At 38.8% G+C, this 72,089-nt stretch overlaps 2 protein-coding genes across 2 annotated transcripts; one reads left to right on the top strand and one right to left on the bottom strand.

Annotated features, from left to right (window-relative positions):
* Positions 1-44,021: 44,021 nt before the first annotated feature.
* LOC132615378 (1-deoxy-D-xylulose 5-phosphate reductoisomerase, chloroplastic-like) lies at positions 44,022-45,084 on the bottom strand. The gene has a single exon (XM_060329981.1). It carries the CDS (start codon positions 45,074-45,076, stop codon positions 44,129-44,131), a length of 948 nt encoding a protein of 315 aa, XP_060185964.1. The 5' UTR covers positions 45,077-45,084; the 3' UTR covers positions 44,022-44,128.
* Positions 45,085-66,118: 21,034 nt separating this feature from the next.
* LOC132613235 (uncharacterized) lies at positions 66,119-67,369 on the top strand. Its single transcript, XM_060327272.1, has one exon. It carries the CDS (start codon positions 66,119-66,121, stop codon positions 67,367-67,369), a length of 1,251 nt encoding a protein of 416 aa, XP_060183255.1.
* The last annotated feature ends 4,720 nt before the right edge of the window (positions 67,370-72,089 follow it).

Here is a 72,089-nt window from a genome sequence, read left to right on the forward strand (position 1 = left end):
GCCTTGGATTGGGCCTGATCTTCAGCCGCATATGCTTAATTCTTTTTTTTTTTTTTGAGATTTTGGCCAATAATTGCCACTGGGCTGCATCTTTATATCTCTGATTTATATTTACTATTGGGTTTGGCCCAAACGTGATAATGTAATTTTTTTTTTTGCTTTGCAATAGTAATTAGGAGTTTGGTTTTAAGCATTTTAATATTAATCATTGAATATCTACTAATATATGTATACCCATTTGTATTTCTATCCTCAAATCTGTTAGTGGGCTTCCACGAGGCCCATTAACACCATTAGATCGAGTCAAACAAATACGGAGCGCAAATTGGAGCATACGTTGGATTAAGGACCCGAAATTGCATTTTTACTTTCTCTCTTGGGCTTGATCGGCCCAAGTCCCTCAAACTTTTACATTTATGCCTTTAAATTATGATTATATAAGCTTTAAATTTTAGAATTGGACCCTTATGTTTAAAACTGTGTGATTGAGTCACTAAAACACTTTTTTTACATTAATCGACGTTAATACTGTGTAAAATTGAAACTGGACTGCTTTGGACTATCGAAGGACTAAATATGCCTGATTTCGAAAAACCTGTGGACTTAAATTGATATTTCTGGAACTTCTGGGGCAGGACTGATGCGGACTGTTTTGGGACTTTCTGAATTGATTTAATAAAATTGAGACTTGTGCAAAATTTATATAACCTTTATAAAAAATAGACTAAAACTTGTATAAAATTGGATAATTTAATTAAGTAGGTTACGGTTTATATACGAAAACTATAGTATGCCAAAACTATTTTATAAAACTATTTTCAATATTTGAAACGCTTTTTTCAAAACCTTTTTGGGTGGACTTACGTAGAGTCCTACCTAGGCTAAGAGCCTTCGGGTGTTAGCCTAGGTGTTCAAGTCCGACACCCACGCTCAATTTTGAACAAAACTATACTTCGACGATTTCTTAAAAAATGAGTTTTGGCATGTAAATGACTCTCTTTTATTGCAGAAATCTATACTTAAGCAATTTATGTTAAAAAATAATTTATAATCATAAGACACACTATTAGAACCCGTAGGTAAACAACGATTGAGCGGATCTTTAATACCGAGGTGCCTAACACCTTTCCCGGGAGATCACCAGAACTTTTACCCAGACTTTGGTAGATTAGGTTTCTTTTAAATAATTATTTTAAATGAACCCTTTTGTCACAACCCAACCAGAGGGTCATGATGGGCACCCGGAGCTAACACACCGAGCACCTCTAAACATACATCTCATAAACATTCCTGGGTGGACCATAAAGGTAGCTCCTAGATATCATAATCTTGTAAGGACATATATCACAATATAGCGGCACATCTCTATATAATCTTCAACAAGTATGTCCATCATCTCCACCGACAAGGCTACTAAAATGTCATACAATGATATGAACTGGTAGGGTTATGAAATGTCTAACTATACACACATGTCTACGAGCCTCTACATAGAATACAAGTGATCGTAAGGACCAATATCAATAGACTGCAGCTCCGAAGTAAGTGAAGTGCTCCTGAGAATCCGCTAATAAATCACCTACGGGTCAAATCCATGTAAGTATTTACCTGCGGGCATGAACGCAGCGTCCACAAAAAAAGGCGTCAGTACAAACAATGTACTGAGTATGTAAGGCATGAATAACAACATAATAATAAATATAGAACATAACATGAGATAAAGATAACCTGTACATCTGATTGCCTCATAAGGCGGATACCATGCATGCTTAGATTTCTAAAGGAACATTTCTCATATACATATATCATGATAGTGCTGCGGAACGTGCAGCCCGATCCATAAATGTTAGTGCCGAGGAACGTACAGCCCGATCCATAAATATAGTACTGCTGAACGTGCAGCCTGATCCATATATGTTAGTGTCAAGGAACGTACAGCCCGATCCATAAATACAGTACTGCGAAACGTGCAACCCGATCCATAAATGTTAGTGCCGAGGAACGTACGGCCCGATCCATAAATATAGTACTGCGGAACGTGCATCCCGATCCATAAATATAGTACTACGGAACGTGCAGCCCGATCCATAAATGTTAGTGCCGAAGAACGTACGACCCGATCCATAAATATAGTACTGCGGAACGTGCAGCCCGATCCATAAATATAGTACTACGGAACGTGCAGCCCGATCCATAAATGTTAGTGCCGAAGAACGTACGGCCCGATCCATAAATATAGTACTGCGGAACGTGCAGCCCGATCCATATATGTTAGTGTCGAGGAATGTACGACCCGATCCACAAATATAGTACTGCGGAACGTGCAGCCCGATCCATATATGTTAGTGCCGAGGAACGTACGACCCGATCCATAGATATAGTATGTACATATACATAATGTAAATAGCATGCATGAAAGCTCATATGAAGGCTACAACTTTAGCGGAGTGACGTAAGGTCGGTAACCTCCGATTTATATTATGGAGCAATCATTATCGCTATTTCATCTTGAAGAAACAAGTAACATAAGATGAGATCAACAATAGTGAGTAGAATCAAGGAAATCATGACATAAACTCGATGATCTCATAATAGCATTAAAATCATGAGCTTTGGAATTTCTAGAATTAAAATCATCATCATCATGTTTATCATAAAAAACATCTCATCTTTAGTACCATAAGAAGCTTTTAAGAATCAGGAACTTCTAACTTTTGGAAGTAAGAAGGTTATGGAAACATCTATGAAATCATAACATAGGAATCATGCCTTTTGAAAGAAAGGGACTAGCCTTAACATACCTTTTTGGTCTCCTATTACTTAACACTTATCCTTCCACGCTCGTAAATCTACATTCAAGAGAATTCATACCACTGTTAGGCTTATCGTCATATGCTTATCTTAAGTCTTCGAATTAATTCCTTTTAAAATCTGCTGAAATTCGGGCAGCATCTCCCCTGTATTCTTTACCTCCTCCAAGTACCAAAACAACTCCCAAATAATACCAACAACATCAACATCAACAACAATATCAATACCAATATATTCTATAAAACATCCCACACGATGTTTCTCCAATTTCCAAACCAACCATAACAACATCCATAATACCATAATCAAAGAATTATATTCAATTTAATCTCAAATTATTCTCTTTCAAACTCACCTCATGGCCATCAACTTCAATTCAACTCTTTATGACTTTTCTCCTATGATTCTTTCCTTTCTAAAAATTGCTAAACCTTTACATCATCTCAATCATGTAAATAATAGTAGGAAAAACATACCTTATGGTGGAAGAACTTCACTTTATTCACCCCTTTCCAAGATTAAGTTCATCACCACCTTGAAGAGAAACAAGAACAATCATCTTCCATGAATTTTCTTTGAGATTTTGATGTTGATATTCTCTCTTGATGATATGGAAAGGTTGTGGAAGATTATGGAGGGTTATGGAGTGTGATGGAAGTTTATGGAAATTTATGGAAGGTTATAGAACCCTCGAGAGTTCTCAAGAATTCTTTAGAAATATGAAGGATGAGAAGATGGTGAAAATTAATGGGTTAGAGGGGGTATTTATAGGTGTGTGTTGGGTCGGATACTGTAGCACCCGGTTACTGTAGTAGCATTTTTCTGCTCCATCCGCCTAACTTGTAACTTTCATAACTCCCTGCTCCGATGTCGAATTGATGAACGGTTTATTGCGTTGGAAGCTAGACTCGAAGAACTTCATTTTAGGATTTTGAAACGCCATAAAAATCCTTATATACCCGGAGATATACCCCTCCAAAGTTGACCCAAAATTCTGCCCACTTTTTTTCAAATTTTCGACAAACTTATTTTCTCCGCTTTGCTTGGTTCCGGAATCTTCCAAAACTCTCCATACATGATTTTTATCATTGATAATTCTTGATAATAGTCATTTCCTTTAGTTCCAAGATTTTCCTTCTCGGTTACGATTTACGAGATCATAATTCATCCTTTACTTCATTGCTACGTACTTCCCATGGCTTGTACCTTCCAAAACTTCATGGGACGTCTCCGATAATCCATCAATACGGTGAAGTAAGTGGCATGCTCATGCTCTGAAAATGCGAGGTGTAACACCTTTTCGAAGTGGTTTTCCTAAAAATTAGGTGGCGACTTTAAAAATGTATCCTTCAGAGCACCATTAAGTAGTTGGCTGGTTTTTCCGACTTTCCCGGTACGATTCACAACCGTACTTCTCCGGGACACCTCCCTCCTTTTATGAGGTATGTGAGATTTGGTTGAACTTAGATTTCCCAACGCCCGCTACAGATGGCGACTCCGCTGGGGACGATTAAAGGTTCTAACCATAAGGGTTCCAATAATTTGTGTGTTTGTATGATATAATTTTTATGTGATATAAATTATTTATGTGTTTAAATTTCTGCAAAAAATATAACTATCATTCATGCATGCATACTTCGCCACCCCTGATATTTATTTTATATTTTGTCCAAAGGATGACGACGCGGGATGAGCTGTGGTCATGCCTTCACTAAAAAACCTTTAATATATTCTTTGGAGGTCTCTAAGGTCGAGTGGATATGCGGTCATCCCACAGCCTTAGAGAACCCACCCCAGCTTGTCCGCTTGGGTAACCCGTGTCATTCATTTGAAAACCACTCTAAAATAATTAGCGTAGAGCGAAGCCAAATCCTTATTGATATAGCGCATATCGACCAAAGATCGGTTTGGGTATCTCGGACCTACCTGAATCGGACAGGAAAGATACCCGACTGTGTTTAGACGGTGTAAAAACCAGAAGACACTGCATCCCACTATTTGCTATTTAGAAGCATTATTGTGCCAAGTGTGAAATAAATTGTTTTTCCTGGGGGTAGGGAGCTAACAGTGTTTTGTCTTGTAGATGTCTCATGATGTGCAGTTTGATATGGTTGTGGGTCGGCCACCAGGTTTAGTGATATGGTGGAAGGGCTTGACTAATGATTAGAAGAAAGAAATTAAGAGTTGTGTAGGGCATCTGCCCTCATTAATGAATATGATCGGGGATCCGGGTCTGCTAGAGATCATTACTGGATATTGGGATAACGACAGAATGGTATTCAGATTCGGAGAAATAGAGATGACTGCTACTTTGGTAGAGATTAGAGATGTTCTAGAGAGTATAAGAAGTGCTAACAAACCCAAAAATAAACTGACACAAAATATCCTTATCCCTCACAAACCTATCCCAAAAGAAATCAAAGACATGTTTGCTGTCAATAAAGCCGATTGGGCGCAGGGACCCACTATAGCCTTCAGAGAGTTATATGGGAGGTATTTATATAAACAGGGGTACGAGAACCACATCCTTGAGTTTTCATCACCCCAATCCTAGGAAGCCAATCAAACACTAGCCTTTATCACTTGCCTATTAGGAACCACGGTATTCCCACAAAATGCCTCTTAGCTATTGACACCCGGGTTGTCTTTGTTGCCTATGCTGTTCTTAGGGGAGTCACAACAAATGGGCTTACCAAATATTTTGACATCATCCCCATTATCCTATCTGACATATACCGAGCTTTTGGAAAATGTCGTGACCATTACTACTACTTCCAAGGGTGCAACCTCCTAGTCCAATGGTGGATACTTAAGCATTTGGATAGGAATGACTTATCTACTTACCAAGATTCGGCCCCAAGAGAGGATGATTTGGGAGTCACTGCTATGCCTTGCGGGGTTCAGGATAAAAAAGGATGGGCTCACATCTTTTCCAGATTGAGAGAAGAATACATCAGATGGAGGGTACCTGATTTTCATTCCAAGACTATTTGTGTTAAAAGCCATAGGCGTCCATATCTACCGCTTATAGGCGTTAGGGGAATCCGACCTTACGCACCATTGAGAGTACTCAGACAGTTTGGTATGAGACAAGTTATCCCAAGTGTGGGTAATATGGGATAATTTGTACGAGATTATGAAGAAGGTCGCATTGAGGGAATAAAAGATGCTCAGAAAGATTGGAAGAACGTAATATGAGAAGATGAGTTGGATAAGGATCCAAACAATCCAAGTCATGATAAAAATTACTATGAGTGGCTTAGGGCTGAGTTAGCTGACACTGCCACTCCAAGACCATATCTGTACAAATTCCCCAAAGATAGGGAAGCTGCGAATGCCATCCAAGTTAGGAGAATGAAATGGCGAGTAGAAGGAAGAGAAATGGATTATCAATCAAAGATAGAATATGATCAGAAGATAATTGAGAGCTTGACAGACGAGGCAGATGCTTCATTGAAGAGCTTGGAATGGCTTGACACTTTTTTTAAGAAAACCATAGATGCAGGAACATCATTGCTCGATGCCTAGAAGGGTCAATGGATCGGGACAGCATTGATGCCAGCACATGTAGCCATTCAGACTGCCCTTCGGAGGGCCAAGAAAGCGCGAGATGATAGAGAGCAGATATCTGTCCGGGAAGTGGATTTTTCCTAATTATTGCATTTACTTTAAAAGTCTTGTAATCCCTCTTGGGAAAATATCATTAATGAAAAGCACTGGAACAATACATTTATCTTACATATGACACAATTTTTCTTCATACGTTAGTAGCCTCGGAGCAACGAGGTATCGGAAAGTGAAGATGCTTAGTTGATATAACTGCGTTGTGTGAAAAATCATATACATTATCAAAATTCTTGATTGGTCTGCATTCCGGCCACTGCCCAAAAGAAAAACCAAAGAAAATAACCATCAAAACAAATTTAGACCCAGTTTTAAAAGGCTGATGTGCTAATAGGAAATGGAGACTCCGGACAGCATGAGTGCAACTTCTCCCTTCGTCAACCTAGTCAGTGACAACAAGGACACAGAAGCAGCGAGTGAGAAAAACCGACCGTGGGATGAAAGAATGGCCTTAACCACTGCCGGAATGAAAGAGGCTGTACAAACCACGAAGGCGGCCAATAAGAAAATAAAAGAAGCAGAAACTCTCCTAGCTTATGTTGAGGAACTAACAAAACAACACCCCGCCAATCTAGTAAAATGGGGGAAGACGCCTGAAGCACCGCTTGGGGGTTATATCCCACTTAGCCAACAAGAAGGGATTGACCCCATACCATATGGAGAAGACGAGTTACTTATCCTAACTTAAAAACTTATGGAAACCCACGTGACTCCCAATTCAAGGAGCCTCCTGTTTCCTGCACAGTTGTTCTTAAAGGCACAAGATCACACAATTGGGGTGCACCAGTAGAACTGTCAAAACAAGAACTTTTGGAGACATTGGGAAATATTGGGGTGTACGCGCAAAGCCCAAATCTGCTACCACCATGCGCTCTTTCTATGGGTTATAGAAAATGTCTCTAACACCGAGGTCAATCAGGTCATACCGCCAATAAGTGCATAGCATTAGAAAGAAATCTTATCCAATGGATTGATCAGGGGAGGATTAGCCAACTGTGGGGGCCCCACACTTTTTTGACTCATGACCAAAGAAGAAATCACGCAAAAAGGATATCGATGGTCAGGTTCTGGAGAAGTGATTTTTCTAAATTTGAGGAATCATAATCCAAGATTCACTCTTTACTATGCAGCGTGAAGAAGATAAGGCAGTGCCCCAGACCTGCCAGGGTCACCCAAGATCCTCAGAAGAAAGAATTTTCATATATCACCATTGAAGAGTGTGTAGACTTCAAGCTCGAACTAGAACACCTCATGAATGAAGGCCATGTTTGGATTGTCACAGGAAGACAAGGATAGAAAATGAAGATGAAAAAAAAAACAATGAAGACTTGCTTAGTATGGTTGGGTAGAAAAGCATAAGTATCCCTTTACTGCTTTCAATAAGATAAAGCATCCCTTTCCCTTTTTATGTAAATGGAACCACGCCGACCTGATGTCCCATTGGGGACTCGTGGGATGTTACAACCTGCACTTTCAGAGCATGAGCATACCACATATTTCACCGTAGGGATGGCGTATCGGAGACGTCCCATGAAGTTTTGGAAGGTACAAGCCATGGAAAGTACGTAACAATGAAGTAAAGGATGAATTACGATCTCGTAAGTCGTAATCGGGAAGGACAACCTTGAAACACGAGAACATGACCATTATCAAGTATAATAAATGATACATAGCATGTAGGGGTAGTTCTGGAAGATTCCGGGATCAACCAAATCAAAGAAAATAAGTTTGTCGAAAATTTGAAAAAAGTTGGCAGAATTAAGGACAGAATTTTGGGTCACATTTGGAGGGGTATATCTCCAGGTATATGGAGATTTTTAAGGTGTTTCAAAAGCCTAAAATGAAGTTTGTCGAGTCTAGTTTCCAACGAAACAAACCTCTCATCGATACGATGTCGGAGTAGAGAATTATGAACGTTACAAGTTAGGCGGGCAAAGCAGAAACGCGTGCTACAGTAACTGCTACAGTCACGGTGTGAACAGTAAAAATCAGACATTTAAAAACAAAAATCTGATTTTTTTTCACTCATTTTCTGCCATCTTCTCTCCTTAAATTCTCTCTACACTTCCCAAAATTCCTTCTACCCAATTCATGAAGATCTAAGATTAATTCAAGTGATTTCGCTTAATCGAGGCCCGGATAACGCATGGTTGTGATTCTAGTATTGTTTTGCGGTGGATTTTAGCGTGAATTCAAGTGGATATCGAAGATATTGCTGTTTTAACAAGAATAAGGTATGAATCTCTTTCTATTTACGTTAATACCGGCTTATTCACGAAGATAGAGTGGTTAAATAATTGTATAGTAAGTTGGTTAGCTATGGAGGTTGGAAAATAGTGTGTGGGCTGTTTTAGGGTATATATTGGTGTTGGAAATGATGTTATTACTATTGGTATTGTTGTTGGTTGCTGAATTGGAATTTTGGGCTAGACATATAAACAGGGGAGATGCTGCCCGATTTTCGGCAGAATATAGAGTAGTTTGACTTGAAAGATTAGTATAAGTATATTATGATGAGTCTAATGATAGTGTGAATCCTCTGAAATGTTGACTCTCGAATTCGGATGAATAAGGGTGGATAACTGGAGGTTGAACAGGTATGTTAAGGCTAGTCCCTTTCTTCTAAAGGCACGATTCCTTTCTTATGAATCCAATAGGTGTTTTCCAAATGTCCCATGATCCCTTCTGTGAATCCATAAACGTTTTCCAAGATTATTCTTATTCTCAAAAGCTAGAGATTCATGATTTATAGAGTTCTTATGATGCTAAAGATAAACATGTTTTATGATGACGATGATCCTATTTCTAGAAACTCCTATGTTATAATTCCCTACATATGTTTCATAACCTCATTACTTCCAAAAGTCAGAGTTCATGATTCAAAGGCATGACTTCTTTCTTGATAAACCATAAATGTTTTTCCAAAATGTTATTTTCTGAGTCAAAGATTTATGATTCTATAAGTTTTTATGACAACAACGGACATGATTTTACAATGTTAATGACGATGCTAAAGATGAGAATGTTTCTATGATGATTACGACGACGATGATGATTTCATGTTTAAAAGTCCCAAGCTTATGATTTCAATGTGAAAATGAGAATGTTGAGTTATTTTCGTGATTTTCTTGACTTTTATTCATTGTTGTTGATCTCGCCTTATAATAATTGTTACTTCAGGGTGAGATAGAGCGATGATGATTATTCCATAATATAATCGGAGGCTACCGACCTTATGTCACTCCGATGTAATTGTAGCTTTTGATTGGGCTCTCATGCATGCTTTATATATATGTATGTATTTTCTCACACCGAGCTACGCTATAGTCGGCCGGGCATGGCACGTAGATGTGCACACCATTGCAATGGGCATGTTATGATATTGCCCCGGACGCGGGAGGCCCGGACGTGGGCTAATGATGATAACACCGAGCCTTAATGGCCGGGCATGATACTATATATATGACACCGAGCCTTAATGGCCAGGCATGATACTATATATATGACACCGAGCCTTAATGGCCGGGCATGGTACTATGTATATGTATAGAAATTTTTTTTTTAAAGGCTAAGTATGCATGGCATCCGCCTTATAAGGCATTCAGATGTACAAGTTATCTCTCTTATTCCATGTTACCTTTCATATCTATATTATGTTGTTATTCATGCCTTACATACTCAGTACATTATTCGTACTGACGTCCCTTCTTGTGGACGCTGCGCTCATGCCCGCAGGTAGGCAGGGAGACGGATCTAACCCGTGGGTGTCCTACCAGCGGATTCTCAGGAGCACTCCACTTACTTCGGAGCTGCATTCTATTTGGTATTGTCCTTATGATCATTTGTGTTCTATGTAGAGGCTCGTAGACGTGTGTGTACAGTTAGATGTTTTATAGCTTCACCGGTTCATATTGTTGTATAATATTTTGGTGGCCTTGTCGGCCTTATTTTGAGCTCTTGATACTTTACTGTTAGCCTTACCAACTTTATGATATACGTTATGTTGTGGCGACCTTGTCGGTCTGCATATGAACATATGTGCTGAATGATTAGATATTTCTATGTTGGGCCTTTTCTGCGTGCAGGTGTTCTTTGAGTTATGATTTAAAATGTTCAAAGTAACGGATAAGTCAGGTGGTTCCTGGCCTACGGGTCAGAGCCCGTCATACTCCTGATAGGGGTGTGACATGGGAAGCCTATATAAGGCCTGGTTAGGGTAGAAAAATTAAGTTTCGGGTAGCATAAGAAAAACTTTTCTGTGCATGCCTGAACTACGGATGGACCTGATCTTCCTTTGGTGAGATACGTAGGCAGTCTATTTAAGACTTAGTCCTTTTATAATAAAAATTTAAATGCCCCTTGGTATAGCATGGGTAGAAGCAAATCAATCATACAAACTATTTACCGTAAATCAGACCAAAAAAACCCTGGAATTTGAATCAATCAAGGAGTTAAAACAAAGTATAAGATTTTAGTGCTATAAACTGCAAACAACGTGATATTTTGTGTTTCGTGCTTAAGCCTAACGCTAACTTGAAAGCTTTTGAGTTATTTTTTCTTATAGACAGGGTTCGATTGGCTGACACCAGTCACTCGATCGAAAGCTGCCGCAGCATCCTTAAACCCTCAAGAAGAAAACATGTCTGAAACTCCACCACTAAACATAAATGCTTTAGTAGAAGGTACTCTAACCGACGACATAGATGGAAGGCCTCTGGAAGAAGCTGTCAATCTACTGATAAGACAATTGGCTGAGGCCAGGGAAGAGGCGGACCGCCTAAAGGTTGAGAAAGAAAATACCACTAATACTGAGGCTAGGATACCTCCACCCACTTTCCCAAATCTGGGTTTACCAATTCCCGATCACTTTCCTCAAACCCAAACTGGGGCCACCTTCCAAACTCTACTAAGCCGAAATACCACCCATGTGGGGAGTTCCTCCTACCATACTCCGATTTTTCAAACACTGGCTCGCGTAACAAATGCAAATGCTTATCAAGCCCCTCGGGCAGCAGGAGTTCCAGTGACTCATCCCACATAACTAAATGTCACCTTTCAAGAGCATGTCACCCATATTGACTCTTTGCTGGAATTGGAAAATATGAAAATGTTATTCGAAGCAAGAATAGACAAAATAGAAAAAGAGATGGGCAAGAAGATCGCCGAGCTGGAGCATGGCTCCAAGAAGAAAGAAGGGCTGAGGTACTCCAACCTGTGCGTCCATCCAAACTTAGGTCTGCCTAAAGGCTTTAAAATTCCCAAATTTGATCACTTTAATGGGTTGAGCAACCCCAGGGCCCACTTGAGGGCTTACTACCACTAGTTGGTTGGAAATGGCAGAAATAAAGCTTTGCTCATGAGGTTGTTTAGTCGAAGTCTGTCAGGGACAGCTATGGAATGGTTCATTTCTCAAGACATTAGCCGGTGGAAAACATGGGAAGAAATTGCAAGTTCGTTCATGGAAAGATTCCGCTTCAATGTGGAAAATGTACCTGATCGGTTCTCGTTGGAGAAAATTCGTCAGGAATCAACTGAAACCTACCGAGAGTATGCTAGTTGCTGGAGAGATGAAGCGGAACGTGTACAACCTCCTATGACTGAAGCTGAGCTGGTAGCTTCATTCATACGATACCAAAAAGCCTATTGCTTTGATCAAATGATAACCATGAAAGAGAGTTCCTTCGCAGATATAGTTGCCGTGGGGGAAGATATCGAAGACGACCTTAAAACTGGCAGAATTGTTAGTGTACTAAACAGATCAGGTGCGTTAGGCACCATGAGCGGCAAAAAGAAAAGAGAAGACATCGCCTGTGTTTCTAGAACTACTAGTCCAAAAAACCAAGGAAAAAAAATAATCCATAAAAATCCAGATAACTACCAATCATCTCCACCAACCAACTATACAATCACCTCACCCCAATAAAGCCCGATGACTGTGTGCTACGCACAACCCGGCTACCAAGCCGCACAACCAAACTATCAAATACCAGCACCAAACAACCGAACTCCATGACCAAATTATCAAATGCCAGCACCCAATAACCAAGCTCCACAAAACCAGACTTTCCAAAAACAGCCTCTGCTAGTAAACTATGAGGCGCCCCAAAGGAAACCTGTGAGAGCATTCACCCCTCTGCCGGAATCGAGGATAAGTCTATTTGCCAAGCTAAGGGATGCTGGGCAAGTAAGTGCCGTCCCACCTAAGCCTGCTAACCCTACTGATCAATGGTACAGGCCAGATCTCACTTGCGTCTATCATTCTAACCAAGTTGGATATGCCACTAAATATTGCATAAACCTAAGACACAAATTACAGAACATGATTGACAATCGTGAGCTCATCTTAGAGCCAACACCTCCAAATATGGGCACAAATCCGCTCCTAAAGTATGGAGGGAACCAAATTCACATGATAGAGAGAGGTGATGAGTGGGAAGAGAGCCCAGCTATAATTCGTCCAGATGTTGAAGGATTAGAAAGCACTGTCGCCTCATTGTCACTATAAGAGTGAGAAGAAGTGGTAGACCCTCTGACAAAGGGATCTGAGATATCTGCCATAGCCAAAAGAGAACCTTTTGTGCTCAATTACCCCTCAATAGTTGCTCGAGTTCACAACGAGCTGTTCATACTTAGAACATCAGGATTAATTGAGAATGAGCCCTTTGTGATCAAACCACCGCACCAAATGATGATCAACAAAGATAAAGAAATAGCTGCTGTGGTTCAGTGTATGACTAGGTCAGGAAAGTGTTATGCCCCAAAAGAACTTGTGCCCGAAGCGCCTTGTCGTGAAAACCCTCAGAAAAAACCAATAACTGAGGGTGAAGCTGAGAATTTCTGGAGGCAAATGCCGGTCAAGGATTATTCGATTGTTGAGCACCTGCATAAGACTCCTGCTAGGATATCGGTAAAGTCACTACTACTTAGTTCATCCCAACATCGCTTGGCCTTGATGAAAGACTTGGATGAAATCCAAGTACCTACCGGCACCACGAGCGAAACATTGGCCGAAATTTTGAGGTATGTTGTGTGAGCTCATAGGTTGTTATTCTCTGACGATGCATTACCAAGGGAGGGGAAGTCCCATAATAAAGCCCTGCACATAACAGTCAAATGTCGTGACAAAGTTATTCCACAAATGCTGATTGATGGGGGAGCTGGGTTGAATGTATGCCCTGTGAAGACTCTGAAACAGCTTGGGTATGATATTGGCAAGATACGCTAGAGTCGAACCAATGTAAAATCTTATGATGGTACAACCAGCGACCCGATTGGAGAAATAGATTTACATATACAAATGGGCCCTGCAGAGTTCGTAGTGGAGTTTGTTATCATAGACATCAAAATAAGCTATGACCTGTTGTTGGGCCGACCTTGGCTGCACGCCGCTAGAGTTGTAGCATCTTCGTTACACCAATCTCTCAAGTTCATATGGGATGATCAGGAAGTCGTAATTCACGGAAAAAGAAGTGTTCACAATTATCCAGATAACTCAGTGCCAGTCATAGAGAGATCACAAGCAGGCGCTGATTTTCACACTGTTGAGGTAGCCATGATAGGTGGTAGGGGAGATGATGAAGATATCCCTATGCCACTGGTCTACAAGATGGTTGCTACAGCTATGATAAGGAATGGTTTTGAACCCGGAAAAGGTCTGGGAAACAACTTACAAGGAATCACAGAACCAGTAAGTATCAAACACAGGAAATACCGGTTTGGGGTTGGATACGAACCGTGTCAGGCCTAAGAAAAGGAAGCAGAGTATGGACCGAGCGGTCCCGTTGAAATGAGAAAACCATTCCCTCATCTCTACCAATCCTTCACTCCATGCCCATTGAGCCATAATGACGAAGATCCAGAAGAGGGTTTGAGGACGCTGCTTTGGGAAGGAGAATGCGCAGCCATCATTGAAGAATGCTTTGAAGAATCAGAGGTTCGCCCTGCTGAACCAGGAGAGACAACATGTGGATGGACTTCTACCCCATTGTTCACTCTGCGGTAGAAAGAATGCTCATTTTCAGAAAAAACGTCAAAAGTCGGCTTTGAGGTCGGCTTATCGCCTTTTCGTGTTTCTTATTTTTTCATATTGTTTAAATAACGAAAATGGCTCGATGTTCCATTCCGAGTCAGGACCGTCGTTTGTACTGCTTTTAAATTTTTAATGAAAACACGTCAAAGTTTGCAATAAAACAAAATCATTTTACTTCACCTATTTAAGTATATATATAATTATAATATAACTATATATGAATACATAGTTAAAATTTCTTTTACATGATTAATAACCGTGTTATTTTGATTTACAGTAATAATACAGAGGCCACGAATAATGTCATGACATGTTACAAAGCAAGTGAAAATGACGATGAACAAAATGAAGATCAAAAGGAAGAGATAACTGAACCGGAAGGGTTGATAGCTCAGGAAGTTGATCTTCTGGTGTGTGTAATCTAACAGAAAGACCATGTCATCTCCTATGTGACTAGGATCAATAGTGCCTAGTATTTGAATAACTTTGGAAGAGTTGGAATTCCACTCAGCATGTATTATATCCTTTCCAAATTTAATAGGATCAATGATACAAAAATCAGTAGAAATTCCAGAAAACTTGTAGACTTCCATATTCCACGCATAATGTGTACCTGCAAAATAGAAACAACTGTTAGTGTATAAAGCCTCATCATGTTCTCCTCCAAAAGGAATTGAACATGATGAGTGAAAATTATCAGCACAGCACCAACACCAACTCAAATCCTCCGACTCATCATCCATCAGTAATATGTTTTGATAGTTCTAATTCTCAGATAGGGACACTGCAGTTTGTCACTATTGAGGATCTTCCTTCCCGTTGAGTCAAGATCTACAAAAGAGGCTACATTCACTTCTCCATGATCCAGTGTATAATTAGCTAAATGATCTGCTAATTGGTTTCCTTCCCTTATTATGTGCAGTACTTGAACATCTGCATTATGCAATATATCCCAGATCTCCTCTACTGCATGAATAATATTCTATGGAGGCTTCCATTCTCTATCCAGGATCTTTTTCATCAGTAATGAATCAGTTTCAAGAATAAAGGAGTACACATGCTTTGCAAGGCAAAATCTTCCAGCACCAAGCAAAGACATTGCTTCAGATACAGTGTTAGTGGTTTCCTCTATTTCCTTGGCCCTTGCATAAACCAAGTCTCCATGAGAATTTCTTACACAAAAAGCATAAGCACTCCTGCCAGGATTCTCTCTAGTGGCCCCATCAGTATTGCACTTCCAGATTCCTTCAGCAGGCAAAGTCCACATGACTTTTGTAATTTGAAGCTTTGGCACAAAATTCTCCATAATCTTCAACATTTCTAACTATCTATGAGGGACAGATCTTATGCCTGGTTTTCTTAATTTTACCAACTGTTGGATGTTGCTTGATGCTTGATATATAACCCTGCTAGTAGAAACCTTATTTCCATATTTGTCCCCATTTCTTTTCTTCCACAACTCCCACATAATTATAGAGGGAATAGCATAAAAAATAGGCTTCAGTCTAGCTAATGTATCAGTAGTCCACCATTTTGTAATCAGCTGATGCAAGTTCAAGCCTGCAATGTTGATACCAGCAGCAGCAGAGTAAGACCATGCCCTTTGAGCTGTTTGGCACTTCAAAAAAATATGAGGTACTGATTCTTCTGTAGGTTCAGCACATCAAAAACACTTTGATGGCATATGGTATCCCCAGCTTCTAATCACATCATCCAGAGGTATTTTGAAATGCCACACCCTTCACATCAAGAAGGCTATTTTAAAAGGCAAACCTTTCACCCAAATCTTCCTATATGCATCCCTAGTCTGACCACTACTCCTTAATTTTTAGACCTTATTTTTTTTTTTTAACAAATTCCACTAGGCTTGTGAGCCTAGGGCTGATTTTATAAATTTTCTCAAAAATAAAAATAAATAGTCTCTACAAAGAGTGCCAAAATGGCTGATAAACATGCAAAAATTAAACTAAAGACCAACCTAAGTCTTATATATTGACTTAAGTTGGTATTACAAACTACTAAAATTAGAAAATGATAAGAACTGAAATTTGAGCACAGAATTTGCATATCCAAGATGTTGTTCCTCCTCTTGTCAACCAAATTGAGTCCCAAATGCACAATTTGGCCAACTGTACCTGTATATCAGCTGTATACCAGTGTATATCAGCAATGTACATATGTATATCAGCGCCTGCAAATCTGTAACACCTCATGAATGCACATGTATGTCCTTTGTGTATCAGTACCCCATGATGTAACCTCCAAAAATCATGTAATATACTGCAATATACATCCAATATACTACAGGATATTAGTTGCCTGAACTGTTGTATGCATGATCCTCTGGTAGATGAAAATCTGAATGACCTTAACACTGATGTTGTTCCTCTGATGGTTGAAAACTTCTGCAAACTGCAGCTTGTTTCTCTAAAGTCCATATCTTCCTTGATGCAATCATAACAGTCCCCATATACTGTCATCTCCTCTGCAGGTTGAGCACAAAGTGCTAATACCACTGCATAAAGATTTGACAGCATATAGAACTGATTGACAAAGCATGTGGTTTTGTTTGTAAATTGAAACTGATCCTCAGAAAAGCTTATCCTCAGAAGCTTGATTTCCTGGTGTGTGTAGTCAACCAGATTGACCTTATCATCTCCTATGTGAATAGGATCAATGGTTCCAAGTACTGTAGATTTCCAGCTTCCATGCATAATGTGTACCTGCAAAATGGAAACAATTGTTAGTGTATAAGACCTCATCATGTTCTCCTCCAAAAGGACTTGAACATGATGAGTGATAGTTATCAGTATGGCACCAACTCCAAGTCATATCCTCAGGCATCAGCAATATGTTTTGACAGTTCTAATTCTCAGATATGGACACTGCAATTTGTCACTATTGAGTATCCTTCTTGCTGTTGAATCAAGTTCTGCAAAAGAGGCTGCATTTACTTCTCCATGATCCAGTGCATAGTTAGCTAGATGGTCTGCTAATTGATTTCCTTCCCTCATTATGTGCAGCACTTGAACATCTGCATTGTCCATTATGTCCCAAATCTCTTCTACTGCATGAATAATATTCCATGGAGGCTTCCATTCTCTGTCCAGAATATTTTTCATCAGTAAAGAATCAGTTTCAAGAACAAAGGAGTACACCTGTTTTGCTAGACAAAATCTTGCAGCACCAAGCAAAGCCATTGCTTCAGATACAGTGTTGGTGGTTTCCTGCATTTCCTTGGCCATTGCATGAACCAAGTCACCATCAGAGTTTCTTACACAAAATGCATAGGCACTCCTTCCTGGATTCCCTCTAGTGGCCCCATAAGTATTGCACTTCCAAATTCCTGCAGCAGGCAAAGTCCACATGACTTTTGTAACTTGAAGTTTTGGCACAAAATTCTCCAGGATCTTCAAAATTTCCAGCCATCTATGAGGAACAGATCTGATGCCTGGTTCTCTTAATTTCACCAGCTGTTGGATATTGCTTGATGCTTGATATATGACTCTGCTAGTAGAGACCTTATTTCCATGCTTGTCCCCATTTCTTTTCTTCCATAACTCCCACATAATTATAGATGGAATAGCATAAAAAATAGGCTTCAGTCTTGCTAGTGTATCAGTAGTCCACCATTTTATAATCACCTGATGCAAGTTCAAACCTGCAATGTTGATACCAGCAGCAGCAGAAAAATAGGACCATGTTTTTTGAGCAGTTTGGCATTTCAAAAATATATGTGGTACTGATTCTTCTGTAGGTTCAGCACAACAAAAACACTTTGATGGTATATGATATCCCCAGCTTCTAATCACATCATCCAGTGGTATTTTGAAATGCCACACCCTCCACATCAAGAAGACTATTTTGAATGGCAGGCCTTTCACCCAAATCCTCTTGTATGCATCCCCAGGCTGACCTCTAGACCTTAAGTACTCCCAAGCTGATTTAACTGAAAATTCACCCCTAGGTTCTAGTGTCCACCATGGTTTGTCAAGTTCATCAGAATTACCAGGAGGGTGTACTTCATGCAGTATGTGTTCAGCAATGTCCTCAGGTAAGCAGTTCCTCAGGATGTTCTCATTCCACCTGCCTTCTGTAACCACATCAGCAACATTACTAATGTTCTCATCACAGTAGAAATCAGGAGGAGTAATGAAATAGAGTGGTCCCAAACCAGACCAATTATCAAACCAAAATAAAGAGGAGCCCATTCTGATTTGCCACCAGATGAGATGATCAACTGCATCCCTTGCTCTCAGCATTTTTCTCCAAACATGAGATCCTTCAGTCCAGGGTACCAGAATTGGATTATGCTTTTTTAAGTATTTGTTACTCATAAATGAACTCCATAAAGAAGGCCTGGTTCTGAAATTCCACCATAGTTTTGAAAACAATGCCATGGACATATCCTCCAGCCTTCTAAAACTAAGTCCACCTTCTTCTTTATGCATGAAGACCTCATGCCATTTAGCCCAATGTCTGTTAGATTCTCCAATAGAGTTGCTCCAAAAGAATTGAGCAAAAATCTTGTTTAGCTTATTAATCACAAAGGATGGTGCATCCATAGCAGATAGCAGATGAATTGGCATTGCTTGCAAAACATGAGCCAACAAAATGGCCCTACCACCAAATGATAACAATTTGCCTTTCCATCCTTGAAGCTTATTTCTTACTTTGTTGATCAAATCAGCATAATAAGCCAAACATGCTCTACCATAGTAAATAGGACATCCTAAGTACATTAATGGAAAGGCATGTCTATTAATACCAGTGACTCTTTCAACTTTCAGAAAAGTTTCCTCATCCACCTTGTCATGCATATAAACTGAACTTTTTGCCTTGTTTATCAGCTGGCCTGATGCAATCTCATATTGAGTTAAGACATCCATTATAAGCTTCAAAGAAATTTCACAAGAGGATGTAAAAATTATGGTATCATCTGCTTATGCTGGATGGTTTATTTTTGGACTCCACTTAGGCAAACCAAAACCAGTATACCACAAATTATCATAAACTGCATTCAAACCTCTTGACAGAACTTCAGCAGCCAGGATAAATAAGGTTGGTGATAAAGGATTACCCTGCTTGACACCTCTGGTGGAATGAAAAAAGCCATGTGGCTGGCCATTTATAAGGACTGAGTACCAGTTGTTACCTATTAGTTCATGGATCAGGCCAATGAATCTTTCACAAAATCCCATTTTCCTCAACACTTTAGTGAGGAACAGCCATGACAGCCTATCATAGGCCTTTGTCATGTCTAGTTTCATGACAACATTAGGCACCACATCATTTCCATTCTTCTTGCCTTTGTTAGTTCTCAGCCTTATATCAGTTATGATCTCTTGAGTTAGTAGAATGTTTTCTACTATACTTCTGCCCCTCACAAAACCTGCCTGATTTTGAGAAATCAGGTCTGGTAACAGATGCACCATTCTTTCATGCACAACTCTAGAGATGACCTTGTTCACAAAATTGCTCAGGCTTATTGGTCTCATGTCACCAAAAGTCTGAACATCTTTCCTTTTAGGCAGAAGAACAAGGTGTGTGTGAGTGATGTATCTAGGCAAATCAACACCTCTGAGAAAATCCCATACCATATTGAATATATCATCCCCAACAATATTCCAGCATGTTTGAAAGAACAAACCTATGAAACCATCAGGTCCTCCTGCACTGGTACTACTCAGCCCAAAAAGTGCCAATTTCACTTCTTCTTTTGTAGGAGATGCAACTAGTTCCTCATTCTGTACTGTTGTGATCATGGAAGGGACATGCTGCAAAATGTCAAATCTTGAAGAGTCTCTATTCTCAGGCTGCTGGTGAAATTGATCCTGATAGAATCTCAAAGCCTCCTCTGTAATCTCATTGTCATCTTCTAGCCACTGCCCTTGATTATTTTGAATCCTATTTAGATGAATCATATTCCTCCTACCATTGAAATAGTTGTGAAATAATTTAGAATTCTTGTCACCATCTTGAAACCATTCCATGCCTGCCTTCTGTTTCCAAAATTCCTCCTCTAGAGCATATATTCTAGTCAACTCAGCTTCCACCTGTCTCAATTTTGCTCTATTTTGTACAGATGGATTCTCCTCAAAAAGTGCTTCATGAACTTTTATGACCTCTTCAAGGTTGGAGATTTTTTGAAAAATATCTCCAAATGTTGTTCTACTCCATTGTGACAGTGCCTTCTTCATATTTTTCAGCTTGGAATTGAATTTCATGAAGGCATTGCCATCCACCTCAGTTATCCAGTTTGCCTTAACTACATCCATGAAAGCTTCATGTTTTGCCCAAAAATTGAGGAATTTGAAGGATTTTCTCACTGTTGTAGTTTGTTCCTTGCATTCTATGAAAAGAGGGGAGTGATCTGATCCTTGCTTGATCAGATGAGTTATCTGCAGGCCTGGAAATAACTGTTGAAACTCAAAGTTACCCAAGCATCTATCCAGCCTTTTAAAAACACAATCCTCAGCACCTCTCCCATTCCACCAAGTAAAAACACTGCCCTTGTAACCCAAATCTGTAAGGTTACATGAATTTGTGCAATGTCTAAAATCCTCCACTTCATTCAAGGACACTGGCAGACCACCATACTTCTCCTCTTCATCATATATGACATTAAAGTCTCCACCCACAAGCCATGGCGGTGTCATATCAGATGCAAGATAATATATAGAATCCCATAGTTCTATTATTTCCATTCTATCACATTTTGCATATACAAGTGTGACAATAAACTCCTCTGCAGAGTTTATATTGTGCAGGTTTAATGTAAGCTGTTGCACACTATCTATCAGCACTGTGACCTGATAATCTTCTTTGACAAAGGCCCATATCTTCCCAGAGATATTACACAAAGCATTCTGAATTCCTAATCTCCTCCTGTAACTTTCCAGCTTGTAAGACTGCTGAAAAGGTTCCATAAGGCCTATAAGGAAAATTTTGTGTTTATTATGCATTGTTAAAAGCCTTTTAAAAGCTTTTTTTTTGTATTTACTGATCTAATATTCCATATTAGTGCATTCATCACCAATTATGGGATTTAGAATTGGCCCTCCTTGTTGTCACCCCTGGAACTTGAGGTGTTTGTTGAGTTGCTGCTTTCTTTCTACCTCTCCCAACACCTTTCACAATTTTCCTAGGTGACAAATCACCCTCTCTTGCTGCATTCTATTCTTCATCCATATCTATCCTCAACATGTCCTTAGATGGTACAGCAATCTTATTAATTTCCTCCTCTTCTGCACCTGTTTCTTTATTCATCTCCTTAGAAATGGCCTTATCTACCTGTAGAAACCCTGATGATACGGGAATATTTTGATTCTTCTTACTGTTAGAAATTTTATCAACAAGCTTGGCTATCTCTGTGTTTAGTTCCTGGCTAGCAACTGCAGTACTATTCCCATGATTCTGCAGGTTTGAGAACTTATGATCCTTAGCCTGCATACTTCCTCCATTTTGCACATCCTCCTTACCAAACATTGCCTCCAAAGCAGCTTGAGAAGGACTAGAAATAAAATCTTTCTTTGACTGAGTTGCTGATGTATGCACAATGTCATTAGTTTCCTCCATATCATCATCTCTCCTGTCAAACATCATGTTAATTTCCTGGGAGGATGAAATAGAGTCTAAAGAATTAGTTTCATCAGTTTCTTTTTCTCCAACAATTTTACCTTGTTCCCCATCTTCTTCAACCTGCTCACTCCACAACCTCTTTTCACTACTAGAGCCTCTATCCTCAACAAAGGTAGTTGAAGGAATATCATGACAGACCTGGTTAGTAGGCACCTTCTCCACTCCTAGTTTAAATGCTGTTTCCACCCACTCTTTAGTTTTGATAGGTGAAGATTGCTTCTTACCTGGAGTATATACAGCTGCATGAACATTCAATGGCTTGTCAGCCTTTTGAAGACTATCTGCACCCTTTTCATGACAAAGACTATGCACAGGTGTCACAACCAGCTATTTCTGACCATGTACTGTTGGGACATCATCCAACACCATGACCATACCTTGTTGTCCACCACCATGATTCTCCAATGCTGCAAACTGGTTATTTACCTGAACAACATCAGATTTCTGAATAGCTGTTAATTGAGTACTGCCTTCATTCTCTTTTCCTGTTATCAAAGAAATTTGATTTTGAGTATTATTTCCATCCTGTACCTGCTTCTTTCCTCTTTGAACCTTCCACTCATGTAAATTCTGAACATTACCAACTACCTTGCCACTCTCCAGAACCTTAATCACTTGTCTATGATTTCTATTGTTTAGCTGAGCTGCATGCATCCTGTTATTTTGTTTTGCATTGTTTGTTACATTGGTTGTTTCTTTTCCATTGTTATAGACTGCAACATGCTTCCCCTTATCACCATTAGACATTGTAACACCCCGTATCTTGGAACTAAGGTTAGACTCATTTCATTAGAGTTTTAGTGGAAAAACTGAAGATTTGAACGTTTTGCGAAAATGGTTGATACGCCTACTTCGGGCAGTGATAACTCCTTGATTAGTCGGGAATTTGGGAAAGTACCCTTAATGAAAGTTGTAGTATGTATAAATACCTTTCTAACGATATAAGGACCAAGACAATCAGTGATCGGAGCAAGGAGATATGAGCGTCTCAATATGGCTAATAGTAAGGCGCTTAAAATTCGATAGAATCGGCTAAATTTTCGATACGTCTGTCTTCCAGTCAAATTTTGTGAAAATACGTTGGGAATTTGAGGAAACTTAAAACATGAAAGTTGTATCCCTTTGAAATAGATTTCCAACGGTATATTGTGGAGCCCAAACAGAGTTCTGTATAAGAAGTTATGTCCATTTTACCGAACACTGTGCAGAACTGACACCCGTCGCTCTTTTAGGCGCGTGGGGGTGCGTGCTATGGCCCCGCATCGCGGGCTGATCGCGCAAGTCTGAGTATTGAGCTGCAGAACATTGCGCGCTGGTCCCGCATCGCGGACCCATCGCGAATCGGGTCAGATTCGGGTCCAAAAGTCGAGTTACGCGTTTTTAGTTATATCTAAGGTTTGGGGTTTATTTCCCCAGCACCCCATTCACGAAAAATTACCCTAAAGTCAATAAGAACAAGTCCCAAGCCTCAAGAACCATACAAGGTAAGTGTTATCATGATTCTAGGTTGAATTCAAGTCCCTAATCTCTTTCTAATTTGAGTAAACCCTTCTAATCAATAGAAACAGTCAGTGTTTTCAATTCAGTCCAACATGTCTATATCAGTTCAGCATTGTTCATTGTTGTTATGGTCTCAGTCCTTATTAATTAACCAGAATTATACATATGTGATTTTGCCCGAGGGCACAGCACAGTCTTGTGTATACGTATACATGGCCGAGGCCATTGACTGACGCACTACTAGGCCGAGGCCATAGCATGCATTTATTATTGGGCCGAGGCCCCACATATACAAACACAGATAATACAGATGATTCAGATACAGAGCAGGGAGTACTCATATCTCTACTTCCTTGCTATTACAGTTACAGTTATCAGTTTCAGTTTCAGTATTTTATTGCTTCAGTTGCTTTACATACCAGTACAATTCAAATGTGCTAATGTCCCTTTTTATTGCTTGGGGGCCTGCATCTCGCGATGCAGGCAACGATACACAGGTTGACGACTCAGCTATTTAGGAGCACGTATCAGCTACTAGTGAGCCCCAAATTCCTTCGGGGCGTTGTCAGCTATCCAGTTATTTCAGTTTATAGACAGCTCTATTATTCAGTACTCTTAGAGGCTTCATAGACGCAGTTCAGACAGTCAGATATTTATTATGTTAGCCTTGTTGGCAGTCGTTCAGTTGTTTGGTTTAGCCATGTTGGCTACTTTCAGATATATTTCAGATTGTCTATGTATTTCCGCATTATGATTTCAGTCAGACCTTTAGTATATCAGCATGTGTTTAGTTGTTTCCATATTCAGTTATGTTTTGATATCACATGTTGATTCAGTCAGCCAGTTGGTTCGCTCGGTTACATGCAGTCAGGCACCGGGTGCCGTGTTACGTCCAGGCCCAGGTTTAGGGCGTGACAAAGCTTGGTATCAGAGCCCTAGGTTCAAGTGTCTTAGGGAGTCTATGAAGCCGTGTCCAGTGGGGTCTCTTTTATATGTGTGAGGGCCCCACACATATAAACAGTTGACCACCAAGACATTCAGGATTTGTCTCATTTCTTTCTACTCTAGATCGTGCCATGAAGCTTAGAGCAATAAGTAACTTGTCTTCCTATCGATTACGTACGTTTTGAATGCGCAGGCGACGAACAGATAATTCAAGGTCCAAGTAAGGATGTTTACCCATAGGGGGTACAATTGTGCAGTACTTACTGGTAATGAATGAGACTTCAAGTGCTATTGAAAGTGGAATACTATGTAAGTTGCCCGAGAAAGGGTGTAGTAGAATGAATGGTAAGTTGAATGATAATGATGTTTTTGAGAACGGAGAATGAGAGACAGCAGGAAGAGGATAACAGAGAAATTAGAAGAGAAATTAGAAAATGAGCTAAGTCTGCAGGAAACGTAAATCATGGAAGATCTCAGGAAGGTGGAGGCAGACAGTATTCTACATTTGCTCATCAGAACCCGCTCTATCTACAACTACTGCACTAGTCTCGAGGTCTAGATATGATCAAAAGGGTCAGTTCAACTATAAGCAGATTTTAAGAGCACGCCTCTCAGTGACATACCAGTGTGAGCCATAGAAGTTTTCAGAATTTTATGTGCAACAAGTGTTATAGGAGACACCAAGGGGTGTATCGTTTGCGCCTTGATGTGTGTTTCAGTTGCTCCTCCTAATTCTCAAGCCCAGTCAGATTGTAATACAACTAAGCCAGGTATTTCAGTTCTCAGTAAAGATTGCTTAGATGCTTCAGCAGGTTGTCAGGACAAAAAGACATCCCCAGTTATCACCACCTATGAAGTTTTCGTATGAACTATGCCTGTTAATAAAAGAGGTATGTATGAAATAAGAACCATGAGCATACGATTTTAAATTTTCGAGAATGATTTTAGTTTGTTTAAGTTTCAGTCAGATCAGAGTTAGAGAGTACGACGACTGTAAGTTAATTCAGAAGTAATTATTATTATGAGATAATGAGATGTGACAGTTCTCTCTTAAGATATGTGAGTAAGTGTTTATTCCATATGTGTATAGTCTGATACGATTTTGAAATGTATAGAAAGTTTAGGTTTAGTAGTTCCAATCTTTCATATAAGATAGATGAAAGTTTCTTTAGTGTGATCTATAGTTCAGAAAAGATAGTATACGACCATAGAATAGCGTCAGATGATGAGGGAGAGTTAGAAATAACTTAGGTTATTCAGAGCAGAATAAGAAAATGTGAAGCTAGCGGGTGATTAACAGAAAAATAGTAAGTAAGTTTTGAGTAGATACAATGCATTAGCAATTTCAGCAGAACTAGTAGAAGTATGATTTGATTTCCTTAGTTAGATGAACATCTTAAGTGGGTGACAGTTCGGATACATCCGAATGTGTGTTAGAAATCAAGGGCTTAAGTTAAGTTCAGAGTAGAGTGATTAGTGGAAGAAGAAATCAGTTAAGCCGTAAGAGAGCAAACTACAGAAGAATAGCCTTTAAGAGTTGTCAAAGGGGGTTGTCCTAAGATTTACAGTGTGAGTAGAGTTAAGTCGTTAAGATGGAGTATGCCAGTTATGAATATAGTAGCAACCCGTTCATGTAAGTAAATTTAGTTTTTCCCCATGAGAAATTGCTTAGATGTGAGTAAAAAAAAAGTCATCAGTGTTGTAGTGTACAAAGGAATTACAGAAGATAAGGAATGTTAATTGGATCCCATCAAAAGAGAAAAATTGGTAAGTATAAGATGTTAGCCTTGATCTAAGGGGGAGATGCATAAATCGCTAGTAAGTCCAGTGAGATAATTGAAAACCTGAAGGGTTAGTATGAGATATGAAGAACCTTAGTTCAGTTAGGTTGGCATAATGAGATAGTCTCCATAAGGAATATGCCTCAACTTAGAGGAAACCCGAAAGGAGTAGAATGATCATCGAACGAATCGTTTCAAGTTCAATTACTATCGATTAGGCGATTACGGAAAAGCTATAAGATCATGCCAGTTATGTGTCACAAGGGTAGTGCCATTACATGAGACTCTAATCTCTAGGGTGCTAGTCATAGACTTAGCGCACAACAGTACTATGAGTATTTTAGGAAGTATCTCAGAAAAAAAAAATCAAGTATAGAAAGTACAGCTCATGATTTAGGCAGACAAGAGAACTAAGATGAAAGAAGTTCACCGCCTATCCAAGCTAGGAATTCGACTTTCGGACTCCGAAGTGGGTGGAGTTGTTGTCCAGAACATGGCTTATTCCTCCTTAGTCATCGAAGTTAGAGAGAAGCAGTTTGGTGATTCCTACTTGTTGCAGATGAAGGAGGGGATTCACGAACAGAAAGCCTTAGCTTTTGAACAAGGGGGAGATAATGGTACCATGAGATACCGAGGCAAATTATGCATTTCAGATGTAGATGGGATCAGAGAGCGGATTGTGTCATAAGATCACAATTCCAGAATGTGGCAGGGTTTGTAGCTAAGTGGCCCAATTTTTTTTGCAAGTGAAAGCCGAACACTAGAGGCCCTGCGACTTGTATCAGAATATAAATATTCCTGTTTTGAGAATGGGAGATGATAATTATGGACTTTATTGCAGGTCTATCTCATTCAGTTAGAAGGCACGACCCAATTTGGGTGATTATGGATAGACTTACGAAGTCAGCGCACTTCTTGCCAGTTAAGACCACAGATTGAACAGAAGATTATGCCAAGTCATATATTAATGAAATTGCCAGATTGTATGGGACCTTAGCATCCATCATTTCAGATTTTGGTGCCCAGTTAACAGAAAACTTCTAGAGATCATTTCAGAAAGGATTGGGTGCGAGGGTTAACCTCAGCACAACTTTTCAATCGCAGACCGATGATCATACAGATACGCTATTCATATATCATGTTATAATATTCATGTCAGCTTAGTACTCAGATGTCAGTCCAGTACTCATGTATTCATGCCAGTCCAGTATTCAGTTAGTGTGCTAGTTCCGTATTCAATCAATCCAGTATTCAGTCAGTTTAGTATTCAGTTAGTTCAGTAGACATTCAGTTCAGTATCTGAGCAATTCAGTAATCATGTATTCATTCAGTTCAGTAACCATGTGTCCTTGATTTCAATAGTAATTGGGATGACCACCTGCCTCTTGTTGAGTTTACATACAAATATAATTACCATGCTAGTATTGGGATGGCACTGTTTGAAACCCTTTTTGAGCGAAGGTGTAGATCACCGATTGGTTAGTTTAAAGTTGGGGAAGCAGAGTTGTTAGGGCCAGATTTGGTCTATCAAGCTATGGAGAAGGTCAAGTTAATTTAGGAGCGTTTGGAAACGGATCAGAATTGCCAGAAGTCTTACACAAATATGAGACAGAGAGATTTAGAGTTTGAAGTTAACGACTATGTATTTCTTAAGCTCTCACCTATGAAGGGTGGCATGAGATTTGGTAAGAAGGGGAAGCATAGTCCCACCATATTGGACCATACAGACTCCAACGAAAGGTTGCTCAATTGGCTTATGAGCTTGAGTTTCCACATGACTTGATTATTGTGCATCTAGTGTTTCATGTGTCCATGTTCAGAGAGTGTGTGGGAGACCCGTAATTGATTGTCCCGACTGATAGCATAACAACCAATGATAATTTAACTTATGAAGGAGTCCCGGTGAAAATCCTTGATCACCATGTTCGCAAGTTGAGGAGGTAGCCTCAGTAAAGGTTTTGTGGCGAAGTCAGAAAGTTGAAGAGGCTACACGGGAAACCGAAGAAGACATGAAGTCCAACTATCCCTATCTCTTTGAAGAATCAGCAGAAACCGGTGAAGGTATTGTACTTTCCCCTCTCTGATCTTTCCTTCTACAGTTTCTACATTATCAGTATTCAGCCTGTTAGACAGTCAACTTAGTAGTTGTTCAGTTTAACAGATAATTCAGTTCAGACCCTTTTCAGTTCAGTTTTCATGTGCTCATGTCAGTTAGTGTGCATATGTCTCGGCAATCACTCTTTATCAGAATCCATCATTCGAGGACGAATGATCCTAAGGGGGAGATAATGTAACACCCCGTATCTTGGAACTAAGGTTAGACTCATTTCATTAGAGTTTTAGTGGAAAAACTGAAGATTTGAACGTTTTGCAAAAATGGTTGATACGCCTACTTCGGGCAGTGATAACTCCTTGATTAGTCGGGAATTTGGGAAAGTACCCTTAATGAAAGTTGTAGTATGTAGAAATAACTTTCAAACGATATAAGGACCAAGACAATCAGAGATCGGAGCAAGGAGATATGATCGTCTCAATATGGCTAATAGTAAGACACTTAAAATTCGTTAGAATCGGCTAAATTTTCGATACGTCTGTCTTCCAGTCAAATTTGGTGAAAATCCGTTGGGGATTTGGGGAAACTTAAAACATAAAAGTTGTATCCCTTTGAAATAGATTTCCAACGATATATTGTGGAGCCCAAACAAAGCTCAGTACAAGAAGTTATGTCCAATTTACCGAACACTGTGCAGAACCGACACCCGTCGCTCTTTCAGGCGCGTGGGGGCGCGTGCTACGGCCCCGCATCGAGGGTCGATCGCGCAAGTCTGAGTATTGAGCTGCAGAACATTGCGCGATGGTCCCGCATCGCGGAACCATCGCGAATCGGGTCATATTCGGGTCCAAAAGTCGAGTTACGCGTTTTTAGTTATATCTAAGGTTTGGGGTTTATTTCCCCAGCACCCCATTCACGAAAAATTACCCTAAAGTCAATAAGAACAAGTCCCAAGCCTCAAGAACCATACAAGGTAAGTGTTATCATGATTCTAGGTTGAATTCAAGTCCCTAATCTCTTTCTAACTTGAGTAAACCCTTCTAATCAATAGATTTGTGAGTGGAGCATTATTGTTGGGCATGGAAACCCTAGAACTTGAATTCAAAAGGATTGAACGTCAAAAAGGTAATGTTTCTACACTCTAATCATTCATAATAGTGAATTGATGAGTTCTTGGGAGAATAGTAAATGGGTTTAGTAAAGAGAATTACACGAACTATAGTAGGGTTTTGAATTGTTGACTTGAGATTATTATAATGATATGGGTGATGGAGAATGATGTTAATTACATCTAATTGAGATTGTAGAATCACCTAGAAGTAATAGACTGTGAATTGGGTGAAGAAACACCATTAATGGAGATTGTGGAGCTTTATGCTCACTAAGTGTTTGATAAAATGCTTAGATGACCAAAGCATGAATATTATTGCTAATATAGAATCTCTTTGACTTGTATTGATATAGATCAAAGTTGAAAGGGTTGGCGAACATTGTATTACACTCAAAGGCTGGAATTAAGGTATGTGAGGCTAACTATCTACGCTAGGGAATGTTCATGATTCTCCCTACGCCTCATTCTTCATACTTGTCAGTAATTTGACTTAGAATACAGTTTAGCCCTAGTTTTATGATATGTTGTAGAACTGTTATCTTCTAGGGTTGCAGTTACAGAATTCGTTCATGGTTATCAATTTGAATATCATGAACTCAGCACGTAATCTTTATAGACTTATGTATTGTTACCACATGAGTCTCAGTCTAGAAATTAAGTATGCTCAGAAACAGTCAGTGTTTTCAATTCAGTCCAGCATGTCTATATCAGTTCAGCATTGTTCATTGTTGTTATGGTCTCAGTCCTTATTAATTAACCATAATTATACATATGTGATTTTGCCCGAGGGCACAACACAGTCTTGTGTATACGTATACATGGCCGAGGCCATTGACTGACGCACTACTAGGCCGAGGCCATAGCGTGCATTTATTATTGGGCCGAGGCCCCACATATACAAACACAGATAATACAGATGATTCAGATACAGAGCAGGGAGTATTCATATCTTTACTTCCTTGCTATTACAGTTACAGTTATCAGTTTCAGTTTCAGTATTTTATTGCTTCAGTTGCTTTACATACCAGTACAATTCAAATGTGCTGATGTCCCTTTTTATTGCTTGGGGGCCTGCATCTCGCGATGCAGGCAACGATACACAGGTTGACGACTCAGCTATTTAGGAGCACGTATCAGCTACTGGTGAGCCCCAAATTCCTTCGGGGCGTTGTCAGCTATCCAGTTATTTCAGTTTATAGATAGCTCTATTATTCAGTACTCTTAGAGGCTTCATAGACACAGTTCAGACAGTCAGATATTTATTATGTTAGCCTTGTTGGCAGTCGTTTAGTTGTTTGGTTTAGCCATGTTGGCTACTTTCAGATATATTTCAGATTGTCTATGTATTTCCGCATTATGATTTCAGTCAGACCTTTAGTATATCAACATGTGTTTAGTTGTTTCCACATTCAGTTATGTTTTGATATCACATGTTGATTCAGTCAGCCAGTTGGTTCACTCGGTTACATGCAGTCAGGCACCGGGTGCCGTGTTACGTCCAGGCCCAGGTTCGGGGCGTGACAGACACCTCCTCCTTCTCCTTGTTTTGCAACAGATCAGGATGCAATTTCCAGCAGCCTTCTTTATCGTGGCCTTGTAAACAACACTCTTTACAATATTTAGGCAAAAAGTCATATTGAATTTTCACCCACCTTGACTTAACTTCTCCAATTTTGCTATCCACAACCTGTAGTTGCACTCTTTTAGGATGTTCAACACACAAATCCACCTCAACCTTCACACGAGCACAGCTTGGCCTTGTTTTATTTTTTGTTGCCACATCCAAGGTCAATGGTTTGCCTACTGCTGAGGCCATGGAAAACAGTTGCGATTGACCAAAATAGTTAGGTGCTAATGTGGGGAAGGAGATCCAAGCAATGGCAATGGATGTCTCTTCCTCAGGATTAAACCAAGGATCCCACTTAAGTGTCCTCATGGGATAAAAACCTCCATTCTCCTTGATCCAAAAAGCTGGTTTGGACAAAAAAGTGACATAATCTTCAAATAATTCACATCGAATCAAGACATGCCTATTGCATAAGAGTCCAATGGTATCAGAACTCTTTAACTCAAATTGTTTAGGAATTAACACACGTAAGGCATGTAAATCTGGAAGTCCATAACTAAACTTACCAACTACTGCATATTGAAGCTTTTCATGAATAATCATCCTACCTATTTCTTCCATAGTGTATTGTAATGTTGGTTCACCATGATGATAAATAATAGGCTTTATAGGAATAGGTTGAACATTCATGTTAGTAGACTGTTTGGTCTCGGCTGCATTCAAAGTTGAAGCTTTCAACATTGTAGCATAGTTTAGGGTTTGCATGGGGTTTGGTTGATGCAATGTAGGTTGTGCAGCCTCTTGTGGAGGCTGCATGGTGGCCGGAGAGGCCATGAAAGGCTTGAAAATTGTCCTCTCTCACTAGGTTTTCAATTCGCCTAGAGAGAGAAGCTCTCAGTTGGGGGGGGGGGGTTTGGGTTTTGATTTAGGGTTTTTTTTTTTTGGCAAATTCCACTAGGCTTGTGAGCCTAGGGATGATTTATAAATTTTCAAACCAACAAATAAAGAGTTTTCAGACCCTATTAAGGATGTTACCCTAGGTTTTCTTTTTTTTGGGTTATGGTTGCCATGGGCAGAGCCATGAGCTCTTTGCCATCTTGTGCCCCATAACACTTGAAGAAGAAACCTGAGGGGGAATTTCCTACGTGGGTTCGTAGTGGGTATGGTTTTGGGGAATTTTATCTTGATTTTGTACTATGGTACCGTTATAGAGTGGTAATTTTGTTTTATTTATGACAATGCGTGCTATCATAATATTTTATGATTTTTTATTTGTTCTTTTCAGGTACATTTTTGGGGAATTTTATCTTGTTTCTGTACTATGGTACCATACTAGAGTGGTATTTTTGTTTTATTTATGACAAGACATGCTATCATAATATTTTCTGATTTTTCTTTTTTCTTTTTTGGTACATTTAGTTAGATTCTTAGTCGTATTATTGTGACTGTGAAAATCTGGTTGGAAAAAGTACCATTGGTACAAATATGCAGAAAATGGATTTTGTCCTTTGGAAAATTTGAAATTGTTTAGAATAGGGTTTTGGGAATTGGAGGGAATTTCGATTAAGGGACCAAAGTCTTTCCTTTTCTATCCCTAGCATTTTTTACTGGCTATAAATAGATAGTTAATTGTTGTAATAGGGGTCTGCTCATTTTTTGAAAAAAAAAATCAGATATACACTTGAGCCTATATACATACACTATATATATACAGTCTAACATACTACTATAAATACGAAGATTTCAACAATATATGGCAATACACTACTTATATACACAATATACTTCTCCAATATACTAAGATATATTGAGGCGAGGGTCTGTTCTTGGGTTTTTGAGGTTGATTGGTATTTAAGGTTGACTCTAATCCCCTCTTTGATCTTTTGGTTGCCCCAAAGAAAGGTAACTCCTTGTTTCTACCCTATTTACTATGCTTTGATTATTTAAAATGCTTTTATATTCTATTAGTTAAAAAACTGCCTAAATGTGTTTTATGTGTAATACTGCTTATTAGCCTGCTTTAGTGTTTATGATTCTTTTATTGAGATTTTAGTTGATTTGAAGTTGTTAATGTGATATGTCATTTGATTGTTTATGACTTAGATGGTTTTGATGTCTCTTTGTAGTTTGTTCTTGTGTTTAATGGTGTTAGTAAGGTTTCTAAGGCCTCTTTAAGGTAAAATCAGTTTTGGAAAGATTAAAAATGAAGTAAGGGGGTTTTCTAGTTATAACTCACAGTTTCATCAAGCTTGTTGTTGGTTCCAACCAGGTTTTGAAATCCTGAACCTATTTTGGTGTTATGATACTGCTCTAGTAAGTTTGAATCTTATAATAGCTTTAAAAGGAAAGAACCTCATCATTATTGACTGAGAGTACTATTTCATTGAAATATCACTTGATTTTTTTGATTTTTTTGTGGTTTTCCCTGAAGATAGTTTTAATAAGGTTGTTCTGTTGAGTTTCTTGAAGTTTATATGGTTAAAAGATGCTAGCACTCTTCAGATAGTAACTGTGCTGGTTTAATAGTTCCAAATGGATAAACAGTGTTGTTTTTTCTCATTTTTCTGTATATAAATAAAGTTTTCTTAAAGTTCTTCTCTTTAAAAAAAAAAAGTTCAAAAGGGAGGAAAGTTGTTGTTGTCTAGTATTTGAAAGGTTTGATTACTATAGCTTAGTTTTGATGTTAGAATTTGCCTAAAACTAAAGATGACACACCTAGTTAACTAACACAAGTTAAAAGGAACTTGATGCCTCCTGTCCTAAATATTCATAGTAATGTTCAAGCCTAAAAAATAATGAAGTGACTTAAAATCAGGGTTCATGCAAGTTATAACACTAAGTTGACTTATCTTGGCAAATTAGTTTCAAAAATGGACTTAAAGGTTTGAAAACTCTTCTGTAGTTTTAGTCTAGAATGGATGTGTTTGACCTTATGTCACTATGTGATACAATATTGGTTGCTTGAATTGCCTAAAGTTGCTAGATCCTTTTGCTCTACTTGACTGTCAATGTCATTAGCTTTACTTGAATCTGTTTGTTCTTTCATTTTTGTGGTCTGATTCACTCACTCATGTCCTAAGTGCTTTAAAGGTTAAATAATGGTTGTGTTGGGTTGTAGACCTTAATATGTCAATTAGTTTCATGGTATACATAGTTCGAAAGACTCCACATTAAGAGTTTGACAATTATCCTACCATTTAACACTGCCTACTGTGGCTTTTCATGTGCATTCACCTGCTATTTTGAACAAAGAGGGGTTTGGTTTGTTGCCTATCATTGTGTATTGTTACTATGTCCTCATCTATTGTCTTAAAGTGAAGCCCAAACTAGTGTGTTCCATGTGCCTTTGTTTTGATTCTCTTTTATGTCTAAGAAATCACTTAAATGCCATCTAAAATGAGCAGCCTAATTGTCACCTTAGCCTACTTGTCCTCTTACTGTTTAATTGTTTTGGAATTATCTTGTGTAATGACCCTGCCCTCTTTGTTGTCAGTTTGGTTCTGGGAATGTTTGATGTAACTGGGATATACTAGCTTTGATTTTAAGTGTCCATTTGCCACTTTTAGAATTTGATGCCCCCTTACCTATGTGTTGATGTATACCAATGCCTAATCTAGCCTATCAATGTATGTCCTTTAAGTCATAAAATACTTTTCAAGTCTACCTACTTGTTTGCTTCTTCACCTTAAGTTGACATAAGTTGATTACTCTAAAAACAAACTAAAATTTGCATTAAAACTCAAGCTTTGAGGCTGATCAACTGTTCCCAACTGTTTGGCACTAAAACTTTGAGATAAAATGGTTTTAAAGAACTAACATGTACACTTAGCTTTACTGATTTTGTTTTAAAGCTGCAGCTTGAGACCATTTAGCTCATGATAGGTGTGTGAATGTATTTGATGTTGAGTCTAATATCATGCTTGTTTAGAGGTCCCACGTGTTGTCCCTACTGTTGTTTAACTTATTCTTTACAGCCACATCTCTTTGGTCTTGCACTATCTATGTAATTCCCCTTTATTTGTGAACCTTGGGCTGCCTATGCTACACTGTCTTGCTTCTCTAAGTCTTTGGCAGGCTTTGTAATTTGCTATATCTCGTCATGGTGTGATTATGCCTTAAGTCTCTACTAGAGTCGACTGTTTGCTTGAATTTCATCTAAAGGTGTCTTATATGTGATTTATGTGCATTAAATCCTTTAGATCAGCCCGGACATGGGCGGGTATGCCCTTTTCTATGAGGTTTTGCCCTTTATGTTCAGGTATATCATTGGTATATTTGGGTATATTTGGTCCTTATACTTAGAAAAAATTCAAAAACGAAAGTATACTAAATGGTATATCAGGTGTATCATTGTTGCAGCTCAACATTAAAAAATGGGGTGACAAGGGTGGTATATTGGTCTGTATATCACGTATGTTCTCGTTGGCACACTTAGGATAATTTGATAAAATTGCCGTTGGGCCTTGGATTGGGCCTGATCTTCAGTCACATATGCTTAATTCCTTTTTTTTTTTTTTTAGATTTGGGCCAATAATGGCCACTGGGCTGCGTCTTTATATCTCTAATTTATTTTTACTCTTGGGTCTGGCCCAAACGTGATAATCTAATTTAATTTTTTTTGCTTTGCAATAGTAACTAGGAGTTTGGTTTTCAGCATTTTAATATTAATCATTGAATATCTACTGATATATGTATACCTATTTGTATTTCTACCCCTAAATCCGTTGGTGGGCTTCCACGAGGCCCATTGACACCATTAGATCGAGTCAAACAAATATGGAAATTGGAGCATACGTTGGATTAAGGACCCGAAATTGCATTTTTACTTTCTCTCTTAGGCCTGATCGGCCCAAGTCCCTCAAACTTTTACATTTATGCCTTTAAATTATGATTATATGAGCTTTAAATTTTAGATTTGAGACCCTTATGTTTAAAACTGTGTGATTAAGTCACTAAAACACTTTTTATCCATTAATCGTCGTTGATACTGTGTAAAATTGAAACTGGATTGCTTTGGACTATCAAAGGACTAAATATGCCTGATTTTGGAAAACCTGTGGACTTAAATTGACATTTCTGGAACTTCTGGGCTGGACTGATGCAGACAGTTTTGGGACTTTCTGGATTGATTTAATAAAATTGAGACTCGTGCAAAATTTGTATAAAATAGACTAAAACTTGTATAAAATTGGATAATTTAATTAAGTAGGTTACGGTTTATATACGAATACTATAGTATGCCAAAACTATTTTCAATATTTGAAACAATTTTTTCAAAACCTTTTTGGGTGGACTAACGTATAGTCCTACCTAGGCTAAGAGCCTTCGGGTATTAGCCTAGGAGTTCAAGTCCGACACCCACACTCAATTTTGAACAAAATTATACTTCGACGATTTCTTAAAAAATGAATTTTTGCATGTAAATGACACTCTTTTATTGCAGAAATCTAGACTTAAACAATTTCTGTCAAAAAATAATTTATAATCATAAGGCACACTATTAGAACCCGTAGGTAAATCGTGATTGAGCGGAACTTTAATATCGAGGTGCCTAACACCTTCCCCGGGAGATCACCAGAATCCTTACCCAGACTTTGGTAGATTAGGTTTCTTTTAAATAACTATTTTAAATAAACCCTTTTCGAACTGGTTTTCCTAATTTCCTAAAAATTAGGTGGTGACTCTAAAAATGTATCCTTTGGAGCACCATTAAGTGGTTGGCGGGTTTTTTCGACTTTTCCGGTACGATTCACAACCGTACTTCTCCGGGACACCTCCCTTCTTTTATGAGGTTTGTGCGAGTCGGTTGAACTTAGAATTCCCAACGCCCGCTACAAGAAGCGCGATAATTCTTTAGCTGAATGGTTTTCAACTAAGCGTACAAATTCGTGTAGTAGATGTGTACATGCTGGGCATTCTTGTATAAACGAGCCTCGAAGAAAGTAGTTGATGTTTTCGTTCTAAATCTTGCCGTCTGTCTTTTTTCAATATTGGACCAAGTCACCTGCAAAGCACGATGTCGTTTATGTTCCCTGATTTTTCTTCCTGTATGTTTGTTTGGAACACTAAATAAAGGAAGGGATTCTATATGAAAGCAGTGAAATATTTGTTGTGTATTTTTTTGGGTGTCTATTCATGATTTAAATACAGTACAAAGTTTAGTACTTAAACAGTACTAAGGATATGAAAGCAGATACAGATTTTTTGAATGATATGTATTCAACATATGCTGATTCCAAATATAGATATGTGACTACAACTATGTGTGAACACATTAGGAGCTTTTGAATGCATATACAACTATTTGAATGACTTGTATCCAACATATTCTGAATCCAGAATACAACTTTGTGTGAATACAGCTTTGTGTGGATACATTACTGAGTGCAGATACAATTCTGTGTGTGGCTGTATTCAACATATGCTGATTTCAGATACAACTATGTGTGAATACAACTCTGAATGCATATACAACTATTTGCACTAACTTGTATCCAACATATTCTGAATCCAGAATACACCTTTTGTGTGAATACAACTTTGTGTGGATATATTACTGAGTGCAGATAAAAATTCTTTGTGTGGCTGTATTCAACATATGCTGATTCTAGATACAACAATGTGTGAATACAACTCTGAATGCATACACAACTAGTTGCACTAACTTGTATCCAACATATTCTAAATCCAAAATACAACTTTGTGCGAATATAGCTTTGTGTGAATACATTACTGAGTGCAGATACAATTCTGTGTGTGGCTGTATTCAGCATATGCTGATTCCAGATACAGCTATGTGTGAATACAACGCTAAATGCAAATACATCTCTGTGAATAACAATTTGAATACAAGCTAACAATTACCTATTTAGTAAATCTGACCAATGCCAAATAATTGCTGCTTGGTTCGAGGAAATGCACGTCCCGAAGTTTCTTAACTACAAGGTGGATGTCCTCATTTGATTCAAATAACCATAAAAAAGATAGTGTTTCTTAGTTAGACCATACTGAACGGTGCAAAACATCTCTGTGAGCTGCAACAGTAATAGCTGCAGCACCAACTACACCTGTCCTGCACTTCCCTAGATGTGCATAGTTACTTCCCCCAGTAATACATCTGTTAACATCATATGGACCTACAACATCATATGGCCCTACAGCATCATATGGCCCTACTGGCCATTGTGTATTCATACTAACAAATGCCTTTTAGCTATTAGAATACAAGAAGTTCCCAACATTGTATCTAATATCTATTGTATCCTACATAAATTATTCAACTCTGAATACAACTATGAGATATAAAAACATGAATAGATTTTAAAAAACCAGAATGTATTCATAAAAATAAAAATAGTAGCTGGACATTGAGTATTCATACTAACAATTGCCTTTTAGTCATCAAAAAGTCAACAGAATGAAGGATAAAAACACTATCATAATCTATTTTACAATCGAGAATACTTAAAACTAATTAACTATGATTTTTTCAACTTGATCAAAATCTATCCTTTGGAGGTGCCTCATTATCGCTTACGGCATCGACTTCAATCTTCCGTTGAGCGTAATTCCATAGAAGTGCACCATATCTCCTATGAAGTAACTCAGCATCAAGGTCTTCGGCTGGAATACCTTCTCCCTGACTCAAATACTCCGCATATGCAACAACAGACATCCCGCAATCCCTACAAACATGAAAAATAAATGTATTTTAAAACAATGAATTATCTGCATATATGTAACTATAAAGTATCATAAACTGACATACATGCTACCAGGAGTTTGTTGTGGCAAATTGTCAACAAACAGAACATCAAACCTATCAGCCGGTGCTTTGTCTTTGTATGTCGGGTGATGAGAAAAATCAATTCCTTTTTTTCAACATAGAAATTAGTGAGATGTAAGTACAAAGGCAATAGTGTGGCCAGTTTGTCTATTTCCGCCATAACAGCTGCATCAGGACCTGCTGATCGGTAGGAGTCATATACATATAAATGTCTGTCCATGAATGATAGGATTGCCAACAACCAATAATTTTTATCTTTCATGTTGAATGGGATAAATACATAGTACAAAATGCCACGGGACAGTGCATAGCAACCGGTGGCCTTTCACGTATTCACATAAAATATCTTCCTGTTTTCCACGGCTTGTGGCACTATCCGGGTCAGCATACAATTTTTTAACTGCATCAATTTTTGTCATGAAAATACAGTCGATAGTGGTAAACTTGAATTTGCTATTTGTGTCATACTTTGCTTTCTTTCGGAAGTAGTAAAACATGACATCAATGTGCTGCAGAAAAGTATACAAACAGTAAGCGTGGAAGACATACTAATCTATACTATATTTGAAAAATAAATGTATATCGCACCTCGTCATGCCACATCTATCCATCCATTTACAAAAGGTAGAACCAATTTTTGTCATTGATTTTCTGAATACCACAGTCCATAAAATTTGGCAGTGTTGCTTTCCCCTTTTGTAATGGTGCTCTTTGTTCTTTCTATAAAGTAAATACAAAATACATATAGCAATTTATTGAAAAAATATATATAAAAAACTAAGTGTGGTAGATCAAATAACCTACTTGGTATCATGTCTAACAAGCAGTCCCTCCCTAACCCATTTTTAGAAATCAGCAAAAAGCTTTTTATCATGTGGCCCCGTGATGGAATTGTTCTCAAATGGGTATTTTTTGTCTAATATCTCGGTCAGCTTAACCAAAATACTTGCTTGAATATAGTTAAATCAAATTAAAATACAAGAAATAATGGAATACAAGCATACAAAAATGAAATATGCAATAATACAAACCCGAAGTTGAGCCAAAATTTGTCATGTATGGAAATATCTGCAAAGGCCAAAGACGCCTATCTTTACGCAATGTCATCATAATTCTTGATATGGTATTTTGAGATGGATGCAATTCATCCGCCAACTCAAACTGAGCCACATGTTGTAGTCCCTGAGCAATCTGGTTGTCATCACTGATGTTCTGCTTCTTCCCTTGGTTTGGATCAGCTGCACCATCACAAATTGTAGTAGAAGATACACCTTCGTCAGCGAGTAAATGGATAGTTTTGTCACCAACTGACATGGGACTTCCTTCATTGCTATGCATGCCAGCAGGAGCAATGTGGACAACATCAGCTGTTCTTTGAGATGTCTCAATTGGGATCTGAGATCCGAATCCCTATGATAACATTAGGTGACACTTTCTAATGGAATTAAGCAAAGCTATTAAACAATTAACAAAATTTGAACAAAAGAGTTTCAAAACAGGATTAAATACGGTTTAATACCTCTGATTGAATGTGTTGTCCAAAAATGACACCTCCTTCATGAATTTCTTCTGTATCAGCCCTTACTGTATCTCCACTAGAATTACCCTTGGTGACACAAGCATCCCCCACTAAGCCCTATGTGTAAGGAAATACAATATTGACATTTGTAATGATGTATGAAAAATTGTCAGTTGTATCCATATATAACCGTTGTATCTGGTAAATACAGTCACTTGTATTCGTGTAAAGAAAGTGTTTCATTTGCAGCTTTAATCATATAAATACATTCAGTTGTAGTCATATATATACAGTAAATTATATTCATATATACAGTCATGTATATACTATCATGTAAATACAGCCAGTTGTATTCATAGATTGTATTCGTATAGACAGCCAGTTCATATTTACAGTCTGTTGTATTCATGTGTACAGTCAGTTCTATACAGACAATTACTCATCAATAAAATTGAAATACAATGAAATACAATAATGAATACTGTGAAAAATACTGATACAGAAAAATTACCTCTATTGGAATATGAGTTGTACAAGTCTCATTTTGATTTGGTGATCTATCAAATATGTTGTCATCAACTGAACAATGTATTCCAATGTCATGTCGCTGAAATGGAGATTCGCTCGCAGCCCCTTTTAAGAAAAAATAATAATTTATGTATATTTATATCACTTGAATATAGTAGTGTTTTTAATTGTTTTGTTTTACCTTGTCTGAATCATTATTCCCTTTAATAGCTTGAAGAACGTTTGTGAAGTTGTCATTCATCGTTGTGCGAAGATCCCTGAACTCGTCCTTGACCTAAATTTTGAAAGAAATATCAACATAGTATGCTTATCATACACTTTAAAAAACATGAGATAAAAATAATTGAAAGCTATAAATTACACTTACCAACTTCTTAAAATCATCAAATTCTTGCCTTATGAGAGACAACTCATCTTGTTTATTGGTTGTCGGGATGTCATGCTGGACAGATGGGGGGTCTGGATGCACTTGCTGATTGGACTTTGCAGAAACTGGCTTTTTAGTTTGTACAAAAGGCCTCTTCCCAGGGGTATTAATGTTGGAAGTTGGAACTGTTTCGAGGCGCGGATTTGGTTTCTTGGATGAAGAACCTCCAACAGGTCTCTCCTTACATTTCTTGTGAGGTGGTGTAGAACTAAAATCATCAAAATCATCATCTACAAGTATCGGGGCAGTGGTACTTTGTGCCACACCAATGACAAGTGGGGGCAATTGAAGACAAGCAACCTCATTGATGGTCGGCACTATGTTATCAAATGAATGCATCTCCTAAGCAACATTTCAATTCTGTCTGTATTTGTATCAAAATATATAATACAAGTTGTTATGTATTTGTAATTTATATATATACACCATTTATGTATTCATATGTATGTATGTATTTATAGAAGATACAAAATTAAATAGAGAAAGGGAAATATAGAAAAAAGGGCTGGAACAACAAATTACCAGGCTGTTATCTTCTTTAAACATGCCGTCCATCAGGTCTTTAAAAGTTGGTTGACTTTCTATGGTCCTCCAATTAAGAATTCTGGGAATGTTGTCACCCGACTTGACTGCAAAAGTGTTGTCAACAAATGAACAACACTCGTACCACCATACTTGCATGGCAAGAGGCATTCCGTGAAGCCTATAAATTTTTTTCTCAACAGTCATCTTCTGGCTGATACTTTTGATCAAATCACGGAATGCTAACTTACCCCATGAGAAATCTCCGTATCTACCAGTCTCCACCAATTTCAAAATGTAGCCTTGGTATCCTTGTAGCAGTCTTCTCATTGGACAAGATATTCATATGTATGAAATATAATATGGCAATCTTAACGGCATCGCCATCATTGATGCCCCAATTTTTGTCCACGAAGCAATTAACCAAATCTGCCTTTTTTGGAAATTTTTTAGACCCACCAAAATATTGTTCCAATATCTTATTTTTTTCATTTTCGGTTGACTTTAAAATCATCTTCATCGCCGATACACTTCAAACCAGTTATGAGTGCAAATTCCCTAATAGAAAACCGCAATTCCCTACCATTTATATCTATCAAAAAGCATCGGTAGTACTATCCGTGAGCTCTCTCACCATGCAGCACCGCAACATCTGTGTTTGAACCTCACAGTGTTGCATCTGAAGGAACACACCAAAGCAAGTATCCCCGAATAATTTGTACTACTCATAAATACATATGTATTTGTGTAACAACTCATGTGCACCGAATGTTTAGGAGGATCTTTCACAAAGAACTGCCTTAAATACAATATCGATAAAACACAATCAACGATATAGTCTATCAAATAGAAGACAAAAACAGAACATGACAACTCTTAGTATAAATATAATCAAATCCATGGAGTGTTTTCAAAAAACTGTATCTAAATAACATATGCTATTGTCAATACTAAATACTCAATTATATAGTGTATCTATTTTTGCGCTGTGTTCACAGCTATGTTGTATTCACGCCCACTAAAAAGTAAAATACAAAATCCCTAAAAAAGGTAAATGGCAAGGTGTATAAAGTAGAATACTAATTACAAAATACATTGTATCAAAACTAAAATACTCTATTTATACAGTGTATCTATTTTGCATTGTATTTTCACCATTAAATTCATATACAAAAGTCATACACAGAAGATGACATTGTATTCATGACTAAAATCAAATTAAAATACAATCTCAATAAAAAAGGGAAAAATTGTATCAAAAATTAAAAACTAAATACAAAGATACATTGTATCCATAATCCATGAAAAGAAATACAGTACCTCCACTGTATTTGGAGGCACAGCTTCAACAACATTTTCCCCCTTGCTCCCTGAAGCGTCATCGATTACTTTTCTCTGCTTATCAGTACTTGGTACGGATGCTTTGGAATTTTATGGAGTCTGAACTGCATCTTTTCATTTGATACTACTACTCTGGGCAGCCATTCTAGCAACAAAGCCTGCACTTTCTTCTTCATCTTAAGTGATACACAAATCGAAAGATGGAGCATTGTTGCACCTCATTTTTACCAAGGCTAAACAAAGCACAACTTATGGAACTCGAAAATAATTAATTATGTACAGAGTCGCCACCTAGCATTTAAGGTATACTAGGGTACCTATAAATTATTAATATATGCAGCTTAACATGGTCTACGAAAATAAGTGAGATTCTAGGTAAGGGTTCAAATTATTCCGAAGGGAAGGTGTTAGGCATCCTTCAGAATCCACAAATGTGGTTCCCGGCTGGACCAATTTAACTATTCGAGGGATGTGTAAAAAGGCTTGATTATTACTTACAAAAATTAGTAGAATTTAGACTAAAGAATAACTAATATGACTATTCACATAAATAATCGTGCAATATGTATTTTTTACATATGTGATATAATAATTACTTTTTTTCAAAAAGGTTATGTGCAACTTAGAAACTTGGGTATGTGACAAAGGTATAAAAAGAAAATGGACATGAAATTATTTTGCACTCGAAGTGAGTTAACTAATTTAACTAGTTAAGTATGTACGCCTAATCAATTAATTATGAGAGTACATTCTAAAGCCTAAATATTGAGGCAAATCACCCTATTTATTCACTTAAGTGTGCTAAGCTATTGAATTAAAACTCTAGCGAAACATGATAACTATAAGAATATTAGCTACAAAAATAATAACTGCCTAAAATTAATTTGTCTAAAACACATAAAATTTAAATCACCTAAGCAGATCATAAATAAATACAACCAACCTACACCCTAAAAAGTAAAGTTTCACTATATTTTATGCTTGCATAATTTAAGAATGTAAAAGAAAATATAAACAAAGAATTTAAGAAGCTATTTGAACTTCTTTTGAGTGCCATCTTCAAAAAGTAACTCCGGATACCTGCGTGAGACTTAATAAAAATGTTAGTAAGAAAATAAATAACTATCGGATGAATTAAAAAAATAATGAATAAACTTAAAATAAAAACCCATCTTTGTACATGGAAGGCCTTGGAAATCGACGGAAATTTCTTCATCGGCCAGTCCCTGAAAGCCCCTCTAGAAGCAGTTAATATGATGCGCCTAAGAGCACCCTCTGGCAAGCCTTGTATGCACTGGAATATAGCTGAATGTTCTGAGTCCGCTGGAAGAATCTTCACTTTATGCTTGTGTGCAAGAGGAAGGACAAATGGACCACCAGCAATTAGAGTCTCTTTATTGGCCAAAGCAATGTCCTTTCCTGCTTCTATGGCAGCCACTGTAGGCTTTAAACCTGCACAGCCAACTATTCCTGTAACTACGGTGACAGCATCCGGATGGCGGGCAACCTCGATGACACCCTGCTCCCCAGGTATAATCTCAGGCTTGTCTTCCATATCTGCAAGAGCATCTTTGAGTTCCTCAACCAATGACTCATTTCTAATAGCAACTAGTTTTGGTCTGAATGTTTTGACCTGATCAGCAAGAAGAGTCACATTTGAACCAGCAGCAAGTGCAACAACTCTAAACTTGTCTGGATTCTCAGCAACTATATCTAATGTCTGAGTTCCTATAGAGCCAGTTGACCCAACAATAGAGATAGGCTTTGGACCATCCCAACTCTGCCTGCCTGGTTCAGCAACAACTCTTCCAGGCCAGGCTGGAGGTGGCTGTTCTGAAGCTGAACACTGAACCCTCTTAGCAAATGTCCCACTGCACTCCTTTCTTTTCATAGACAGCCCACCTTTATTTGATTGAATTTTGATCTGTATTTAAAAATTAATTGCTCCGATTTTCTCTGCACCGTCAGGCTGCACTAAAAAAAATATAATTAATTAATACATATATAAATAATAACGTAAGTATAAAAAATATAAATATTAATGTGCAAGATATGAAAATGTATTGCTACAAAATTAAGAAACAATTATTAATTTCACGAAAATGGTAATATTACGCTATACATGTGCAAAATAATGACTCTTGAAAAAAAATGACAATAAATTGATAAAATTCTCAAAATAATGATAATCATCAATAAATTGTTGAAAAAGTGTAAAAAATGTGTAAAAAATGTATTTCGTGCTCTTTAACGAATCAGGGCCCCCCAAAACGTTAATTTTAAGCATGTCAAGCCAAAATTAAGTGTCAACAAGCATCATCAAAATACTGGAGATTATTGGGTATACCTCTAGTAATTCTGCTCGGAGTGCTTCCGACCGCCATTAAACCCAAATTCGAAGCTTCTTCAAAAACCCTAACAATGTCGGACACTTTTTTGCATGAAAACACAAAAACCCTAGCAACGTAGTAAAAGTTGTTCCTTAGAATTATAGAAGGGAAGAACCTAGAGAACAAAATACACAATAAAAAACTAAAAAACTACCTAATAACTTACCTATTAGTGCGCAGCTACAATTTAAGATGAGTGAATCGGGTATGGATCATGTAGAAGGCAAATGGAGAAAAATTCGGAGAAGGTTGCTACAGGATGAGAAAGAAAGGCGGTTTGAAAAGGGTGAATTGGGGATACAACTTCCTTTTACTGTATTTTACCGTACCAGTTACTAATTGTGATTAACATACCAATATTTGTTATGGAAAGTAATTAAGTCAAACTATAGCTACTAAATATAATTACCTACTAGAAGTTTGTCAAGCCATGTAGATTTCCCTAAAAATTATAAAAGAACAAACAAATAAAAAAATAAAAAAATTAAAAGTTAGTAAGAATTAGGTGGATTGAATTAGGGCCCATTTTTTAGTCCAACTCATTTCAGCCCAAGTAAATAACGTCCGTTTATTAATTTAGCCCATTTCGACCCACCCAAATCTAGCCCAACTCATCTATTTGACACCCCTAGAGTGTGCTATAAAAATAATACCACAATTGTGTAATAAAAAATAATGAAATTTTACATGGCCTAGCTAACTCTATGAGGTATTTATGGTTAATAACTACTATTTAATTTAATTACTTTTTGTAGCTACAGTGAATTTTTAATTTTCATATCATAGCTGTATTGTATTTAGTCGTCTATCACTTTAACTACTAGATTACTACTACTACTAAGCAATCACGAGTCTCACTAGTCGCTGCTATATCCTTCATCTCTTCTTTAGCAGAACTAATTACTTCTTCAAAGAGCCGTTTCCATGGCTATGGGCGGTTTCCCCTTTCTTCTCCAGCAATACCCCATACTTCCTCACTTCAACGCAACCGTGAAATCAACATCTCAGCCTCTCTTTCCGCCTCAGTTAGTTTCAAATCTGATCACTGACATGGCCAGATGTGTTCTCCTACTTCCTCTTCACTTTCACCGTCGGGAGTCCTTTTAAATGGATTTGACTATATTCTTCGATCTGAGTGATGGTTGTCGTGCTCCGCCCCTTTGTCCGTCGCCATGACAGTAGCGTTTGTTGTTTGCCAATTGTTTTGGGAAAAATACAGTGTTCGAAATACCTTTGTCCCTTAGACCTGGTCGCTGCCATGGCCTCGAGTTGTCGGAATACCTTTGCCTCTCAGATCTAGATATTTCTTGTATCTCCAGATCTGAGTGTATTTGAGTATATTTGTCATTTTTTGACTATATTGTAGCATCTATGGAAGTCTGTATTACTGTCTGATGTATTACATACAGATACATATGTATTTGTGTGTATTTAAGAATTGCAGTGTCTATTGAAGTCTGTAATTCTGTCAGATGCATTTCACACAGGTATATGTATTTTTGTCTGAATTTATACATTGCAGTATTTATGCAATCCTGAGTTTTCTGACCAATGCATGTCATACAGATACATGTGTATCTGTCTGTATTTATGCATTGAAGTATCTACGCAAGTCTGTATTTCTGGCGGAATTTTATGTATTCAACTTTTATATATACATAATACTTAATAGGCAAAAGACATAGATTGACCCCTTAACTATATCCCAAATGTCGATATCACACCTAAACTTTACTAGTGACCTATTACACACCTAATATATGAAAAAGTGGAACTAATAACACCCTCTGAGCTGATGTGGCATAAAATGTAAAAATAATTAAAAAAAGGCTCGTTTTGATTAAAATCAATTCATTTTTTAATTGCAAAATTCATATTTTTGTAATCCCACCCACCCCCACCCCCATTCTTCTTTCATTTTTGTAATCTAACTTCCACCCCCATTTCTTCTTCATTTTTTCGCCATTGATGCAGCTCTGACGAGCTCATCTCCGGCGACGACGCCTCTCCCCCCCTTCCTCCCCATCTCCACCCCTACCCCCGTTTTCTTCATCTTCACAAAGAACAACATCACTGCCGCCCTCTACCGCTCTCCCCCCCCCCCCCCCCCCCCCCCCATTGTTCAGCTCTGCGAAGAATACTCCATCCACCACAAATCATCTCACCACCACATCTCAATGGAAAATACCACCGCCGCCACCACCACCACCACCACCATAAATTTCACCAATTTCTTGAAAAAAATATCAAAATACTACAAGAATAGGTTCAAATTTTGGAGCCATTAAAACTTGGAATTTTGTAGTCATGAAACCTAGATTACTACTAAATCTCTGCAAACTCCATTGGATTGTGGTTTTTTTTTTTATAATGAAATTAGAAAGTAACAATTAATTCCCCAATTAAACAAATGTGATGAGAAAAATGGAGGAAAAGGGTAGGGGCGTGAAGATAGGGGAGAAGGAGGAGAAGGGGCGGGGGGAAGGCAGCAGTGGCAGAAAAACAGGAAGAAATAGGGTGGGGGTGGGGAATGAAGAAGAAATGGGGTGGGAGTGGGGATGGGATTAAAAAAATATGAATTTGGTATTAAAAAAAGGAAAAATGGCGAGTGTGCAACACATCCCTATCTGCAACTGGTCATCAGCTTTCAGGGGGTAAATAAATTCACATTTTAAATGTATAGGTGTGTAATAGGTTACCATGAAAATTTAAGTATGATATCGACATTTCGGGTATAGTTTGACGGTTAATCTATGTCTTTTGCCTACTTAATATGAAGAGTAAAATGCATAAATACATTAATAACTCATATCACTACCAACTCGAACCATTTATCTATACACTTATGAATACCTTCAAATACACCAAGTTACTCACTTTTACCGTTTATCTATACACTTATGAATACAGTCAAATACACCAAATTAGCTCTCTCAAATGTTTAGATACAGCAGAACAATATATTTGAATACAGTAAAATGCAGTCAAATACACCAAGTTAGCTCGCTTAAATATTTAGATACAACGAAACAGTGCATTCGAATACAGTCAAATACACCTGAAATATCTAAAAACTAGCTACGAAATGTAATTAACAAAAATATATCTACAGTTGATTAGAAGCTCCTAAACTATAGCTATTTGTGTAAGTTACTCATATTAAATCCCAGAATAAGAAATTATATTCCCTCCATTTAAATATATATGTCTAACTTTAATTTTTAATCTTTTTAAAAAAGAATATCTCCTTTTTATATTTGGCAACTCTGTAATTCAAATATGAATCTTTCGTCTCATGATAGCCTGCTCTATTCACAACTAAAAAATTATTATTTTCCCGCTAAAATATCCCACTGAAAAATGTTCAGTGGCTATTCTCACTTAAGTCGGTGGGAAAAACCTAAATAGCAATGTTATCACACAGAAAAAATAGCAAGTTTCCAAGCATTTCAATGGGAATGTATTTCCCACCATGCATCTTCCCAGTGAGCTGGTTCGGTGGGGATGAGGTGGAAAAATCATATTTTACAATACAAATTTCCCTATGAATGTCGATGGAAAAATCTTTATTTCTTTTAGCGAGTCCCCTGACGAAACTTTCATTATTGGGTTAGTCATATGCTCACATGTTTCTACCATTCACATTTAATTATTACAGGTTTCCATCAAAACATCTTAACCATTCAGCTACACATTCAGATTCATACATCTTAATCTTAATGAAAACAAATGAGGCCTAAGTATCATATAGAATGTCTGTTTTAGTATTGAGTGACTTTTTTGATACAAAAAATGCTTTCAAATACTTTAGTAAAATTGAGTGATATTTTGTTATAAAAATATTTTAATGACTAAAAATATAAAAAAAATAAAAATAGATTAATCATCCATTAAATTGAATCTAGCAAAATTTTGGGTCTTTGCGCCTTCCTTTTTGTTTTTTCTTTGTCTCTACCTCCGGTATTCCATTGGAGCCTGATTATATTTGAATTCGTGCCAGTTAGGGGTCATTTCTGGGGGAAGCACTCTCTACCATTTTTTTTTATATCCAGGGTTCGAACCCGAGACCTTTGATTGAGGGAAGAGCAGCCCCATCTACTGCACCACATCCGTTGGTGGTGCCTTTCTTTTCTGTTGAAATGTCTTTCCATCCTGGAAGTGTTTTGCTTCATGGAGTTGAATTATCAAAATTGCAAATTGCGGCATTGTAAAGCTTACGCGTACTTGACTTTTGTGTATGCTAGGAATTTTCAACGTTACTTTACCTGTTTGATTGGATAACCTACGGAGTATGTTGAACATAATATATTTACTTTCTTCATTAAAATTTATATCGAGATGTTCTAATTATGAATGTCAAACCTATTAATTTCGGTCTCAATCCGTAAGTCTATTTCTTATTTGTATAGTAGTTTAGGGATCAATTTTGATCAATAAAACATAACGTATCTAATCCTTCTAAATTTTAACAGGTTAGGTAGGTGATATTTTCATTCAAGGTAAAAATTGCTTGCCCAAATCATAATACAAATTGTTGGATCAACCTTATGTTAATAGCCAAAATCATTCCGTAAATGTGTTTTGTTAGTGCTAAGATTTTAATGATGACATCTTATGTTATTATGCAGGAAAATACTCAAGGCCCAACGGAGGATCAGGATGTGAAAAAGGCCCAAGTAGCTAAATGCACTTCACAAAGCCTAAAACCAGTCGGCCCATGGACATGTCAAGTTAGCATGCTATTGGAGTTTGAATATCAGTACCCCTCGGGTACATCTGCATAAATAAGAAAGATTTCATTAAAGGGAAACTACAACTGGCAAATCAAGTACCGCGCAAACTAATGCACAAGGAAGGGAGATAAGTAGATGACAAATCAAGCAGCGCATAAGGAAAGGATATAATCAAGTACCAAGATGTCAAAAGACACAAGGAAAAGATCTGTAACGACCCGTTTGGTCGTTATAGTTCTTTTGACATTTTCGCCCGCTCCCGAGCATTGATTAGCTCCCTTTTGACCCGAGGGGACCATTGATACGCTTCCCGAGGTATCTACACCAGATTGAGACAACTTTGGTAAAAATATGGCTTTAAGTAAAAAGGGTTGACCCGAAGTTGACTTTTGGGCAAACATACCTTTTTCGGAGTTTCATCGATTTCGAAAGGTCCGGATGGTCGTTTAGAACCTGTATGTGTATTTGGTTCGGTTCACTATGCATTCGGATGTATTTCGGGACATAGGATGGGAGATTAGAATTAGGCATCGGGGGTTGACTCGGTCAACGAGGCCTCCGTTGGAAATTCTGAGACCACGAGCGTGTTCGCAGCGCATTTTTCTATGGGTTTAGGTGGTTGGGTTATGAGTAGATGGCCTCGGGAATAACCCGAAAATTCGATTGAGGACTTAGAAAATTATGGGAATTCTGGTGTCTGGTGCCCGCAATGGCGGCACCAGAGCAGCCCCAGCGGTACCACTGTGGCGGTGTGATGACCACTGGGGCAGTCATGTGTGATCGGACCATACCGCTGCGGCGGTATCCAGCCGCCGTAGCGGCATTCCGACCGCTGTGACGGTGACGGGCAGTTATATTTCATTAAATGATATTTCATTAAATGTGTCTTAAATAAGTCTTAGACCCTCATTATTTCATATCTTGTTATTGGAGCTTAGAGAAACTGTTCTTGGAGATAAATTGAAGAAATTCTTGGAGGTAAACTTTGCCTAATCCTTTACTCTTCCTTAATCACAATCATTCTAGATTCTTCCCTTCCCTTTAACATTTCCCTAGAGATGAAATTTGGAGGAGGGTTTTGGGAAACTTTTCTTAGGGTCATGTATGATAAATTGATGATGTTAATACTAAAATTTGATGAATCTAAGCTTATTGATCATATATCTCCCACTTTTAACATTGAATTTCGGATTTGGAGACTTAGGGTTTATACCCAAATTGGGTGTTTTTACTTGAAATCAGATTTAGACCAATTCTTGAGTTAAATCAACAATTAATGGTTGTGTTATGATTCCCTAGTGCGTAACTGGTATTTTGCCTGCGAATTTCCCGTTTTACCCTTGTGGGCTCGTTTTCCCAATTTCTAGGGTTAAAATGGACTTAGTTGATATCATAGAAATCTTAGTATCATTCTTCATGATTTCTAATTTAGAATTCGATTATGCTTAGACTACTTTGGTTATCAACTTCAGAGGAAGGGCAAGGCAATAGAGTGACTTGTTGGTGTTGCGGTTCGCCAGTCCAGGTAGGTTATGGCTTATCTTTAGTGAAACTTCATATAGTGAATCACATATTTAGATTATAATATCGGAGACAGCAAGTGAACCTTCGGGTATGAAGTTGGGATGTATATTGCCTTAGGTTGGGCCCTGATGTGTGTTGGGACTAGCCACCCTGTTATATATTTGATTGATTAATTGTGTTGGCTTGATGCCATGTGTAGTTGATAGATATCGAGTCCTGCTTGTCGTCCTGATTTGGATAGAATGGACATACCGTTTTTAGTATTTGTACTCGATATATGTTGGCGTACCCACTGTTGGTACCTGAGTTATTGATATGTGTTGGTGTACCCGCTGTTGGTACTTGACTTGATATATTTTGGCATACCCACTGTGGTGTTGTGAGATGATACGTTGTGGCATACCTCGTTGTGGTAACTATGATATTAAACCTGATTGTTGATGATTGACGTATGTATTGCACGCATTCTCTCATATTTATGCATGGCCGATACTCGGTGATGATCCGGTATTATTGATTGAGCAAAACTGATATTTGATAAACTCCTTTACTTGAGTGATTATGAAAAGGCCGATGTCCGAAGATCCATTTCGGAATCGTTGTTTATATGAAACTGATATTTGATAAACTCTTTACTTGAGTGATTGTGAGAAGGCCGACGTCCGAGGTTCAATTCCGGAATCGTTGATTGGTGAAACTGATATTTGACAGACTTTTTTGAGTGACTGTGAGAAGGTCAATGTCTGATGGTTATATTCGAGCATTGTTGTTGCATGACCGATTCCAATGTTACCCCGGAATCGTTGTTAGTGCATGGACTCCGTGGGTCCTCTAGGGTGGTGCCGGTTAGACTTCCCTTGTAAGCAATTAGCCAGGGTCCTGTCTGTCTGTTGGGCAAAGATCCGAGATGGGTGGCACTTAGACTTCGTGAGTCACGCTGGATTGTGCTACCAAGACATCGATATTTCCGTCCGGAGTACATGTGTACACCTTGTTTGCATAGCACGACATCACATTCATACCATTATTGCACTGCATTGCATTATTACTTGGCCGAGTGTAGTGATTGTTGGTATTGTGATGTTTCCGTTGTAATGATTGGATTGTGTCGATTCTATTGTGGTGATCACATTGAATTGGGTATACTCGGGCTTATCATATTTGGGTTTAGATACTTATATAGGTGATGACGAATTTCGGTTGCGATTATATTGTGTCTTGCTTGATTGTTTATTTGCTTATCTGCTTTATTTTCTGAATTGTGTTAACTATGCTTAGTCGGCCGATGATGCCTAGCAGTACTGTTGTTTGTACTGACCTGTACTTACTGCATTCTTTTATGAATGCAGAGTATCAGGTCGGATCTACTTCTCTGACTCGTGGTTGATGAATCTTCAGCTTCCACTTGAGTTTTTCAAGGTGAACATGGCGTCCGTTGACCTCGAAGATCTTCTATTACTTATGTCTTGCTTTCCATTCAGGGACATGATTTGAGACTACTTATGTATTATTATTTAGACTTTAGTATTCGGATTTAGATGCTCTTGTATGAGCAGACCAGATACTGGGGTGGATTTCATTAACTTCCGCACTTGTTAACATTATATTATATTGTGAGACTTACGTTATTTTACTTTCTTCCGCTATTTCCTATTATTGTGAATGTTGAGCTAAGCGTTCCCCTACCGAGGTGGAAAAGGTAGGTGCCCGCATGACCTAGGCTAAAATGGGTCGTGACAAGTTGGTATCAGAGTCCTAGGTTACCCGATCTTTAATACAAGAGCGTGTCTAGTAGAGTCTCGTGGATCGGTACGATGAGCTCAATACTTATCTGCGGGAGGCTATGGGACATTTTGGAAATCTCACCTTCTTTATTCAAATTGGTATTTGGAAAGACCAAATTGGTATCTGAATCTTATCTCTTCTCTCACAGATGGTGAGGACTCAAGCTACTATGGCTCGCGGTTAGGTACCAGAGCATGCAGCTACGCCTGGAACCTGGTGGTGAGCTACAGCCAGAGGGCAGAGCAGGGCGAGAGGCCGTAGAGCTGCCCCAGCTAGGAGTAGAGCTTCGACGGTGGGCCAGCGACGAGAGAGGTCTCCATCTCCCGAGCCCGAGTATCAGCCGGGTAGAGACCAGACCGCAGAGGATGGAGTGGCCCCAGCACGGACACAGCTTGAGGTTACTTCCAACTAGGCCGTGCATGACACTATGGCCAGGATTCTACTTCAACTTGATACCCAGCAGGCGGCCGCCGGTGTTACTACTCCCGGCGGGGGTTCCCAGACTAGGGTTGGGGCTCAGACCCTTAAGCAAGGACCTACGTGGGTAGCACATCCCGCCGCAGCTATGGCTCCCCACATTGATGCTATACCCGCCCCTGGTGAGGATTTTAGGCCCACGGGAAGCGCCGTTATGACTACTGCTGATCAGGACCTGGTGGGGAGGTTCAGGAAATTAGAGCCACCGAGGTTCTCTGGTACTTCATCTGAGGATGCCTATGAGTTTATTCTTGATATGCATGAGCTGCTGCACCCTATGGGTATAGTGGAGACCCACAACGTTGATTATGTGTCCTACCAGTTTCGCGACGACACAGAGTCGCGGTGGAGGTATTTCATGGCGTGCAGACCTGTGGGTTCTTCTCCTTTGACTTAGACTCAGTTCTACTGGGCCTTCCTTGAGAAGTATGTGTCCCGGTCTTTGAGAGAGGCTCGTAGGGAACAATTTTTACACCTTGAGCAGTGGGGCATGTCTTTGGAGTCCTATGTGACCCGTTTCCTTCACTTGGCCCGTTATTCCACTCCGTTGATCTCTACTGAGACCGATAGGATCCAACGCTTTGTGGGAGGACTAGTGGGCTCTCTAGAGATTTCTTATCTTCATATGGAGTCTATGGGGGCTTCCTTCCAGTCCATTATTGAGCATGCTTCTATGGTTGAGGGCTCCAAGGCCCGTGCTTTTAATGGTGGTGACAAGAGGCCACGTCAGACTCATAGTTTTTGGGGTTCTAGTATGAGGGGCGCCGGTTAGTTTTCGAGGCTACCTCAGCCCTATTCCGATCGTCCCGTACATTCAGCATTACCAGCTTCCCCTAGTGAGCCATCTAGACAGAAAGCTCCTGAGAGTTCATTTTCTAGACCAGTGGACAGGGTTGCTTCATCCGGGTCTTCAGTTTCCGTGTTTCAGCACTCGAATCTTCTTACCTGTTTCTCTTGTAGAGAGGTTGGGCATGTTTCCAGGAGATGTCCCCGGCCTAGGCAGGATTATCAGCCGTCGAGGGCTCCTATATCATCTGGTGGTCGAGAAGGGACTTCTCATAGAGGCGGTGCTCAGTCAGGCCTCAGTACTTCTCATGGTTCTAGAGGTGGGTCCCAGCCAGCTAGAGGTAGTACTCAGAGTGCGAGAGGGGGATCCCAGACTGGGTGTGGTAGAGCCCATTGTTACTCATTTCCTGGTAGGCCCGAGGCAGAGGCCTCAGATACTATGTTAGGTACTATTTCTATCCATCATAGAGCAACATCTGTGCTATTTGATCCTGGATCTACTTATTCCTTTGTATCTGCATTTCATGTCGTTGGTTGGGATTTTCCATGTGATAGCATAGATATACCTGTTCATGTGTCTACTCCGGTCGGAGATTCTGTGATTGTTGATCGAGTCTACTGTTCTTGTTTGGTTACTTTTATGGGGTACGACACTTGGGTAGATTTGATGATTCTTGATATGGTGGACTTTGATATTATATTGGGTATGTCCTAGATTTCTCCTTACCATGCGATCTTGGATTGTCACGCCAAGACAGTCACTTTAGCCAAGCCGGGCATTCCTAGGCTTGAGTGGAGAGGTACTCCTAGTCCCGCTATGAAGAAGATCATTTCCTTCCTTCGGGCGAAAAAGTTAGTAAGAAAGGGGTGTTTAGCGTATTTGTGGCATATTCGTGATACGACTGTTGCATTTCCACCCCTTGAGTCTATTCCTATTGTGAGCGAGTTCGCGGAGGTATTTCCATCAGACTTGCCGGGTATGCCACCCGATCGCGATATTGATTTCTGTATTGATGTGAACCTGGGCACTCGCCCCATTTTCATCCCACCATATCGGATGGCACCTGCCGAGTTGAGGGAGCTTAAGGAACAATTGCAGGATTTGTTGAGCAAGGGGTTCATTAGACCGAGTGTCTCCTCTTTGGGTGCTCCCGTGTTATTTGTGAAGAAGAAATATGGGACTATGAGGATGTGTATTGATTACCGCCAGTTGAACAAAGTCACTATTCGGAACAATTGTCCTATGCCTCGTATTGATGATCTGTTTGACCAGCTTTAGGGTGCTTCGATGTTTTCGAAGATTGATTTGCGTTTCGGCTATTACCAGTTGAAGATTAGGGAAGAGGATATTCCAAATACAGCATTTCGGGCGAGATAAGGCCACTATGAGTTTCTAGTGATGTCTTTCGGGCTTAACAATGCCCCAGCTGCATTTATGACTTTGACGAATGGCATTTTTAGGTCGTTCATTGATTCTTTTGTGATTGTGTTTATTGATGACATCTTGGTGTATTCCAAGAGTAGAGTGGAGCATGAGAGCCATCTTCGTACCGTCCTTGGGTTGTTGAAGAAACACAATTTGTTTGCTAATTTTTCTAAGTGTGAGTTCTGGTTAGATTCTGTGGCATTCTTGGGTCATGTGGTGTCCACGGAGGGGATTATGTAGATCCACAGAAGATTGAGGCTATGAGGGGTTGGGCGAGGCCTACTACTGTTACCGAGATTCGTAGTTTTGTGGGTTTGGCCAGTTATTACCATCGTTTTGTGCAGGGTTTTACTGCCATGGCTTCGTCCTTGACCAGATTGACTCAAAAGGATGTTCCCTTCCAGTGGACGGATGATTGTGAGGAGAGCTTTCAAAAGCTCAAGTTTCTTTTGACCACAGCCCTAATCCTAGCCTTACTTGTGGAGGGCAAGGACTTCGCTGTTTATTGTGATGCTTCCTGTATGGGTTTGGATGCGGTGTTGATGTAGGAGGGTAGGGTGATAGCTTATGCCTCCCGTCAGTTAAAAATTCACGAGAAGAATTACCCTACCATGATTTGGAGTTGTTGGCCGTAGTCTTCAGCTTGAAGCTTTGGAGGCATTACTTGTACGGTGTCCATTGTGAGGTTTTTATCGATCACCGTAGCCTTCAGCAAGTGATTACCCGGAGAGATCTTAATTCCAGGCAGCACCGATGGATGGAGCTCCTGAAGGACTATGACATCTCTATTCTGTATCACCCTGGTAAAGCCAATGTGGTGGCTGACGCCATGAGTAGCAAGGCAGTAAGTATGGAGAGCTTAGCTCGATTGGTTGTTTTCGAGCACCCGTTGGCCATGGAGGTTCAGACTCTGGCCAACAGTTTCATCCGTCTTGATATTTCAGCCTTGGACAGGATTTTGGCTTGTATAGAGGCGAGGTCATCATTATTGGATAGGGTTAAGGCTCATCAGTTTGAGGATGCTCAGTTGAGCAAGATCCGAGATAGAGTTTCGAGGGGTGAGGCCAAGGAGGCCATGATTGATTCTGAGGGCATACTGAGGATTAGAGGGCGTGTGTGTGTTCCTCGTGGTGGTGATCTGATTCAGTTGATTCTATCTGAGGCCCATAGCTCTCGTTATTCCATTCATCCGGGAGTGACTAAGATGTACTGTGACTTGAGGCAACACTATTGGTGGAGCGTATGAAGAGAGATATAGTTGATTTTGTGACTAAGTGTGGAAATTGTCAACAAGTAAAGTATAAGCACCAACGACCTGGTGGGGTGCTTTAGAGAATGCCCATTCCTGAGTGGAAGTGGGAGAGGATTACCATGGATTTCGTCACGGGTCTTCCGAAGACCCTTGGCAAGTTTGATTCTATTTGGGTGATAGTGGATCGGTTGACTAAATCCGCTCACTTTGTTCCGATTCAGGTTTCTTATACCGCGGAGAAGTTAGTCAAGATGTATATTCGGGATATTGTGAGATTACATGGGATCCCTATTTCTGTTGTATATGATCGGGGTACTATCTTCACTTCCCGATTCTGGAGAGTATTTCATGACGAATTGGGTACCCGATTGGACTTTAGTACAACTTTCCATCCCCAGACCGATGGCCAGTCCGAGCGGACCATCCAGGTGCTCGAGGACATGTTGAAAGCATGTTTTATTGACTTTGGTGGTCATTGGGATCAGCACTTGCCCTTGGTAGAGTTTGCGTACAACAACAGTTATCATTCGAGTATTGGTATGACGCCTTTTGAGGCCTTATATGGTAGTAGGTGTAGATCTCCAATTGGGTGGTTTGATGGTTTCGAGGCTCGACCTGGGAGCACGAATATGTTGAGAGAGTCTCTTGATAGAGTGAGAGTTATTTAGGCTAGGCTCCTGGCGGCTCAGAGTCGACAAAAAATGTACGCGGACCGGAAGGTCCGGGACTTGAAGTTTGCTATTGGTGATCAGCTTCTATTGAAGGTTTCACCCACGAAAGGGTGTTATGAGGTGTGGCAAGAGGGGCAAGTTGAGCCCTAGATACATTGGCCAGTTTGAGATCGTGGATTGTATCGGTGATATAGCTTATGAGTTGGCGTTATCGCCAGGCTTGGCGGCAGTTCATCCGTTCTTTCCTGTCTCGAAACTGAAGAAATACCATGCTGACGGTACCTACATTGTCCGTTAGGATTCCATATTGCTTGATGAGAATTTTACTTATGAGGAGGAGCCTATCACCATCTTAGATAGGCAGGTTCGAAAGTTGAGGTCAAAAGAGATTGCTTCTGTGAAGGTGCAATGGAGGCACTGCTCCATGGAGGAGGCTACTTAGGAGACTGAGTCTGATATGCGTAGCTGATATCCCCAGTTATTCACTCATTCAGTTATTTCCCTACTTTCCTATTTTTCTTTGCTCGAGGACGAGCAACGGTTCAATTGGTATCTGATGTAACGACCCGTTTGGTCGTTATAGTTCTTTCGACTGTTTTGCCCACTCTCGAGCATTGATTAGCTCCCTTTTGACCCGAGGGGACCGTTGATATGCTTCCCAATATATCTAGACCGAATTTGGGAACCTATGGTAAAAACATGGGCTTTAAGTAAAAAGGGTTGACCCGAAGTTGACTTTTAGGAAAACGGACCTTTTTCGGAGTGTTGTCGATTTCGAGAGGTCCAAATGGTCGTTTAGAACCTGTTTGTGTATTTGGTTCGGTTCCCTATGTATTCGGATGCATTTCGGGACATAGGATGGGAGATTAGAATTAGGCATCGGGGATTGACTCGGTAAACGAGGCCTCCGTTGGAAATTCTGAGTCCACTAGGGCGTTCGCAGCGTATTTTTGTATGGGTTTAGGTGGTCGGGTTATGAGCAGATGGCCTCAGAAATAACCCGAAAATTCGATTGAGGACTTAGAAAATTTTGGGAATTCTGGTGTCTAGTGCCCGCAATGGCAGCACAGCTGCGGCGGTGTGATGATCGCTGGGGCGGTCATGTGTGATCGGAGCCATACCGCTGCGGCGGTATCCCAGCCGCCGTAGCAGCATTCCAACCGCAGTGGCGGTGACGGACAGTTATATTTCATTAAATGTGTCTTAAATAAGACTTAGACCCTCATTATTTCATATCTCGATATTGGAGCTTAGAGAAACAGTTCTTGGAGATAAATTGAAGAAATTATTGGACGTAAACTGTCACGACCCAACCCCGTGGGCCGTGACTAGTGCCCGATATGGGCACCCGTACAAACTTACCAACCGAATCACGCTTACACTTACATTTTTTTTTCCTCGAACCTCGTGCGTACAAATTATAAACATATCCTTTAACCCGATACTTATAACATACACGTGACCCGATTATGTTAGCATAGTGCAGGGGAGAATCAAACAGAAACCAAGTACACATTTCTGAGCAAACATGACCCGTAACCCACATACATGTCTACAGGCCCCTAATACAGACAACAGAATTATATGGCGAGACAGGGCCCCGCCGTACCCCAGAATAATCATAAACACAATAATATGTACAACTGAAGGATCTGTACCAAAAAGGTGGGCTCCGGAACAAAGGAGCACTCCCAAAAGCCGACTGTGTACCTAGGCTGGCGGACCACCACAATAAGCGTCTGTACCTGCGTGGCATGAAGCGCAGCCCCCGAAGAAAGGGGGTCAGTACGGAATATGTACTGAGTATGTAAAGCATGGAATACAGAAAATAGAAACATGACCCGAACAACGGTACCAAAACAAGTACGCTATCCAAAATACCAGAGCGCTTACCTTCCACACACAAGTCATCTATATATTCATATGTCGATGTCGGAGGCCAGAAGAAATACAATAAATACGTGAATCATCCTGTATACCAAAAGCTTACCTACCAAACTCAGGGTGTGCATGACAGGATCGTATATTTTATATGTATATGTCAAATAACATGCCCCGGCCCTTTGTGAGGGACGCGGTATATGGAATCATATATATTAACATCATATATCAAATATTCATGTATCGTGCCCCGGCCCTTGATGAGGAACGCGGTGAAACATATATCAAATATACCAATGTCATGTAACATATATGCAAGTAACGTACCCCGGCCCTCAGCGAGGGGCGCGGTGAACCATATTTCATGTATGTCAATGTCATGTATCATGCATGCATGTAACGTGCCCCGACCCTCTTTTGCGGGACGCGGCGAATGTGCCATCCTGGCCACCACCCCGTCATCATATCATAATGTCATCATATCATACGTAACATGCCCCGGCCCGCAAGTGAGAGGGACGCGGTGAATAATGCAGAGAAATACGCACGAGAACATGTCCTGGCCCGGGCTCAGTGAAATCCAAATCAACGCTTGCACGAACAGAGTAGTGCGAAGCCACGTGCACTCAATCAAGACCCGAGATACAAACATACTTATATGCAAACACAATATCGATGTCTGGAGGTCCAGAAACAAGTTTCGGGTCGATCGGAACTAGTATACGAAAGATACGAGTGTTCGAAGTACGGAACGCTCCATAAATGTTTCGGAAGTCAATCTTCGCAAAACCGAAGTATTAGTCATATCAGCTATCTTTCGGATGACGTATATAGCAAATTAAGTACAACTTAGATTCATACGCACACACACCACTACATATCAAGGTATTAATTATATCACTTGTTTTCTTTATTAACAACTAAGGAATATATCAAATAGGTCTTTAGGTATCGTGCCAACTTCATATGTATGAAATCAAATAAACTTTCGAAATCATGTGTACGTATCGTAATATATCAAGCTTCGGTGAAACCATCATTCGTGTTATCATTCTTACAAAATTTTCTTTAAAACATGCTTCACGAAAGTTGGGGACAATATGACTCATAACATTCTTTCCGACACAAATTCTTTATACTTATTTCGTTACTCGATCATGTCGTGAAATGGGTCATGTCAGGTATACTTCTATCATTTAGTAATCGGAACGATAGCCGAGAGTTTTCTTTAATTATAGTACGGAATTAAGCCAAATAGAACAATAGGGGAAGATTCGCGAGTAGTGGGTCCACCTCGGATCAAGTCGAGGCGACGGACATGAATCATGGACATTAAGGGCTATAGAGTCATCCAAGGAAGTTTCGAGTCGACTTGATCACATTTACAAAGGTTTCGGACGTTTGATTTCCTTCCGACCAAAATGTGAGATTTATAGTTCAATTAGATTGAATGAATAGTGCTCAAATTCAATTTCGGATTTCTATGAACAGAATTGCCCCCGAGGCTCAAGTATCGACCTAGACTTCCTAGGACATGCCAAAAGAAGAAATAGGGTAGCCTTACATACCTTTCTCGCGGCTTATGCTCGCGCAAAATCAAATCCCGTTTCGCTCAAAATCTACAAATGGTCAAAGTTACCAATTAGGAATTGCAAGACTTTTAAGAATTCATTTAACTTCATATTTGTCTACCGAAATTTCGGCAGCACTTCCCCTATATATATAACACCCCCGAGGCTTAGCTCGGCTCACAACATCAACAACAACAAGCCAACAATACCAAACGACGTCAAGTTCACAACGAAATAGGTTCTAACATCAATGACCTTCTTTCTACATAAGATGACAACTTTCATACAAACTTTACAATGTCAAACTAACATCAACATTATCATATTCATTTACCCATTCAAGATTATTCAAACACATTCCAACAATGTTCCAAACAATATAAATGAGTTCGAATGATTTGTCGCTTTCCATATTCCATCCGAAGCGTCTACGACCACGACGAACATACCAACTCACATCGTTTCCTTCCAAATTCACTAACAACAACATCAATTTACATCCTATGATCTTACTTTCACAATTATATAAAAACTATATAAAATCGCATAATTTCCCATAATGACATACAACCAATTTCAATGCCAATTCAACTCGTTAAACTTTCATTTACGTCATACATACCACAACGACGCAACTACTCAACTAAATGAACTTCATTTCTCCTCCCCTTCACTATCCATGGCTCACGGCCAAACACTACTTCACACACCTACACGGCTACATCCAAACACAACACAAATTCCGAAATCTTCATGCAACTCTAATCACTAACACATACATATCCATTTCATAACATAAAAACATGAAAATCTCACCTTTTTCTTAAAGTTCCGACTTGCCGCAAACGTCGCTCTTACGCCGAACTAATTGTATCACGTCGGAGAGCGTCTTGTATACATCATGAATACAAGAAGAACGGGATTTTTAAGTTGGAAACAAAGCTTGGAAAATTATTTTTCTCCTCCCCTTGATGCTCAGCCGAGAGCTCCTTCAATGGGGGTTCTTCAATTTTTGTGCTTTAATGGATTTTCTTGAACCTTCTAAAGATAAGCTTGCATATATATAATATTGCCCCCTTTAATATTTTGTCACATGTAAATCACATGACTTCTTAATTCAAGATTTGGGCCATTAAATTGGGCCATGGCCGGCCACCTTAGTGAGTTGGGCCTCAATTCCCTTTTATTTTTGTTGAGCCCAATTCGTTAAAATATCGTTTAGTAATTCCCGAAACAAATTTCCAAAATCCCAAATTGGCCCTTGGCCATCCTCCATACTCCCGCACAAATATTTTCCATGAGTTGCACACACATATTGGCTAGAACCAAGATATGGCCTCATTTCTCACAAGTCAAGTTTATTTCAAATCTTTACGACTACGCAAAATTACGGGATATAACATAAACTTTGCCTAATCCTTTACTCTTCCTTAATCACAATAATTCTAGATTTTTCCCTTCCCTTTAACATTCCCCTAGAGCTGCAATTTGGAGGAGGGTTTTGGGAAACTTTTCCTTAGGGTCATGTATGGAAAATTGATGATGTTAATGCTAAATTTTGATGAATCAAAGCTTCTTGATCATATATCTCTCACTTTTAACATTGAATTTCGGATTTGGAGACTTAGGGTTTATACCCAAATTGGGGGTTTTTTACTTGAAATCAGATTTAGACTAATTCTTGAGTTAAATCAACAATTAATGCTTGGGTTATGATTCCCTAGTGCTTAATTTGGTATTTTGACCGCGAATTTCCTGTTTTACCCTTGTGGGCTAATTTCCCCAATTTCTAGGGTTAAAATGGGCCTAGTTGATATCATAGCAATCTTAGTATCATTCTTCATGATTTCTAATTTAGAATTCGATTATGCTTAGACTACTTTGGCTCTAATCTTCAGAGGAAGGGCAAGGCAATAGAGTGACTTGTTGGTGTTGCGGTTCGACAGTCCAGGTAGGTTATGGCTTACCTTTAGTGAGACTTCGTATAGTGAATCACATATTTAGATTATAATATCGGAGACAACATGTGAACCTTCGGGTATGAAATTGGGATGGATATTACCTTAGCTTGGGCCCTGATGTGTGTTGGGACTAGCCATCCTGTTATGTGTGTTTGATTGATTAATTGTGTTGGTTTGATGCCATGTGTAGTTGATAGATATCGAGTCCTGCTTGTCGTCCTGATTTGGATAGAATAGACATACCATTTATAGTATTTGTGCCCGATATATGTTGGCGTACCCACTGTTGGTACTTGAGTTATTGATATGTGTTGGTGTACCCACTGTTGGTACTTGACTTGATATATTTTGGCATACCCACTGTGGTGTTGTGAGATGATACGTTGTGGCATACCTCGTTGTGGTAACTGTGATATTAAACCTGATTGTTGATGATTGATGTATGTATTGCATGCATTCTCTCATATTCTTGCACGGCCGATAATCGGTGATGATCCGGTATCATTGATTGAGCAAAACTGATATTTGATAAACTCCTTTACTTGAATGACTATGAAAAGGCCGATGTTCGAAGATTCATTTTGGAATCGTTAGTTATATGAAACTGATATTTGATAAACTCTTTACTTGAGTGATTGTGAGAAAGCCGATGTCCGAGGTTCAATTCCGGAATTATTGATTTGTGAAGCTGATATTTGACAGACTCTTTTGAGTGACTGTGAGAAGGCCGATGTCCGATGGTTATATTCGGGCATCGTTGTTGCATGGCCGATTCTGATGTTATCTCGGAATCGTGATTAGTGCATGGACTCCGCGGGTCCCCAGGGGGGTGCCGGTGAGACTCCCCCTGTGAGCAATTAGCCAGCGTTATGTCTGTCTGTTGGGAAAAGATACAGGATGGGTGGCACTTAGACTTCGCGAGTCACGCTGGCTTGTACTACCGAGACGTTGATATTTCCGTCTGGAGTACATGTGTACGCCTCATTTGCATAACAAGGCATCGCATTCATACCATTATTGCACTGCATTGCAGTATTACTTGGTCGAGTGTGGTAATTGTTGTTATTATGATGTTTCCATTGTGATGATTGGATTGTGTAGATTCTATTGTGGTGATCAGATTGGATCGGGTGTACTCGGACTTATCATATTGGGGTTTAGATGGTTATATAGGTGATGACGGATTTCGGTTACGATTATATTGTGTCATACTCGATTGTTTATTTGCTTATCTGCTTTATTTTCTAAATTGTGTTAACTATGCTTAGTTGGCCGATAATGCCTACTAGTACTGTTGTTTGTACTGACATTCACTTATTGCATTCTTTTATGAATGCAGAGTACCAGGTCGGATCTACTTCTCTGACTCGCGACTGATTGACTCTTCTGCTTCCACTTGAGTTTTCCATGGTGAACATGGTGTCCATTGACCTCGAAGACTATTCTATTACTTATGTCTTGTTTTCCATCCAGGGACATGATTTGAGACTACTTATGTATTTTTATTCAGACTTTAGTATTCAGATTTAGGTGATCTTATATGATCAAACCAGATACTGGGGTGGATTTCATTTACTTCCGCACTTGTTAACATTATATTATATTGTGAGACTTACGTTATTTTACTTTCTTCCGCTATTTCCTATCATTGTGAATGTTGAGCTAAGGGTTCGCCTACCGAGGTGGGAAAGGTAGGTGCCCGCATGACCTAGGCTAAAATGGGTTGTGACAAGATAAATCATCATCAAAGCTCTTGCTTTATTCTTGGAAAATAGGGATCCTCAATATTTCTATTTTCCAAGGACCAAATCTCTTGTATTTCTTTCTCTGCTTAGAAGAGCCACAATGACTTCATATTTTCTGTATAAATATTGGCTCATATCGGATGAAGAAGTCGTACTTCGTCTCAACCTTCGTATAGTCTTTGTTCTACTTTTCATAAGCATTGTAATTCAATTAGAGTTGCTGTGTAACAAAAAAAGGGGGGGCGGGGGGGAGTTATTTTTCAATTGGCGAGACTTTGTAACAAAAAATACGAGAATTTGAGTATAGATGTAGGAGCTCCATTCAAACCAATCCTTGTACCAAAGATTCACTTTAATGAGCTGCAGAGATCACCCTTGCAACTCGTGGGGACTGGACTAGGATTTACATTGAATCTGAACCAGTATAAATATCGTGTGTCAATTACTTTCTGCAATTTACTTTACAGTTAGCTTTCTTATAGTCGACTAGGTATCCTACATAGTTGACTCCCCAAAACAAAAAAAATTACAATTCACCCCCCTCTTGCACTTTCAATTGGTATTAGAGCCTGTACTCAATCTTAGTTGCCTAACAACACTTGAGGAAAAGGTCAAATGGCTGGATATCATATCCCTGGAGCAATATTACAAGATGGACATTCCACTACTATACTCCCTACTTTACTGGTGATCACTATGCATACTAGAAGGAGAGATTCATGATATTTGTTATGTCAACCGACTATCAAGCATGGGTTGTGATAAAGAAGGGACCAAAACCCATTCCCAACAGTGAAGCAAAAAATGATAAAGAAAAACTAGATGAGATATCATTTGATATGACTAAGGGACAACAAGAAGTCATTACGACAAATGCTAGAGCTATAGCTCTACTATACTGTGCAGTCAGTGGAGAAGAATATAGCAAGATATCAAACTGCGAGACTGCAAAGGAAATGTGGGATAAATTGGAAGTAACCTATGAAGGCACATCTACAGTTCGAGAAAACAAGATTGATGCTCTTCATCACGAATATGAAAACTTTATGATGAAGGAGGATGAAAATATTGAATCAATGTTCTCAAGATTCAGCAAAATTATTTGTGAGTTAAAATCTCTTGGGGTTGTGTATTCAAATTCTCAACAAGTAAGAAAACTTGTCAGAAGTCTTCCAAAATCATGGGAAACCAAAGCTATTGTTTTGGAAGATGTAAAACTGGACAAAATGACTTATGATGAACTCAGAGAAAATCTCATGACCTTTGAGAAGAATCACATCAACAGGCATCAAAAGGAAGAGAAGAAGGTAGTGGAAAGTGATGATGATGATTTCAAAGAAGAGGAAGTTGCACTAATATCTAGGCCCATAGCGGAAGCAATGAGGAGATCAAGAAATAATCGAAGAATAAGTTCAAATTCTCTCAAAGGAAAAAGTTCTACTGATCAACAGAAAAATGATGGGAAATGCTATGAATGTGAGAAGTATGGACATATTGCCTCTGAATGTTCAAAATCAAGAAGAAAACCTTCCAGGAACTATAAAAAACAAAGAGCATTCAACAGCTGGAGTGAAGACAAAATCTCAGAAAATGAAGATGATGTGGAAAACGTCTACTTCATGGCATTTGGAGAAACTAGCGAGGTAAGACCTTATCCCTGTGCTAAATGTAATGAAACACAAGAAGTCTTAGATCAAACCCATGAGGACTTGGATAGAGTTTTTGATGAATTTAGAAAACTTCAAAGAGAAAAGAAAGACTGGTATATAAAACTGCAAATATGTGATATTGAAAAACATCTTATTCAAGAAGAAATCTGTGATTTGCAACTACAGATCAATAGTTTGCGCAAATCTACCATTCATAGTTCTGTAAGGTCTAACCAGTCGACTCACAGCTGCAAGTCAACTCGGAAGAAACCTATGAGTGACAATTCTGATAACAGTGGAAAGTTGAAATATCTTGAAAAGAAAGATCAGTAGACTAAATTTCTTAAGTCAACTAACAGGAAGTCTGGAGGAAATCCTTCCACCATGCCTAGGTCAACTAGCCAAAATGTCACCAAAGAACCTTTTTCTCTTACATGTTTTTGCTGTGGAAAAGTTGGTCATAAATACCATCAATGTAAATTTTGTTATGTCCAAACATCTGGATGGGAATGGAGACCTAAGAATGTTTTGCAGGCTAACCCTCAAGGACCCAAGCATGCTTGGGTACCTAAAAGAAAGTAATTACATTGTTTTGCAGGAACACCACACGAAGAAATATAAAGGTAAATGGTATCAAGATAGTGTGTGTTCCAGTCACATGACAGGCGACAAAAGCTTGTTTAAATCAGTGCTGAATATGATGGAGGATTGGTAACCTTTGGAGATAATTCCACAGGAACTGTTATTGGAGTTGGTACTATAGCATTTAATAATTCTTGTGCTATCACTAACGTTTATCTTGTGAATGGTCTCAAGTATAACCTCTTAAGTATTAGTCAACTATGTGTTTCAAACCTTGAAGTAAGATTCAGGAAAACATGATGTATCATTGAAGACTCTAAGGACAAAGAAATTCTTCCTGGAAGCATAAATAAAAATGTATATGTACTAGACTCGGTGAATAGTCCAGTAGGACATATATGTCTAGCATCTATGGGAGAAGATCTTTGGATATGGCACAAAAAACTAGGACATGTCAGCATGAGATTGATTGAAAAGTTGGATAGACAAGACTTGGTGCTAGGGCTACCTAAGTTGAACTACACAAAAGATCACATTTGTGATGCTTGTCAAAAAGGTAAGCAAACTAGAAACTCTTTTAATTCAAAGGATATCATGTCTACTTCTAAACCTTTGCAGCTACTTCATATGGACCTTGTTGGTCCCACTAGAACTACAAGCATTGGAGGCGAAAAGTATATTTTTGTTATTGTTGATGATTATTCTCGTTTTACTTGGGTTATATTTCTTGCTCACAAAGATGATACTCTCAAAAACTTTAAGTTTTTCTGTGAGAAAATACATCGTGAAAAAGGCTACTATATAACTTCCATTAGAAGTGATCATGGAGGAGAATTTGAAAATAAGGCATTTGAAGATTTTTTTAATGAATAAGGATACACTCAAAACTTTTCTTTGCCAAGATCTCCTCAGCAAAATGGTGTTGTTGAACAAAAGAATAGAACTCTACAAGATATGGCAAGAACTATGATTGTAGAACACAATTTACCACATCAATTCTGGGCTGAAGCTGTAAGTACATCATGTCATGCTCTTAACAGGTGTTTAATCAGGCCCATCTTAAAAAGAACTCCATATGAACTCTGGAATGGAAAGAAACCAAATATCAGCTACTTTCATCCTTTTGGGTGCAAGTGTTTTGTACATAACAATGGTAAGGATAATATTGGAAAATATGATCCACAAAGCGATGAAGGTATTTTTCTTGGATATTCTCACACTAGTAGATCATATTGTGTTACATCCCGTGTTTTCGTGTGTTAGAAAGCCTGCAAGTAAAAAGGAGAAAGTACGGGAAAACGAGGTTACCCCCAAGCTTACAGGTGGTTAGGATGAAGACCCGAAATTACTTGAGAATCGAAAGTGGAATGACGATGATTTAAAATAATATTTTATGTGTGGCAAATGAGGCTATGAACTAGTGTTATATCACATGATCATGATAATGGATATATGGAGTATGTTAAAAGTGATTACTATTTAAGTGAATTGATTTCAAGAAATTAATTACATGGGAAGTTGGTAAATGTTGGAATAAATTGGGAAAGTAAAGAATTACTTATGGTATTAATTAGAGTTAAATGGATAAGTATTTTTGGTGGGGCTTCCACATGGAATTAATTGGGCCACTAGGTGGCATTAAATTGGTCTTGATGGATTTTGATGAGTCAATGGCACCTTTCTTTACTAATGACACGTCTAGTGACAAAAGTCACTTAAAACTCTTATATATCACATTCTTGGCTTTGGATTAAGGAAAAAAAAAAGATGCTGCACCATTGACTTCATAAATATAGAGTTGGAACGTGCATTTGTATTACTATAGCAGCAACATGACTTGTAATTTCAAGGACATGAAGTTTAATTCTTCTCAAGAACAACATACGGGTTTTGCGCACCGCTTCGATCACGTTGTACCGTTTTATCGTGTTGTTGAATTCGGACTTTCTTCGAAGGGAAGTAAGGTGGAAGAAGATCATTTCTTGGCATATAAGATATGAATTATACTCTCCTAGGTATATTTAAATTCATCCCGGTCATAGCTAATTGTGAGATGGGAACTACGAAATTAATTGCGGGAAATCGGATAAGTTATTGTTGTTGTTGTGTGGGCTGATTTGAGTAATATTTTTGGGTTGTGTTGTGGCTGGAAATTGTTGAAGTAACTTAAGTATATTGTTGTTGTTGTCATTGATATGTCTTTTGAAGGAAAGAAAAATTGGAGAAGTGTGTTTGATAATCGTATCCGGGCTAGTCGCTCGTCGTGAAATGTTTATGACTTGTTGTTGCTACATGATATCTTATTATTTAGGTATATACTTACTGGATTGTTCTAGTTTTTGTTGTTGTTGTTGATATATGGAGTTTGGGAAAATGAGAAGAGCGGGGAAGATGTTGTCCATTTTGTTTTAGGATAAGTTACATTTTCGTTATACGATTAAGAGAATCATTTGTATAATTAACAATAGTATCATTGTTGTTAAATATAGATTGTGGAGCAGATATGAGTTGAGTTCTTGAGTCGTTGAGCTAAGACCAGGTATGTTAAGGCTATTCCTTCTTTCATTTTGGCATGATCTATGACAAGTGCGAAATGTAGTGATACTCATAATGAATCCACTCCTAGATGTAGGAGCTCATGTCCCAATGTTTATATTGGTGTTGTTCATATCCTGAGGTCCTTGACTTCTTAAGTCCCGAGGGGGCATCCATAAGTTGTATGTTTCCATAATGGTGTCTAAATCCCGAAGTGGATATTTATAAGGTTTCTTTATTCATATGCATTTCATATTTAATTTTTAAATCTCGAAGGAGACCAATGAAAAGGGGAAGAAGTTCCCATTTTGAACTAAAAGTTGCTTCGAAGGGAGTCTTTAATGTTTTACAAAGATTATCATGCCTTGGCACACTTATATATATATGTACGACATGATTTTATGGGAAATGGGGAAAGGGATATGGTGTTATACACGCAAACCACCTGATCAGCTAGTATACAATAATTATGATATCCGAAGGGGCTGCCCGACGGGGCCATTATGCTATTATGTCCGAAGGGGCTGCGAGCAGGGAGAAGATATGCATTATATATATATATATATATATATATATATATATATATATATATATATATATAATGTTTCAGAAGTTCATATGCACATGCATGATTCTCAGTGATGGTTACAGGTACAGATTGAGTCGGTTACTCTTTTATTATTCGAGTTGAGATATGTTGTTTCAGTTCGGCCTTACATACTCAGTGCATTATTCGTACTGACGTCCCTTTGCTTGGGGGCGTTGTGTTTCATTCCACGCAGGTGTATACAGATGAGTAGAGGACATTTGCTATAGGAGGTTCCCAGGTTATCAACTGGATTGGTGAGCTCCATTTCTATTCAGAGTATTGCCGAGTCAGAGTACTTACGTATGTCCTTGAGTCAGATGCATTACGGGTATGTTGGGGCCTTGTCCCAACTTATGTTATTGTATGTTGTTACATGTTAGAGACTTTTACAGACAGTGTCCTGTGGGTAGTGCGTCGAGATGTCGACAGTTGTGAAAAGCGGTCGATATCTTCATATGCTTTGTTGTAAAGATTTTATTGTGACTAAAGGTTTTCTTTGAATTAACGATAAGGGAGAAGTTCCTGACATGATGAAAGATTTTTATTGAAAAGTTTTTCATGTTTTACTTGACGGAAGCATCATCATGAATGCTAGTATGGCACTCAGCCGAGTAGGGTCTTGGGTGTCAGTCACGGCCCTCCGGTTTGGGTCGTCATAGAAGTGGTATCAGAGCAGTTCGTCCTAGGGGTTGTCTACAAAGTCTTGTCTAGTAGAGTGTTGTTTATGGTGTGTTCCGAGCTACATTTATAAACAAGAAGCTATAGGGCATCTAGGCTTGTTGTCTTATTTCATATCTAAGATCGTGCGATGAGAGACAAGTCATAAGAAATGAAATTCCTTGCACTAACTCTTGGTTTCAGCGGAAGAATGGTATTGACAAAGGAAGTGAATGATGATATTTGGATTACAGGGACAATAGAAGTTGAAGGAATCAGTATGGAGGTAAGTAATGGTAAAAAGGATTATAAGTCAGATATGGTAAGAATGTTGCAAGTATGATTGAAATGTATAGGTAATGAATGGAAGATAAAGTGACTAGGGAAGTATAAAAGGACAAGCGATAAAGGTTCAAGTATATTCCGAGTTGTGACGCATGAAGTAAGTTTCAACATCTTTGCATTTATGTTCGAAATTGAGAGCCCTGTATGGCTAAGGTTTGCTAGGTATGTATATATTTGGCCCTGTGAGGCATTGTATGTATTTATTAGGTTGCGTGCAGGTTTTGGATAGTAAGAAACATAAGGGACACTCTGCTAAAATTTTCCTAAAATTTAAGGACAAGGACCAAAGATTTAGGAGATAATGAAGATTATACGTCTATGATTGCTATAGATTGATTAAAGGGA

Source organism: Lycium barbarum, chromosome 10, assembly GCF_019175385.1.
Source record: "Lycium barbarum isolate Lr01 chromosome 10, ASM1917538v2, whole genome shotgun sequence".
NCBI lineage: Eukaryota > Viridiplantae > Streptophyta > Magnoliopsida > Solanales > Solanaceae > Lycium > Lycium barbarum.

Excerpts from the sequence above, each read along its gene's own strand:
- LOC132615378 (XM_060329981.1), bottom strand. The coding sequence starts at position 45,076 with ATGAAAAGAAAGGAGTGCAGTGGGACATTTGCTAAGAGGGTTCAGTGT.
- LOC132613235 (XM_060327272.1), top strand. The coding sequence starts at position 66,119 with ATGTCAACCGACTATCAAGCATGGGTTGTGATAAAGAAGGGACCAAAA.